We start from the raw sequence: 72,089 nt of genomic DNA on the forward strand, positions 1-72,089 counted from the left end.
TATTAGTTTATGAATTAGCCTTTGCAAGACCCCAAAAATAGTTTTCGTGACATGAGACTGCATGAGACCCTGTGAATTTAATATTTTAGAATTTCTGTGTACTGGCTAGTACAGATGTGGGAAGTTAGAAATGTCACATGCTGCAGCATTTCACCTCGCGGTATTTGGCAGGGAAATCCCGTTGGAAATCTCGTGGGATTTCAGACGGGTGTTATTTCGTTTTAGTGATGCACCACCGCCAGGTGGCGTCTTTGAGTAGATTTAGCAGGCTGGGCTCAGTGTTTTTCTCCTATAGTCTACGAATGAAGCACCATTAAATTTCACATTCTTTAATTTAAATGCTCTGTTGTAAAGCACTTTGAGCTGAATTTATCTGTATGAAAGGGGCTATACAAATAACGTTTAATTGTTATTATTACCTTGTTCTCAAACCCATGTTTTCTCCATCTCGATGTAATTTAATTATTACGAACACCCTTTAATATATCTAGGCCTACAGTAGCCTATCTATCTCGGCAACTGACGTCGGGTCAAGACGTGGTGTCTGTTAAGTCAAATGCGCAAAATAACAGTATTGTAAATATATTTGTTAGTAAAGATATGGTGAACGTGAGGGTTTTGCGTTTTGTTTCTGGAACGCATTCAACTGGTAGGCTACTCGTAAACCCCGGAAGTAAATTTGAAGACAGGGCACCAGCTAATGTAGCCAAGTCTGAGCGCAGTAGGCTATATGGCTTCAGCACGATACAAAGAAAAAATAATCTTGATCGGAGGTGTGGATCCATACAAAATTGAAATAGTCGCCATGAGTAAAGATCACTCATTGCCAATCATATCCGGACATTAACTATCTTGTGCTTCGCGGCAGGTTTGACAGTGAGACATCAACCGATAATTGTAATAATGCGATTATTGAAATGGTCTTGTGAACGCCTTTATCTGATTTCCAAAATCGGGGTAAGGTCCATAGGACGATTGTGGGTTTTAATTTGCACATAACTATATTTTAATAAAACATTGAAGTCCGCCTGTCAATGACTTTCCCTAAAATTGTGTTCTGTTGCACCCCCTATTGTTAAATTATAAATGAAAAAAACATACACAATATTTTGTTATTTGAATGATCTTGAATATATATATATATATTCAAGATCATTCAAATAACAAAATATCGTGTATGTTTTTATTTATTTATACCGGCCGCCAGCTGTTCAATGAACGGCTATAGGGAATGCACAGTTTCGCGCTATGTAGGCTATTATAAATAAGTATTATTCATTGAGGGAGCTTGGACTCGCTGGGGAATGGTGGAGAGACACAGAGCCTCCCCAGACGCGACATCCTCCAGTTGGCTGAAGAGCTGCGCGCTCTGGCGTCCAAACAGCCACCTGCGGCGCCCCTCGCAGTGTCCACAGAAGAATACCCCTCAAAAAATACTTGCATGGTGAAGACAAGCTGCAGCAAGAACAGAACGTTCTACCAATGCATGAAGTGCACCTAGCTGTCTGTGAGAGGCTATAGCAGAGGATATGTGCGAAGTGTATTTGAGCTGCCGCCTCAACCGTGCGTATAAGAGCAGAGCGCATCATATAGCTACAACTAGTAGCCCATAGCCATTAAAACGGCTTATTGTTTTATTCATATATCAACTAGATAATTCGATAATAATGAGTAGCCTAGTAGGCTATAAAATGAATTCAATAGGGCAAGCCTTAAGTTGTAGCCTAGGCTACAGTACAATCACAAGACGCATAGGCCTAGCCTATCGTAAAAAGCGTTGCGTTCTCATAGGCCTATATTAACTTAGATAATTATTAATTATGCTCAGGTCATAATGTCCGTTGAAAATAATTCCCTCTAAGCAGAATTTGAATTGTATTAAAATAGGCTAAAATTAAATGTCCACATATTCTGATTCCTTCTAGGTCTATATAAAAAAAAACATTTTTCTAATGTGTAGCCTATAGGCGATGAACAAAACAGCCACAATGTAGCCTGCTTAGCGAGCGAGAGGGCAGTCTACCATAAAGTGTATAACCATAATGGAATATATCTAGACTACATGCATTGTGGTATTTCTTTATATAGCCAATTGTTTCTCAATAAACAGTTATGTCATCCTCTGAGTCCGAATGTAGGCTAATAGACCGGCAGCTCTAAATGCCTTCCCAATCAATGAGACATGGTTGTAAAAATGATGTTTTATTGATGAAAAGGGTAAAACTGAAAAACATGGAGAGTCATTGCAGATTACAGAATCGGCCTACAATGTCCACACATGCATGCGCCATCTGACTAGCTCGTCACTCGCCAGCGAACCTGGACTAGACTATTGTAACCCCCCCCCCCCAAATTCTTTTATATTCAAATAAACTGGATGAACCGGTTTCCTAGCCCTGGATCGTGGGGAGGGGGGTAGCCTGCGTTAGAGGGTGCTTTGCCATGACCGGCCATTGAATTCGCTAGTTTGATTGATAGATGGATGGATTAACGTCCAAAGTAGATTGTGCAAGTATTGTATAGGCCCATGTGTAAGAGAGGAATGGCTGTAACCATGAACTCAGCCAGAGGTAGGCCCTACTGTAGATTATCAGCATTATCACCAGTCTCAATTTATGTCTCAATTTATGTGTTGCCATTCATTTAAACCACCATCTCATCTAGACTACTTCTGTTGCTGTATTTTTACATTTATGCTTTCATGATTTTAGAGCGCAATAAACATTTTCCAGGATTCCAAAAAGTCCATCCATTCATCCAACTTTGTTCTGAGCGCAGCGCAGGCTGGTAGCCTACTGTCAAGGCTCACGACTGATGCACTCCCTTAACACGTCTCGCATCCCCAGACCATCAAGAGAATTTCAATATGAAAGACCTTGGTATTCCAGGAGTCAAGGCCGTTTCAGACGGGGAGCGACATTCCGCCTGCGTTCTCGCTCGGATCAGCGGGGGACGCACGCGTCCTGCGCGCAGCGGGGAAAGCTGACTACAATTCAGCTCTTGTCGCGGGCGGGCGTGTGCAGCCTAGTTCCATATGAGAACACTCCTCGGTCCAATTCCGTATAGTAGATCAGCCTGTGTACTTTCAACGAATGTATTATTAGACATAATATCATAATAATATATAAAGCCTTCAACGACCTCCTGCCTGCCTGATGGTCTCAGGGCTAAAGAGACCGCGCATCATTTTCCTCACCCTATTGGCATGCTATCAATGAAAGAAAATACATTGTAAATAAACATGGTTTTAGGCTATTGTTTTTATGTAGGCCTATAGGTTAAGCTATTTGTGTTCATAAGGTAACGTCATTGTAAACGAAAGTAGCCTAAAGCCTATAATCCAATTGACTGGAACCAGGGGGTTTGACAAAAGTTATGAGGCAAAATAATTTGTCTTGACTGCATTCAAGATGTATCTTTCACATTAAAACTACATACAAAGCTGGGAATGCTAAGAAAATTGCATATGTTTGCAAACTAAAACAAGTGAACACAATTTTACAATCGAAAATGCTTATGAGACCATTATTTTACTTATATGGGGCAAAAGTGGTTTCTCTTCCTGCTTCTGCCTAAGCCCTCCACAATACCACAACACAACGGTGTCATGTTTTACCGAAGGAGAAGTGAAGAAGACGGTAGCTGCTAAGCAGTTAGCTAATGTTAAGATCATTCCTCTAGCTGCTTTGCTGCTAATGCGAGTTCGTCTCCGTTCCTGCCCGAGAAACAGAAGTTGAACTAATAGCATCAAAATCAAAATAGCTACAGGAATCATCGTTGTAAAGTTAGCTATCTGCTTTTTAGCCACCGACAGCTACCGTTAATATTATGGAAGCTGCTGTCGTGAGCTAACTTGCTATCACGGTCTTATCGTGCAGCTTCACAGGCTGCTATTAGCAGACAGCACTAAAGTTGACAAAATCACACTTGCACATCATTAGAATTCCAACCATGTATATGGGATTTATCATTCAACTAAACATGGAACCTGAATACTACCTGATATTTCAACCTGCTGCCATCAGTGATCGGCGCGTCTGCTTGTTTGAGTCATGAATATCTTACGCAGTTACATTCCATGTAGTGTCCCAAAACTGTTAAATCATTCCCCATGTAGTTCACTATGAGTCGCACTCAATACATCCATGGTAATAGGGAGGGAGTGAGTGAACCATTTCAAACACATCTCTGGTCATCTCCGTTAGCCATCTTACTCGTCCTGATGCCATGTTCCATATGAGAACACTCAGCCTAATGTATTAAACTTCTACTTGTCCCGACAGTTAACAGATATAGACCCGGCGACAGTTACAGAGATAGAAACTATAAATAGATAGGCTTTGTTCGTAATAATTAAATTACAACCAGACAGAGAACAAGGAGTTTGAGAACGGCAGGCTCATCTAATGTGCGAGATGAGCTACAGCAATGGGTCAATGAGTGGTATTACTGCGCCCCTATGGGCAGGCGAGCGGTGGTGCGGAATGCCGTAAAGCGCCTGTTAGAATACCGCGGGTCAAGTTACATTCTTATGTTCCCACATCTGTACACTGGCAGGAAATCTTGTGGTGGAAAGGAAGTGACACGTTTTGCGTGTCATAATATCATGACGACAACTAACACTTCGCCCTGCGAATTTATCTACATGCACATAAAAGAAAGAAGACTGGGATTTACCTGCATTGACATCATCCTTCCAGAAAGTCTATTTAAGTAGCTACAATCTTCCAATCCAGTCTGCTCCATACACGTTTGTTATCATATTTTTCCCCCATCATTACAGCGAGTGAGTGGGGAATTGTGGAAACTGTGGTTCTTAAAATGCACTGCCGATTTTATCACAACCAGAGGGGCCGCCATAGATATCTCATGTAGCTTAAATAGTCATTTTTGTACCCTTGAAATTGCTGGTGGAGTGTTCAGTAACAACGTTTTTAGAGCAGTGGCAGCTGCTGCTTTGAAAACATTGACACATTTTGTAAACTGCTGGGGCTCCTACAGTTTTAACAGCTCATACACATACATCGAAATGTTCACACAACTGTGCTGATTCATACAATGTAATTAGCTGTGCATTTTTATAGTTTTTGCGCTGACCATTTGTTTGACGACCATGCTCACCATTCAAACTAATGGCGCTCCACTCTAGCTTTTGAGTTGCTAATTCTGAATTCATACCTGTTTTCTAACCTGTCACCACTCCTACAGTTTTTAAGCTTAATCGACATATTATATATTAAAATGTTCAGCTGGTTCCCAGGATTGTGACATTTATACTTTTTGAGCTGGAGCTGTCTGAAGCTGGTCATGCTTTCCCATGCAAACAATTAATGGAATGTTCAGTGTGTCAGTTGTGATTTGAATTTGGGTGCATGTGCAGCCTCTCTTAAAGGTACAGACACCCTTCTATGACTACTGTAGCATTATATTTAAGCAATTGACCACGAGAGGCCGTGGGTTACAGGGGATTTTACCACAGCTACGGGGCGTTGTTAGGCCCCACGCGATAGCTACCCCTGTAGCTGTGGTAAAATCCCCTGTAACCCACTGCCTCGAGTGGTCAATTGCTTTTCTACAACGGTTACTACATATATATATTCACAAAAAACACACAGTAGTAACATTCAATCATTTATTAACTGATCATTCTTATCATTTTAGTATTTATAAAATCTTCCGCGATAGGCTATAGTTCTGAATTAAATGGTTGCCAGGCAACATCTCGCCTATTTTTGGCCTTGTTCACATAAGCCATAAGGCATAATTCGGATGGTTCACATTTATTTGAATATTTCCAGCTATGGTGCAGTTATTAAAACAGTTCTCCAGAGCACTCGTTTTTGCTGGTAGGGGTGTGGAAGTGTTGGAGTCTACCTGATGAGTGCGGATGGATACGAAAAAGGTGAGGTTGCTGCGAGTGGTTGCTACGCAAAGCATAGCCTACCGCTTGATTTTTCAATGGCCTCGTCAATGAGATTGACGGCGCTACAGAGTATTTAACCACGGCTGCTAGCCAATCAGAATCAAGTATCCAAACTCTCCGTTGTAGAAAAAGTATTTTAACACGGCTTCCAGCCAATCAGAATCAAGAACCAGAACTAACCGTTGTATAATCCTACCTTCAGATGAATGATACAGATTAGATGTAACTCTTAACAATCTGGAGCTCAAGGCTCTCAAGACAGTGAAGATGATTGTGGACTTTAGGATGAAACCAGCCACCCCACGCACACACACACACACACACGCACGCACGCACACACACACACACACACACACACCTTAGTATTCTAAACAATCTGGGGATGAGTCTCGCCACACACGGTCTTCACTGGTGAGGGCAGGTGGGTGGCCCGGAGAGGGGTAAACTGTCCCCGACCTGCTATGACATGAGGGGGCGGAGTTTCGCCACCACGCCACAGACCCCTCAACTCAGCCTTTGAGGGAGCTAGAGACACACGGTCTTCGCCGGTGGGTGCATGGAGATTGCCCGGAGGTCACTGCATTGCCCTCGACCCGCTGTGATCTGAGGGGGCGGAGTCTCGCCACCACGCCACTATCCACGCCACGGGCCCCACAACTCAGCCCCGGAGTGGGCTAGAGACACACAGCCTTCACCGGTGGGGTTAGGAGGGTGGCCCGGAGAGGAGTTTACTGTCCCCGACTGGCTCTGACCTGAGGGGTCAGAGTCTCGCCACCATGCCACTTTCCACACCACGGAACCCTCAATTCAGCCCCTGAGTGGGCTAGAGACGCACGGTCTTCACCGGTGGGTGCATGGAGATTGCATGGTCCATAGTAGTTCTAGCAGTAGCTGTTACATACAGCTGCAGCAGCTAGCCCACCTCACATTTTCTCCAGGAAATGTAATTTCTAGTTTACTGTATGTCATTTGTAATCAGTCACAGTGTGTGTCAGACTATGGCAATCAAAACCTTACTTTTTCTACAACGGAGAGTTTGGATACTTGATTCTGATTGGCTAGCAGCCGTGGTAAAATACTCTGTAACCCACGGCTGCGACCGCATAACAATTAGTATTAATGCGCCGTCAATCTCATTGACGAGGCCATTGAAAAATCAAGCGGTAGGCTATGCTTTGCGTAGCAACCACTCGCAGCAACCTCACCTTTTTCGTATCCATCCGCACTCATCAGTTCGACTCCAACACTTCCACACCCCTACCAGCAAAAACGAGTGCTCTGGAGAACTGTTTTAATAACAGTGGCACCATGGCTGGAACTTCTCTATACTACAAAACAATAAATATTGAGCTCAAGACTCAAGAGCTGTTTATTGCCATGTATATGGTTCACACACACTAGACATTTGACGAGGGTTAAGACATACGCTGTTGTAGACGACAGGTCAGGACAGGGTGCAGGACAGGACAGTGCAAAGACTTCACAGTGTCTACACTACAACAGTACAAAAACAGTGCAAATATAAAAAAAACTGCAATGTACAAATTACGATGTACTGTTAAAAATTACAAAATAAAGGGGGAGGCTCAATATTGTCACAGTCAGTATACACTCAGAAAACACTGCCATATAGAACCCCTTTCAGGTCAGTAAGGTTCTCCAGTTTATAGAGGGTGAAGGGTTCTACACTACAGTATCTAGAGCCCTTTTCAGGTAAGTAAGGTTTTATATAGAACAGGCCACAAACTTTTAGGATTCTAAAAAGCATCTTATGGAGCTGAAAGGTTCTATTGGGAACTGTAATGAGCTGTATAATAACCTGTGTTGAATGACTCAAGCAACAACTCTGTTCTCTGTTCCCTCCACACCCTTCTTACCCTGGAGAGATGTAGAGATGTACACTATGAGCTCTTTCCCTCAAAGCTTTCTACATTATAACAGATCAGTATGAAATAACATCTGAAAGTTCTCAGCCACTTCCATGGTAGAGTGCACATACTAAGGGCCATAATTGTACCACTTTATTGAAGAAGCTTACTTTCCGATGTAATTTTGTAAATGTCACTACTGTGAAAAGTACTATCCATGTTTACAATTATTAATGGACCATATCTGGGTCAAGTACTACTTTCAAATAATTGTGATGTGTTCAAAAAAAGTAACTGATGTGTATATCATTGACCCAGGTGTGACTGATGAGTAGAGGATGCTCTGTTGTTGTCAGCTGACCAGAGCTGGGCTGCACCTCTGCAGACGGGTTGTGACTTCTCTACAGTATTATTAACTGGACTGGACTCTACTGGGTTCTCTCTAGCTACAGTATTATTAACTGGACTGGACTCTACTGGGTTCTCTCTAGCTACAGTATTATTAACTGGACTGGACTCTACTGGGTTCTCTCTAGCTACAGTATTATTAACTGGACTGGACTCTACTGGGTTCTCTCTAGCTACAGTATTATTGACTGGACTGGACTCTACTGGGTTCTCTCTAGTGCAGCATCTATTATTAATTTGTGTTTGTACACTACTCCAGCCACTGAGCTCACACTGTTACTGCTGCCCTGCTGGTGTTACTGGAGCCCTGCTGGTGTTACTGCTGCCCTGCTGGTGTTACTGGAGCCCTGCTGGTGTTACTGGAGCCCTGCTGGTGTTACTGCGGCCCTGCTGGTGTTACTGGAGCCCTGCTGGTGTTACTGGAGCCCTGCTGGTGTTACTGGAGCCCTGCTGGTGTTACTGGGGCCCTGCTGGTGTTACTGGAGCCCTGTTGGTGTTACTGCTGCCCTGCTGGTGTTACTGCTGCCCTGCTGGTGTTACTGGAGCCCTGCTGGTGTTACTGGAGCCCTGCTGGTGTTACTGCTGCCCTGCTGGTGTTACTGGAGCCCTGCTGGTGTTACTGGGGCCCTGCTGGTGTTACTGCTGCCCTGCTGGTGTTACTGGAGCCCTGCTGGTGTTACTGGAGCCCTGCTGGTGTTACTGGAGCCCTGCTGGTGTTCCTGGGGCCCTGCTGATGTTACTGGAGCCCTGCTGGTGTTACTGGAGCCCTGCTGGTGTTACTGGGGCCCTGCTGGTGTTACTGGGGCCCTGCTGGTGTTACTGGGGCCCTGCTGGTGTTACTGGAGCCCTGCTGGTGTTACTGGGGCCCTGCTGGTGTTACTGGAGCCCTGTTGGTGTTACTGCTGCCCTGCTGGTGTTACTGCTGCCCTGCTGGTGTTACTGGAGCCCTGCTGGTGTTACTGGAGCCCTGCTGGTGTTACTGCTGCCCTGCTGGTGTTACTGGAGCCCTGCTGGTGTTACTGGGGCCCTGCTGGTGTTACTGCTGCCCTGCTGGTGTTACTGGAGCCCTGCTGGTGTTACTGGAGCCCTGCTGGTGTTACTGGAGCCCTGCTGGTGTTACTGGGGCCCTGCTGATGTTACTGGAGCCCTGCTGGTGTTACTGGGGCCCTGCTGATGTTACTGGAGCCCTGCTGGTGTTACTGGAGCCCTGCTGGTGTTACTGGGGCCCTGCTGGTGTTACTGGAGCCCTGCTGGTGTTACTGGGGCCCTGCTGATGTTACTGGAGCCCTGCTGGTGTTACTGGAGCCCTGCTGGTGTTACTGGGGCCCTGCTGGTGTTACTGGGGCCCTGCTGGTGTTACTGGAGCCCTGCTGGTGTTACTGGAGCCCTGCTGGTGTTACTGGAGCCCTGCTGTTTCCTCCACTGTTAGAGGAGAGGAGAGAGCACTGCTATTGATTTTGTTGGGGCAAATTTGGTTTTCGCTCAAATAGTGTTTTTCTGGGTGTTCCGTGCTCCTGCTGTGTAGCACTGTCGGTGGCCTGATGTTCATACATTTGAGGGGGACTTGCTTTCTAGCATGTAGACAGTAGGACATTTGTGAAAGTTCACAGACAGCTGCAACGCACACAGGGAATTAAACACCTTTTGAAAACAGTCTACCACATACAGTACAAAAAAAAACTTGTGTGTTTGTGTATAAGTGCGTTTGTGAATGTGTGTGTGTGTGTGTGTATGTGTGTGAGTGCGTGTCTGTGTGTGTGTGTGTGTGTGTGTGTCAAGACTGCCCTGGCTGACTTACTACTTGCTGGCAGAAAGAGGCAGGAAGGCTCTGCTGTCCGTGGGACTGTGTTTGGTGAAGAGCTCAGTGAACAGGCGCTTCGCCCAGGCCTGGCGCACAGCTACAATAAAAACCCCTGGGTGGCACCGACCGACACCAAACGTACAAGATCATTTGGGCTTTCAGTGTTTGTTCTTGAAGCCTTGATGTGATGATCAGTGTAAGAGGTTTATTACTCCTACCTGGTTCTAAAGCGTTTGACGAAGAAAGCCCCTAAATCAGGCGCCAGGAGAAGGTGAGCAGGAGGTGGATGTGGGTTCTGAGTGTTCCTCAGCTGGGCCACCGAGGTGGACTGTGACTACTTCAGAGGCATGACCCCCAAACTAATGACCTCAATCAGAGAATAATGATAGTGGGCGGGGCATAATGATAGTGGGCTGACGATAACAATATTGGGCGGGGCTTAGTTTAGCTTACCTCAGCAGGATCCGAATGGTGCATTTTAAAAGTAATTTTATAAATTAAAAATGTATTTTTAATTAAAAGTAATATTATAAATGATCCTGGGACAAATATAAGAATGAATTGAAACCATATAGAGTACTGTGTGGTATGAATGGTAGGAATCATATGTTGTGCTATGAATGGTAGGAATCATACTGGTAGTAATAACTAAATAGTGTTCATCTTTGAAATGATGTGAGCCCTGGCACAAACTTTCTATCAACTAATTTCATCAGCTCGCATTTGAAATGGAATCAGTCCACAAAAATGAGATGAGCAATCTGCAAGTTTGCTATCACCCAAAAACAATCTCCCCATATGTTGTTAGATACATTTTTCATCCTCAAACCACACATTTGGCACCCTTGAGGAAAGTTTTTGGGAAACCCTTTATCAACATACGCTGTCTAAAAATGATTAAAATGAATCATTCCATATCTGTACTTTTCCCCAACGTGTGAGCCTGACAGGACCTTTTGTTATGCAAAACGATTAAATGGAATGAAAGTATGAAGCAGGCGATAGCATCACCAGCCGTTTACACGGGGCTTCTTTAATGAAATCCCTCCTTCCCAGAGAACTGGAGCCCCATTCCCCCAGAAAACCATTTCATTACTAAACCCCACAGGAGAAACTAGAGCACAGGGAGGAGAAACGGATCCTTCCATGGGCTTCTAACGGAGGCAGAAAAAAAGGACTGGATTGTTTCTCTTGTTGTTTACCTCATTTAAATCTAGAAGCAGAGAGAGAGAGAGGAAGAGAGAGGGAGAGAGAGAGAGAGGGAGAGAGAGAGAGGGAGAGAGAGGAAGAGAGAGGGAGAGAGAGAGAGAGGGAGAGAGAGAGGGAGAGAGAGGAAGAGAGAGGGAGAGAGAGAGAGAGGGAGAGAGAGAGGGAGACAGAGAGGGAGACAGAGAGAGGGAGAGAGAGAGGGAGAGAGAGAGAGAGGGAGAGAGAGGAAGAGAGAGGGAGAAAGAGAGAGAGAGGGAGAGAGAGGGAGAGAGAGAGAGGGAGAGAGAGGAAGAGAGAGGGAGAGAGAGAGAGAGGGAGAGAGAGAGGGAGAGAGAGGGAGAGAGAGAGAGAGGGAGAGAGAGAGGGAGACAGAGAGAGGGAGAGAGAGAGAGAGGGAGAGAGAGGGAGAGAGAGAGAGGGAGAGAGAGGAGAGAGAGAGAGAGAGAGAGAGAGAGAGAGGAGGAGAGTAGAGGAGAGGAGAGAGAGAGAGAGAGGGAGACAGGAGAGGAGCAGACAAGAGAGGAGAGAGAGCGAGAGGGAGAGAGGGAGAGACGAGAGAGAGGGAGAGAGGAAGAGACGAGGCGAGAAGAGAGGAGAGAGAGAGAGAGGAGAGAGAGTGGGAGAAGAGAGAGAGGGAGAGAGAGAAGAGAGAGGGAGAAAAAGAGGAGAGAGGGAGAGAGAGATAGAGAGGGAGAGAGAGAGAGGTTTTAACACCAGAATGGCCTCTCCCCTTCCTCCTGACTCTGCTGTCATCCCAGCTGCAAGGAGCTGTGTTTTCTGGCAGCACCTTGTGGTGGACGTTGTCCTGTCTATGGCCACTGGGTAATGGAGGACATTGTCCTGCCTGAGGCCCCTGGGTAATGGAGGAGGATGCCTGGTGCTTGAGGGAGGCTAGTCCTCCTCTGGTGAACACCAGGCTCAGACGCTCGGTGCTCCACCGCCTCTCACAAACCAGCAGTCTTCTGCTGCTCCAGCACCTCTCACAAACCAGCAGTCTTCTGGTGCTCCACCGCCTCTCACAAACCAGCAGTCTTCTGGTGCTCCACCGCCTCTCACAAACCAGCAGTCTTCTGGTGCTCCACCGCCTCTCACAAACCAGCAGTCTTCTGGTGCTCCAGCGCCTCTCACAAACCAGCAGTCTTCTGGTGCTCCACCACCTCTCACAAACCAGCAGTCTTCTGGTGCTCCACCACCTCTCACAAACCAGCAGTCTTCTGGTGCTCCACCGCCTCTCACAAACCAGCAGTCTTCTGGTGCTCCAGCGCCTCTCACAAACCAGCAGTCTTCTGGTGCTCCAGCACCTCTCACAAACCAGCAGTCTTCTGGTGCTCCACCGCCTCTCACAAACCAGCAGTCTTCTGGTGCTCCAGCACCTCTCACAAACCAGCAGTCTTCTGGTGCTCCAGCGCCTCTCACAAACCAACAGTCTTCTGGTGCTCCAGCACCTCTCACAAACCAGCAGTCTTCTGGTGCTCCAGCGCCTCTCACAAACCAACAGTCTTCTGGTGCTCCAGCGCCTCTCACGAACCAGCAGTCTTCTGGTGCTCCAGCACCTCTCACAAACCAGCAGTCTTCTGGTGCTCCAGCACCTCTCACAAACCAGCAGTCTTCTGGTGCTCCAGCGCCTCTCACAAACCAACAGTCTTCTGGTGCTCCAGCACCTCTCACAAACCAGCAGTCTTCTGGTGCTCCACCGCCTCTCACAAACCAGCAGTCTTCTGGTGCTCCAGCGCCTCTCACAAACCAACAGTCTTCTGGTGCTCCAGCGCCTCTCACGAACCAGCAGTCTTCTGGTGCTCCACCACCTCTCACAAACCAGCAGTCTTCTGGTGCTCCACCACCTCTCACAAACCAGCAGTCTTCTGGTGCTCCAGCGCCTCTCACAAACCAACAGTCTTCTGGTGCTCCAGCACCTCTCACAAACCAGCAGTCTTCTGGTGCTCCAGCACCTCTCACAAACAGGTGAGTTGGTCAGCATGGCAGGACGGGTCACTCATTAGAACCATGTTTGACATTGTATGAAAAAGTCTCAGTCAAAACATGCCTGGAGGAAATGGACTTATCTAATGTCAACAATAACACATATAAACACAGAGATGATGCGTTAAGAAGTCTGACGGTTCTTCTTGTTGGTGCTCTGGGAATTCCATGACCTGCACATTCCAGTAGTTTCTTTTCTTATGTACTCTGAATGTGAAATGTTTGTCAGACCATGAAAGAGTCACAATTTGAATGCTTCTCTCTCCTGAAAGGCCTCTTGGGGTGTGATGCTTTGAATGCTATGTCAGACAATTAAAGCTCCACGCCATTTACTGCAGTGTTATTAGCAATGCTTGATAGGTTTTCAGAATATTTTCAGTATTCAACAGTTTTGTTGTGTGATGAACAGTTTTGTTGTGCGATGAACAGTTTTGTTGTGTGATGAACAGTTTTGTTGTGTGATGAACATTTTGTTGTGTGATCAACAGTTGTGTTGTGTGATGAACAGTTTTGTTGTGTGATGAACAGTTTTGTTCTGTGATGAACAGTTTTGTTGTGTGATGAACAGTTTTGTTGTGTGATGAACAATTTTGTTGTGTGATGAACAGTTTTGTTGTGTGATGAACAGTTGTGTTGTGTGATGAACAGTTTTGTTGTGTGATGAACAGTTGTGTCGAGTGATGAACAGTTGTGTGATGAACAGTTTTGTTGTGTGATGAAGTTGTGTCGTGCGATGAACAGTTGTGTGATGAACAGTTGTGTTGTGTGATGAACAGTTGTGTCGTGCGATGAACAGTTGTGTTGTGTGATGAACAGTTGTGTTGTGTGTTGCGTATGTAACTGGGTTGTACTCCCATCGTGCGTCTAGACACAACTGTGAGAGGAACTGATATTTGTATTCCAAGATCATACAGTGACTGGAACAGTGACTGGAACAGTGATTGTACATGTAAATCATATCAGTTTCAGTTTACTGCTAATGGCCGGGTTTCCCGAACGAGTTAAGAAGCACTTAACTCCAAAGTACTTTTTAACTCCCATACAAAGGGTTCCTTAAGAAGGTTCTTTATCGGGAAACACCGCAAATATTGTTTGGAGGGAATGTTTAAGAGAGAGAGAGCACAGTCTAGCCTATAAATCCACCTTCATCCACATATTACTGTCAAGTTCCTGGATGGTCACAACAGGCATATAGTTACACAACCATAGTTTATTATTCGAAGATGTTATCACTTGCACAGATGTTGGAAGCGTCAGCAAATCAATGTATCAATAACTCTAAATAAATCATCTTCGAAAGAATAAAAAAAAGAATGACACCACCCAGCCAGAGAAGCTGTTGCTGTACCTGTAGGGCGAATGGATGTGCTTCCGCCTGCATACATTTACATAAACTTTACATGGACATTCAAATCTGAGCCCCGGTTTGACACAGCAGAGACAAATTGACAGAACCAACTGGAATTGACAGGGTGATTTTCAGCAGGAGGTGAGTCTACCAGCCATTTGCTCCCTCACTTAACTTGATGGCAGAGCATTTCTGACCGCTAAAGAGATCTGAGATACCTCAAAACTGTGTGACTGGTAATGCCTGCAGTACAGGACTAATCACAGATTGTTTCACTTGATGATAATCAATGATATACCGGCTGTAATTATAAATAATGAGTAGTCTGTAACATACTGTCAGGTTGGGAAAAGGTACCGGCACCTCCTCCATATTTACCCTCAGGCTGACCTCTGACCCGCTACAGAGCCTCAGGCTGACCTCTGACCCGCTACCCCTCTACAGAGCCTCAGGCTGACCCCTGACCCGCTACCCCTCTACAGAGCCTCAGGCTGACCTCTGACCCGCTACAGAGCCTCAGGCTGACCTCTGACCCGCTACCGAGCCTCAGGCTGACCCCTGACCCGCTACCCCTCTACAGAGCCTCAGGCTGACCCCTGACCCGCTACCCCTCTACAGAGCCTCAGGCTGACCCTTGACCCTCTACAGAGCCTCAGGCTGACCCTTGACCCTCTACAGAGCCTCAGGCTGACCCCTGACCCTCTACAGAGCCTCAGGCTGACCCCTGACCCACTAGCCCTCTACAGAGCCTCAGGCTGACCCCTGACCCACTAGCCCTCTACAGAGCCTCAGGCTGACCCCTGACCCTCTACAGAGCCTCAGGCTGACCCCTGACCCACTAGCCCTCTACAGAGCCTCAGGCTGACCCCTGACCCACTAGCCCTCTACAGAGCCTCAGGCTGACCCCTGACCCTCTACTGGCACTCCGTGGATTTACAAGGATGGGGTGACAGACGAGCAGGTTCAGGACGGAGGACGTGCTCTTCGCTCTCACTCTGTAACATGCACATCAGAAGAAGAGCGCCAACAGTCCACCAATAGCAGAGCACACAACGCTCAGCCACCCATTGGACAAGGCTAAATATCTGAGGGAAGCTGGACACGTACATCTAGAGGTACCATGGAAGCCTGATCTTGTGGCGAAAACAACCGAATACTAGTTTTGAGAATCCCAGATCACTGATATTGCCGCTGATCAGAGAGGATGCTGGGTAGGTTTGCATCAGTATCAAGGTTAGTTCTGCATCTTCCGCCTGTCAAGGAAAGTGTCTGGAGTGTTATTTGGGCTACACTATGTCACATGCTTCCCTGTGCCAATAAGCGCAGAAGGATGATATTGATTCTGTGCTCTGAGCAAAGTCAAAGCAAAAAGACAGACCTCACTTAGGTGCAACACTACATTAGTGAATCACCCTGTGTTTGCTGATTGACTAAATACAGTATATTTGAAGTTAACTGACAATTTAATTTTGTTCTCTAACCATAATTTTAGGTTGCTTTAAAATGGGATCAAATGCAGATATAGGCCTACTTATAGTTTTTTGCTAAAATACTGGATTTACTGCTTAATTCACCCTGCTACATATGTAATGGACAATGCATTCAGAGAATTTCCCTAAAAACAAATAACTCTACTATATAGGCAAAAGTCACCATTGTAACCCACTACAATCAGTACAATGTTAGAGAATAAAAAGACATCCTGTTGTCCAGTGAGATGATCGTCATACAGTATGTGGGCTTTCAAAATAAAAGCCCCCTAATCCATTCCCTTTTCACCCAGAGGTCCATATTAACCCTGTGCTCTCAAGTCCTTCCAAAGATCCATAAAAGTCCTCTAAAGTAAGTCCCTATTTACAAAAGGGTCCACTGGATAGTTCTTGACTCCGGATGGTATTCTACGGTTGTGGAGTCCAAGCATCTGCTATCGATCCATCTGCAACACAAAGACATGCCTGTAAGCTTGCTTGCTTTTTATAGGTTACATCACAACAAGACATTTCGACAGCATTGTTGACAGATTTTCGTTATAGTGCAAAGGAGCAAAGGACAAAATATTTGAGTGAAAACTTGAATCAATATTCTATACCTTTTGTCCAACACCTTTTTTCCATAATTGTCTTCCAAGGTAGTTGACGATTCAACTCTAATCTTAAAGGGGAAGCAGTGTTCTCTATTATCTTTAGAAACGTCTTTCCCCACTTGCTCCAGCACGCATGCGCAGAGCAGCACAGCGCACAGACCGGCTCCAGCACGCATGCGCAGAGCAGCACAGCGCTCAGACCGGCTTACAGAGGCAACAGACCAAGGATGTGAAAACCACAACAAGCCCTCGCTCTATGGAAGCACAACAAGCCATTCATAAAAATAGATTGATGAAAACAACCGTTTCGCAGCAGATTTTAAATTTCTTCTCGGTGAGTCAAACATCTTATAATATGCCAAAAATAAAGTCCAGGTTGTCGAAAAAGAGCCTTCCCCTGTAATCTTGCGTGAATCAATCAAGACATTTTCATTCATTTCATTTCATTCATTTCATAAGAAAAAAGCTATAAAATGAGCAAAAGAAAAGCTATTAGGAGTTATTTTCTCAGTTCACAGTGGTCAACAAACAAAGCAAACTCATTAGTTTCAGTAGAGTATCATTAACACTGACCAGCAGTAAACTATATGAAGCTTTGGAAGCACAATCATTTTCACGGGGATTTTCTTTGCAGCAGAATCTTTACTCTATCCACAGCTACACTCGGGGGGGGGGGGGGGGGGGAATTCCTGGAGTAGTAAATTGAAATGCAGAATATGCTTCCATTGCCTGACTGCCCCCACCCCCCCCCCCCGTGTTCACAGTCTTACCGACGGGGAGAGAGGGTTTATTCACATAGAAAGGAGTTTAGCCTCAAACACACAGGAGTTTCCTCCCACTGGGTTCATGCCGTCAGCTTCTCTCAGGCCCTGCTCTGAATGACAGCTCTACCGCTCCACTAAAGGAACATTCTGGAAAACATGCCCAAGAAGGACACACCTAGCACACTGTCATAACGAGGAACACACCTAGCACACCGTCATAACGAGGAACACACCTAGCACACCGTCATAACGAGTTACACACGAACACACCTTTATAACGAGTTACACACCAACACAACTTCATAACGAGTTACACACCTTTATAACGAGTTACACACCTAACACACCTTTATAACGAGTTACACACCAACTAACCTTCATGAGTTATACGCCTAACACATCTTTATAACGAGTTACACACCAACACACCTTCATAACGAAGAACACACCTAACACACCTTCATAACGAGTTACACACCTTCATAACGAGTTACACACCTTCATAACGGTTACACACCAACACACCTTCATAACGAAGAACACACCCAACATCTTTATAATGAAGAACACACCTAACACACCTTTATTTTGAGTTACACACCAACACACCTTTATAACAATTTACACACCAACACACCTTCATAACGAGTTACACGTCTAACACACTGTCATAATGAAGAACACACCTAACACACCTTTATAATGAGTTACACAGCTAACACACCATCATAACGAGTTACACGCCTAACACACCGTCATAACGAGTTACACACCTACATTAACACACCGTCATAACGAGTTACACACCTAAATTAACACACCGTCATAACGAGTTACACACCTACATTAACACAAAGTCATAACGAGTTACACACCTTCATTAACACACCGTCATAACAACGCCCACCACGGCTCCCGGCAGACAGCTGAGGAGAGCTGCCACAGAACTTGTAGGGCCACATTACTGCTGTTGAACTTGCAGAGAACACAGCCAGTCTTGACAGCCTCATTGTACTAATTGGTAAATAGGTTATTTGACACGTAACAGACTGTTTTAGTGTGTGAGAGGTACACTGGTATATAAATCAACCTTGAATTCTAATTTCCCCATCAACCCCTTCCCCCCAAACAGCCCTCCAGGCTTCCACCAACTTCATATTAGAAATCCCAGGTAATCATATCCAGCCCAGCTGCCATATTTAGGTTAGCCGACCACTTTGCATAATGTTTAAGAGGAGAGCCGCCTTGTCGTGCAGATAAATTCTCCCCCTCAAAGAGTCATTTACATTCCCAGCTGTCAGGGTGATTAATGTGGTACTAATTTGAGAATAATTCCATGCTAAAAAAGACAAAGAGCCTTAAAAAGCAGCCTTTTGTCAGCATAGAGAGAGGCTTAAAGAGATGCATCTAAAGCTCCTCGCTGGAGCCCTTCAGGACAGAGAAGATCATGTCATTTGTGGGAACAGTTAGAGAATATGAAAACAAAAACGTGACACTTTCAGGGCGTGGCTGTCATACAGTACATTATGCACCTCGCTGTCTGCAACAGACCAGGGTTGATTCACGCTCTGCTGAAGAATGAAAATACAAACACCAAAAAGATGTGTCTGAGCAAATCACTGCAATGTGCTACCCAGCAGTGCCACTGTTTCAGGAACATTACATTTCAATTTGATTTAAAATGTGTTTTGACATTTAAAATAAAGCATAAAAATATGATTTCATTTAAAATAGTCATGGACTTTGTCCCTGAAAGCTATAGGCTATGGCAACTGTCATTGCCAGTCACACCCAAACGACACCCTTGCTTCCCAGAAAGATACCTGTACCTGTCCTGTTAATCTGACAGCTAACAGTGACCTTCCATAGTTCCATATATTACCCTCCCCCCATGGCAGGGGCAACCATCAGAGCAGGGAAATGTTTCCTGTTTTCTGTGCCGCAATTGCATTGAGGTGGCGTAATCACATTATATAAGATGATGCATTTTCCATCTTACAAAAGTGTTTGGACACCTTGGGTGGGAGCTAAACCAATCAGACCACTATGGATCTGTTTTGGTTGAATGTAATGTGATGAATGTATGTCTGACATACAGACCTGTATACGATAAATTATGCATTTGTATTTGTTACGCTATTTGTTATGTTGTGTGTTGTTTTATGTCTTATCCTATATCTTCTAAATCCTAAATGTTAAATGTTGATTCACAAGATGTTGACTGTTTACCATTCAGCGCTAAGATTTATTACAGGTGATAGATATGACACCCACCACTGTATTCTGTATGATAAGGTGGGCTGGTCATCTCTCACATCAAGATGAAACTATCACTGGCATCTGCTTATTTTTAAGAGCATTATTGTCAAACTCCCACTGTACATGTCGTCCCTGTTAGACTGGAGCGTAGGCACATATCGGACCCGATCGAATGATCGACTTGTTTTTAAGGTTCCTCGTGTGAACATTGGACTTGGTCAGACTGCCTTTGCTTACGACGCTCCCTGTATGTGGAACGCCCTCCAACAGACTTTAAAGCTTGAGGTGCTTCCAACTATGACAGACTTTAAATCCATTTGCACTTCATCCTGCAATTGTTTTTAATGATTCTATCTGTAACACTGTACATTGATCTGTTGTTCTTTATTATTGTTTGTTTATGATTGTTAGCTCGTCACCGCAAATGAGGGAAACCTGTGTCCAACGAGTTGAAATAAAGGTTTGAAATTCATTCATTCATTCACTAAAGCTTATTTGAATAGGGACAGTGGTTACTGTTGTGCAGCATCATAGCAGGTATAGCTATTGCCAATTTCCAATGCCCGTCCCTAGAAGGGCTTTTAAAATAACAAACATAAAATAGGTATGATATACGCAGCCGACAGCTCAGTCTACAAACATACAGTACATATATACACACATACATACATACAGTACATATATACACACATACATACATACAGTACATATATACACACATGCACACATACATACATACAGTACATATACATAGAGTACACAAACACACATACATACACACATAGAATAAAAATGTTCACAGCATACATATGCTATATATACCTACCCCCCTACATATGCTACACATTGCATACACACAATTATACACAGCACACATGTATATACCCACCCCTCCTTACCCCTACATACACACACACACCTACAACCCCCCCCCCCCCCCCCCCCCATAATAACACCACCCCCATGCCCCTACACATGGCTACATGTCTGATTATCTTCTAGGAATTCTTTCAGTTTGACTGTAAAATGCTTATTGCTATGAGCTAATTTGAGCTAAGTGGGTTGACTGTTCCATGTTCCATGTATGAGCTCCCTTTATATATCACAAAAAAAAAAGACTGTCCAAAGGGCGTTTTTGGATGAGGTACTTCCCAGTTCCCTGCAGCAGCGTTTCTAGTGGACAGGCCTGAGGCCAGCTCACAGGGCACCTGCAGGGCCTCACCAGCAAAACATTTAGGAAATCAGTTGGCATTAGAAAAAGCGATGTAATTATCAAGATCGAGCATGTTCAGGTCCCCCAGGACGTCACAGTGGTGAGATGGTATGGGCCTCTTACCCAAGGTCTTTAATGCACGGTCTCTCCAGGAGACCTAGCCTGGGACCATGCAGTTACATGTGAGGTGTGAGGGAATCATTGAATGCACACATATTTTAGCTGCATCAAATGTTAAAGTCTCTGATCAGTCTAAAAGTGTATAAATTCAATTTAACCGTTTTACTGATTTTCTTTACATGTTTATCAAACTTAAGTTGAGCATCCAACATTAAACCTAAAGATTTGACCTCCGAAACTTGGCTAATTGGCTGATTATTGATCATGATATCTAAAGCAGTTGGTGTGGGGCGTCTTCCGGAAGAGAAGCAAATAGACAGTTTTGTTTACATTAAGCGTCAGGCACAAGTTGAACAGCCAATGTGCTACAGCCTCCAGGGGCCTCATTTATCATTGTGGATACACCCTTTTTCATTTACACCTGATTTTTGTACTTGGTTTTCTCCGCAAATAATGTGATGTATCATGACAAAACTCGATGGGAAATATTGTGTATATTAGTGTTTCAGATTTTCTCACCTATGGTCATGAAGGATGGGTCATGACCGAAAGAACGAGATCACGGATACAAGCGGCCGAAATGAGTTTTCTCCGGAGGGTGGCTGGGGTCTCCCTGATTCATCGGGTGAGAAGTTCAGTCATCCGGGAGAGACTCAGAGTAGAGCCGCTGCTCCTTTGCGTCGAAAGGAGTCAGTTGAGGTGGTTCGGGCATCTAGTGAGGATGCCTCCTGGGCGCCTCCCTAGGGAGGTGTTCCAGGCGTGTCCGGCTGGGAGGAGGCCGCGGGGTAGACCCAGGACCAGGTGGCGGGACTACATCTCCCCACTGGCCTGTGAGCGGCTAAAGATTCCCCAGGCAGAGCTGGTTGATGCTGCCAGGGAAAGGGATGTCTGGGGTCCCCTGCTGGAGCTGCTGCCTCCGCGACCCGACCCCGGATAAGCAGATGAAGATGGATGGATGGAAATTCCTAACCAATCTCAATTAGGCTATTTCAATTTCCTCTGTTTGATAAAGTGGGACTTGAGGAAGCAAAGAGCATTGATGGAGCGGTCGCTCAGCCGGTTTCTAAGCTTAGTGACGAACTGTCCGCACACTGAGAAGGCTCACTCGGCTTCTACAGACGTTGGCTGAATAGTGCCAAGAGCCACGTAGAGCAGCTGCAGATTTTTGGGGCGCACTTGTGTTGCCTTCAAGAGAGCATATTCCTTTGACAGGATATTCTGCAGGTCATTCCCACACTTCTCCTTTGGCTCGGAACTTTTCATGCACGCATCGATTGCTTGCTGCAGTTCAGCCTGCAGGCTCAGGGTGGTCTGACTGTCTGGTTGATTCTGGTCCCTGATCTGGTGGTGGTTGGACTTGGGAAGGCTCCTCAGTGGCAACAAAAAGTCGCTCGAACAGACTGAGTGCCGTCTTTAGTAGCATAGATCTGGAGGGCATAGCGAAGAGCTCATCTCCGGGATTGACTATCACCGGGTTGTGGAGATACCTAGAATAGGCTATATAACGCGCCATCATGATATTTATTAACCTGTATTCATAAGCAGGCTATTGGTAGGCTATTATTGTTGTAATTTTATTATTAGATCAGGGTTAATATGCTACAGCAATTATAATAGGCTAGCCTACATTATTATTATTATTAGCCTATGTGAGACAGTGACACTGCACACTATGCAGTACATGTTTGCCTCTGATCCACCGCTGTAGTAGGGCTTAAACTAACCGTGCTTCTTTTTCTTCTAATCTGCGCGCATAACTTTAAAAAAATAAAATAAAGATGGCTCATATGCCCACTTATCTAAGAAGAAAATAGTACATTTCACACAATATATTGAGTGTATTGTTTTAGGCTACTAATGCACAATGGTTACATTTCCAGCCCAAAAAAACAACCTCTGGGAAGGCAGGTCCCGATGCCCTTTCCCGGGAGGGAGATGACCGGTGCCCTACCCGGGATTCCCAGGATCCCGCCTCAAACACTAGTGTATAAATCTCACAATATTTCCCATCGAGTTTTGGCATGATACATCACATAATTTGCGGAGAAAAGCAAGTACAGTACAAAAATCAGGTGTAAAAAAATGAAAAAGGGTGTATCCACAACGATTAGCAACAATTAGTACTTTCTGGTGTATAAGTCACAGGCCCCAGAGTGTCTAGACACTCCATTTAGAAAGTAATTATGGTGTATAAAATTATGTAATTATACTTTTCCTTATGATTACATTACATTTGCTTGCATATGAAAAATAAAATACAGAAAGCACTAAGGGCATCGGTATGACCATAATCAAACAAGATAGCTGCGCTAAATTAAATCTAGAATTACCTTGATCCAGTTCCGTGGCACCAGGGGCTACCACAGCTGATCCCTGTCTGAGGAAATCTGTCCGGTGGTGCATGTTCACAAAGACACAAGCAGAGGACAGAGAAGCGTTTTAGATTTCATAGCAGGAGAAATTAACACGTGCATGAGGTTATTATGGTTGATCAATCCATCGATACCGCAGCGGTGAAACAATGGCCAACCAAAAAGAGAGCTTCCATCCAGAGGCCCCGGCTAGGCCATCGATCAATACAGACAGGCTCCAGGCAGGTGTGCTGTGGCCAGTTTAAATAATTAAGCACATGGAGAGAAGACAGAAGTCAGGTCTAGGGGTCGTCATAACCCAGAGAAGGATGCAGGCTTCGGGTTACTGCGTTAAAAGCAAGTAATTGGAGTGAGTAATTTGCAGGTTTGGGTCCTCAGAAAGGACCTGAAAGCACTAAGGTGACATGACAGCAGTTTGAACACAGGCCCCCTGGGGCTCAGCTCAGGACGGCACACAGCAGGCGTCTGCCACAGCAAACGGGTGGGATTCAAACACACACATCTTCACCTTGACAAATGGTTGAAGTGTGTATGAAGGTCATTCATTTCAGCTGGTTATGTTATCACAACTGCCAAGTTGACTGCTTTAGTTGGTTTGTGTTGGAAAAATGGCAAGGTTTTGAGAACTATACAAAAATAAGAAAGCTTTCTTCAGTTGTCCCTCCGCAAAAGTCCGTAAGTTGTTCCTAATTTATCAGTGAATTGCTTCTAGCTGGAAGTGCCTACAGTTCTAATGGTTTTCAAAGGGTTCCCCTACAGAGGCAGTCACAGAACCCTTAATGGTTCTAACTAGCGGGGCAGCTGTAGCTCAGTTGGTAGAGCGGGTCGTTCAATGATCGAAGGGTCAGTGGTTCGAATCCCAGCTCTGACTGTCCACATGTCGAAGTGTGCTTGAGCAAGACGCCTAACCCCAAAATGCTACCAATGAGCAGGGTAGCACCTTGCATGGCAGCTACCGCCACTGGTGTGTGTGTGTGAATGGGTGAATGAGAGGCCATTGGTGTGTGTGTGAATGGGTGAATGAGTGAATGAGAGGCCATTGGTGTGTGTGAATGGGTGAATGAGAGGCCATTGGTGTGTGTGAATGGGTGAATGAGAGGCCATTGCAAAGCGCTTTTAGTGCCGCTAAGGTGGAAAAGTGCTATATAGACTAAGTGCAGTCCATTTAGCATTTAGCAGGTGTTCCTGTGAGAGAGTGGTGTGAGGGGTACAAGGCCGACGGTACCTTGGTGAGTGGTGTGAGGGGTACAAGGCCGACGGTACCTTGGTGAGTGGTCTGAGGGGTACAAGGCCGACGGTACCTTGGTGAGTGGTGTGAGGTGTACAGGCCGACGGTACCTTGGTGAGTGGTGTGAGGGGTACAAGGCCGACGGTACCTTGGTGAGTGGTGTGAGGTGTACAGGCCGACGGTACCTTGGTGGTCTTGATCTTGTTTCCTGTGGCACAGCTCCATCCTTTCAGATCAGGAAGTACTTTACACTCCTCCCCATCCAGACAAGGGTGCATCTGACACCACCACCTCTGCTCCACTATAGAGGCTAGAGGGAGGAGACACACACACACACACACACACACACACACACACACACACACACACACGTGTGTATACACATGTCACCACCACGTCTGCTCCACTCGCACAATAAAGTTGTATTTTTTAGTTTTATAGTTTTGTATTGTATAGCACGGCATCATAGCCATACATGGCTTAATTGTATTTGGCTGATTCACACTGGATGGATTTTCTGCATTTGGACTGTTCTCATCTACTGCTTTCATTTCATATTTTATGTCACTGTCCAAAAGTGAAAATCAAATTGTCAAAGAATATTTTTTTGTTTGTTTGTTTGATAATTGAGAAAACACATAGAACAACTAACAAATCCAAACTCTGAATCATGTTAAATGGATGCTTTATGAAGTTTGTTAATATGTATCACATGACAATGGCAGAGAATACCAGCTCAGGTTATTGACACCAGGTTGGAGATACAGTCCAGTAATTACATGCCTTGATTTTTAAGTGAATACTTGATTTTAAAACACACAATTTCCAGCCAGGTTTTTGGTATACTAGTAGGGCAAGACCCCCTGAGATGTGATCCCAGGTAAACTCTCTTTGTACAAGGAAGACTAATTAAAAGGTTAAGTGTTGATCATTTTTCAGGTATGACCTGCAGAGTGCTTTAAAAGGAGGGCCCATTGGCACACAGCTTTAATCTGCAGAGAATGTCAATAGTAAAATGTCAGGGAATAGGTCAACTGCAACTGGCGTCCCTATCAAGGTGTGGTCTGTCACTTCCCAGCCCAAACTGAGGGGGGTATTTCTGTCTTGGTGGTGGTCTCTCACATTACCATGGTAGTGATGCTCTGGGACATTGATTTTGCAGCCTGCACCACTAGCCTCTACAGTAGACAGCCCGCACCACTAGCCTCTACAGTAGACAGCCTGCACCACTAGCCTCTACAGTAGACAGCCTGCACCACTAGCCTCTACAGTAGACAGCCTGCACCACTAGCCTCTACAGTAGACAGCCTGCACCACTAGCCTCTACAGTAGACAGCCTGCACCACTAGCCTCTACAGTAGACAGCCTGCACCACTAGCCTCTACAGTAGACAGTCTGCACCACTAGCCTCTACAGTAGACAGCCTGCATCACTAGCCTCTACAGTAGACAGCCTGCACCACTAGCCTCTACAGTAGACAGCCTGCAGCACTAGCCTCTACAGTAGACAGCCTGCATCACTAGCCTCTACAGTAGACAGCCTGCACCACTAGCCTCTACAGTAGACAGCCTGCAGCACTAGCCTCTACAGTAGACAGCCTGCATCACTAGCCTCTACAGTAGACAGCCTGCACCACTAGCCTCTACAGTAGACAGCCTGCATCACTAGCCTCTACAGTAGACAGCCTGCACCACTAGCCTCTACAGTAGACAGCCTGCACCACTAGCCTCTACAGTAGACAGCCTGCACCACTAGCCTCTACAGTAGACAGCCCGCACCACTAGCCTCTACAGTAGACAGCCTGCACCACTAGCCTCTACAGTAGACAGCCTGCAGCACTAGCCTCTACAGTAGACAGCCTGCATCACTAGCCTCTACAGTAGACAGCCTGCATCACTAGCCTCTACAGTAGACATAATTTGTGCGCTCTGTAAAATCCAAGTGTCACATTGTAAACAGCTGCATTCTAAAAACGCTCCTCCCTTGGGGAACATAGCGCCTGCTGAAATGTTACTTTCTAGATTGGTATCAAAGTCAATACTCACATCCATGCCTATGCGTATGCCTATGCATGGTTTGAAAGCAACAACATAGTAAATTCTGCTTTGTATTCAGAAATTTGTATTAAGAAAAACAGATCATTAAATCACATTCTTGTGTTAATCCTGCACTCCGGCCTGGTCTCCCCCTTATTGTTCATTCCCTAAGAGCCTGGGCGTGACACTTCGGCTTGCTTCAGGGTGAATGCAGCCTACGGCTAACTATGGCTCATTCACCGCCATGTATTTCCAAACGCAAAAACAACGGCAGTGAAAAACAATCAGAGTCTGGTAATGATGAGTTTGTAACCCCGATAGTGTATTCAGCCTGTTATTTTGACTATTTCGGTTCTTGAAGTGGTGTTTTTACAGCGAACTTTTAACATTGAAGTCAACAGGCACTTCGGCATCCGCACCCCAGACTGACCAATATGGCTGCCAGGTGAATAAGGCGAATTAGCTCTGTGTGCTTATTTTCGATGTACTTATTGTTTTAAAGGACAATGTTCGTTTTTGACAACCTGGACCTTATTTACGGCATATTATAAGACATTTGACTCACCGAGATAACTTTGGTGTAGTTCGGAGGCCTGTAGAAGAAATTTAAAATCCAGCGCGAGCCAAGTATGTCCATGTAATGACGGCGGACGGGGCACTGAGAATGCAGCTTCTAAAAAATCTATTTTCTGCCGGGAAACGGTTGTTTTCAACAATCTGTTTTTATGAATCGCTAGTTGTGTTTTCATAGAGCCTAGGCTTGTTGTGGTTTTCACATGCCTCTGTAATATGATCTTTAGAAACGTCTTTAGAAACAAAATATAGCTTCCCCACTTGCTCCAGCATGCATGCGCACAGCGCGCAGACAGGCTATTCTCCGTCTAGGCTACACTCGCGGCTCACATTCTCTACGCTACGCTACGAGCACAACTAGCGATTCATAAAAACAGATTGATGAAAACAACCGTTTCGCGGCAGAAAATAGATGTTTTAGAAGATGTTTTGTTTTCAATCTAGAAATATATACATATAGTTGCATATTTGTATTGTATTCAGCGGATTTCAATTAGAAAATGTACACCGCTCCGGTTGAATTACAAGTGCGCGAAACTGTGGCGCGGTGGTGTTCAGTGACGCTAGCTAGAAGTAGCTAGCCGCTGTTTGTGAATGGTCTGGCTGTAACTGTAACGTTTAATTGTGCCGGCCGAATCTGTAGGTAGTTAGCTAGCTAAGTTTGATGTTTTATGTCCACATAGTATTGCTAAGTAGCTTATTTCTGTTCTTTGATGTTTCTTAGATTACTACTACTATCCACTATGGCCACTGGCACATCTCCTCGAGATGCACCTGTCATGGGGGAGGAGGAGGAGGAGGAGGTGTTACAGGCTGAGGCTCAATCTGACTGCCAGGTGTCTCTGATAACACCGACTCCTCAGGAGTCTCCTGTCATTCCAAATGGCTGCCTCTATGAGCTCTATGAGCAGAGTCTGAAGGGAATGACTACAACAGCATTAACAGCCCCCCACAAATATACATGCGTGAGGTGGGTTAGTTGTTCAGAAAATGACCCAAAATATTTAATAACAAATGTATAGCTGCACATTTTATGTCCCACTCCTCAGCTCGCCAGGTGAAGGGGAGGGCCTGCATGAGCGCGCACACACACACACACACAAACACACACACACAGGAGTTTCAGGAGTCTCACAAGCAAGCTGTGGACACCATCACCATAATTGTTGTGTCTGTGGAAGGAGACGGCCAGCTTTCGTTCTTCTTGAAGGGTGGGCGTGTTGTATATGTGAAGGAGGAGCTGTGGACACACCTCCCACTCTGCTGTATGATGCGTTCATGTTTTACTCTGATTATAGGTTGAATGCCTAGATTAACCTCTCTCTTTCTTTCTCTCTCTGCAGTCTCATATGTTTTGCAGCTTGACCGCACCGGTCACCTGGCACTCCTCCTCACTAGCCTGTAACACCTGGCACTCCTCCTCCTCCTCACCAGCCTGTAACACCTGACACTCCTCCTCCTCCTCACTAGCCTGTAACACCTGGCACTCCTCCTCCTCTGCAGCCTGTAACACCTGACACTCCTCCTCCTCCTCCTCACCAGCCTGTAACACCTGGCACTCCTCCTCCTCCTCACCAGCCTGTAACACCTGACACTCCTCCTCCTCCTCACCAGCCTGTAACACCTGGCACTCCTCCTCCTCCTCCTCCTCACCAGCCTGTAACACCTGGCACTCCTCCTCCTCCTCCTCCTCACCAGCCTGTAACACCTGGCACTCCTCCTCCTCCTCCTCCTTCTCTCTCTGCAGTCTCATATGTTTGTTTTGCAGCTTGACCGCACCGGTCACCTGGCACTTCTCCTCACTAGCCTGTAACACCTGACACTCCTCCTCCTCCTCACTAGCCTGTTACACCTGGCACTCCTCCTCCTCCTCCTCCTCCTCACTAGCCTGTAACACCTGGCACTCCTCCTCCTCCTCACCAGCCTGTAACACCTGACACTCCTCCTCCTCCTCACCAGCCTGTAACACCTGACACTCCTCCTCCTCCTCACCAGCCTGTAACACCTGACACTCCTCCTCCTCCTCACCAGCCTGTAACACCTGACACTCCTCCTCCTCCTCACCAGCCTGTAACACCTGACACTCCTCCTCCTCCTCACCAGCCTGTAACACCTGACACTCCTCCTCCTCCTCACCAGCCTGTAACACCTGACACTCCTCCTCCTCACCAGCCTGTAACACCTGACACTCCTCCTCCTCCTCCTCCTCACCAGCCTGTAACACCTGACACTCCTCCTCCTCCTCCTCCTCACCAGCCTGTAACACCTGACACTCCTCCTCCTCCTCCTCCTCACTAGCCTGTAACACCTGACACTCCTCCTCCTCCTCCTCCTCACTAGCCTGTAACACCTGGCACTCCTCCTCCTCACCAGCCTGTAACACCTGGCACTCCTCCTCCTCCTCCTCCTCACTAGCCTGTAACACCTGACACTCCTCCTCACCAGCCTGTAACACCTGGCACTCCTCCTCCTCCTCACCAGCCTGTAACACCTGGCACTCCTCCTCCTCCTCACCAGCCTGTAACACCTGACACTCCTCCTCCTCCTCACCAGCCTGTAACACCTGACACTCCTCCTCCTCCTCACCAGCCTGTAACACCTGGCACTCCTCTATCTTTACCTACTCCTCTATTTATCTATATAATCTATTTATTATTACTGTTTGTGACTTTTTCTTATATATTATTAATACTTATTTGCTATTTATTCTATTGTAAAATGTTTTTATCAGTGCCATTGTACTGCTAAAAACGTTTATGTAGGTCCGAACCAAAGTTGATTGTTGTTACACGGTGGATGTATTGGATTTAAGCCGCCATCTTGGATATGAATTGTGTCATACATATTTCTATTTGTTATAATATTGGTCTTAAAATTCTGAAAATGATGATATATAGGTTCATGCAATAAAAATGAATAGTTTAAAAGATAAACATACTTGTATTCCATCTTTGTATGGTGGCCATATTGGATTTAAGCCGCCATCTTGGATATGAATTGTGTCATGCATATTTCTATTTATTATTAATATTGGTCTTAAAATTCTGAAAATGATGATATATAGGTTCATGCAATACAATAATTTAATAGATAAACTTGAATCTCATAATTTTTGTGTTCCATTTCTGCACAGCAGTGACCACTTTCACTTCTAGATTCTATTGATATAAATTCTAGTAATTCGCTTGTACTGTATATGTGAAGAGGTAAACCTTGATAACTTCTGAACCATACATGATAGAACCATGAGGTTTGGATCATTGTTTTTCTCATGCAATTATCTAAGTGATGGGCACATTTAATTTACTCTAGAGTGAAAGCAAAATTATATGTGTGAACACCCTACAAATGATCACTCCAGTTTATCACCGTATCCCAATACCATTTCAACTATGCACAGGGTGTTGTGGTCATTTTCATTAACAATTGCTTAGCCTAGTCAGTTTGTTGTACGTATTAAGCCCTTTCTGAGTAGGCTAGTGTGCGTTGACTAGGCTACTCTCCTTTTTTGTGGTCGTTTTCATTAACACATTTGACAACAGTCAATGGTATTAAACGACTTTAGCCGGGACCCCGTTGTTGTTAGAATTACTAGGCTACCTTTATTTGTGGAACTTGAACTTGTGTCTGCGTGCTGGCTTGCCATCATGGATGTATTAATCGCTTGCCAAGTTTGAGACCTCAGTAATAGGGAACATTTCAAAACCAGATGTGTGTGTGTGGGGGGGGGGGGGGCATTAAAAGCATTAAAACAAAATGCGAGACATTATATGTATGTATGTATGCATGTATGTATATATGTATGTTTGTATGTATGTATGGGGAAATTGCTTTTATTGTCCGACTTTTGTCTGTCCTGTTCAGCCACGAACTCAGCGGGTTATCCGAGATGCGGTAGCAGCGGCCAAAGCTCCTGCTGGCGGGGAGGGAAGCTCTTCAACTCGCCTGTCACTGGCTCCCTGGAGGAATTTAGCCTGGCTGCAATAACGTTATCGCGAACGGAATGAATACCATCTACTAGCAAACAAAACATGTTCAGCTATAATTAACCTGTTAAAACTAAGATGCCTGGATTTAAAAAAAAATGTCTCCAATGGATATATTTGACATAAACAGGTTAATATATAAGCTGGTTTCATTGCTAAAGCGAACCTGTTCGTGGACGCGCGTAGGCCAGAAAAGCACAACTGCGCAAGTACAAAAGGCACCGGAAGAACTACAAATTTGCAAAGATGGCGCGGTTCAATAAGGCTTCACGTTTGATAGCGGTCAGTGAATGGAGTGGCTGTATCCAGTTCTATTAATACATCTATGCGTGTTTTCTATTTAATTTGCCGCTTGGCTTCTTCTACGCTGCTGCGTGCTGCCGTCCAATCACAGCGCACCACCCATAACAGCAGCATAGAAGAAGACAAGCGTTTGCCGGTGATTCATTTTGTGAAAATATGAGCTGGTTTTGAGTGTGAGATTGAACATGTTTATTAGCAGCGCATTTCTTTCAAAAACGTTTTTGAAGACGCAACCCTGCTGCTTTTGTCAGTAGCCTACCTTTGCCTAACTTCTCTGCGATACTTTATCGAGTAGTTTTGATACCAGAACCAGGCAGAATGACCGTCAAACCTGATTTCGCTACTGGGGGGATAAGGGACTGCTAGTCCGTCAGGTTAGCAGTCGTGTGAGGGGCTACCTAGTTTAGGTGCTGCAAGACTTAAGTGGAATTATGACTGGACTTTTTCAGTCATCTAGGCTACAACCCCCACACCATGTGTAGAGATGTTACTCGATTTTACTGAACTCCGACAAGAAAAGTAGTTCATAAAACTATCACATTGCTATGGAGTTTCAAAGCGACGAACAATGAGCCCTAGAAACCGAACTAATACTCCTGACCAACCTAGCTAGCCATGAACGAAATATAGCATACCTTTGCTGTACAACTGCGAGTTGCCAAAGTGGTGATGATAAACCAGAGTGGTAGGCTACAGGACGGATAAAATAAAACAAAATTGACATTGAATGTTTCCATTTTTCTTGAGGAGAAACTGTAATGTAACCAACATTTTACAGGCAGTAATAATTGGCGCAGTGATATTTCACATAGAACAGTAAAGAGGCTTTGCCCGTGGTATATTGTGGCGTATACAACGGCTCTTAACCAATGATATATGACCAGCTCAGTGGCCTTACGGTTAGACTTACGGTGACTACGTTGACGCCTCGTTCTTGAGAGTGAAGCTTTTTGAAGGGTCCACCGACCCCTTTTGACATGCGCAGTTGTGTTTCTTTGCGTCATAGGCATGCGCAGTTGTGCTTTTTAACCATGTGATTTGTTGACCCGGCCACGTCCACGAAGTTTACACATTCATGTGGATGTTTAATGCGCGTTCACCGCTCTCCCCGCTGTATTGCATGTCCCTGCATTAGTATTGTGAAGTATCTGCCATCAAATCACGATTCTGTCAAATATATTGTTTCGAAAAAAAAAAATCTTTATCCAGGCATCTTAGTTTTAACAGTTTCATTATAGCGGAGCAGGTTATATTTGCTCGTATGTGGTATTTATTCTGTTCACAACTTCGTGATCGTACAGCCAGGCTACATTACATTGATTTAAGAGAAAGAACCCGCCCTAAGGGAGGCTAGCCTCCCTTCCATAGATATCTATGGGTCCTCCAGCTGCATGTTGTATGTACGTGGGGTTCAAGTGGGTGGCTAGTTCTGACTAAGCGGTCTTGCAGTCTGAAGTTGAAATTAACTTAAATTAAAAGTATTGTGTGCAAAAAGACACATATGGTAGCACATGTATCACACGAAGGGCTAACCTTCACACATGAAGGTCCCCCAACCCATCACTCTGAATGACTCCCCAGTGGACTCTGCTGACTCCTTCCTCTTCCTGGGCACCATCATCTCCCAGGACCTCAAGTGGGAGCTGAACATCAGCTGAACATCATCTCCCTCACCAGAGAAGCACAGCAGAGGATGAACTTCCCTAAGCAGCTGAAGAAATTCACCATTCTAAAGGCTATGATGGTTCACCTCTACACCTCCATCAACGAGTCCATCCTCTCCTCCTCCATCACCATCTCTACACCTCCATCAACGAGTCCATCCTCTCCTCCTCCATCACCATCTCTACACCTCCATCAACGAGTCCATCCTCTCCTCCTCCATCACCATCTCTACACCTCCATTAACGAGTCCATCCTCTCCTCCTCCATCACCATCTCTACACCTCCATCAACGAGTCCATCCTCTCCTCCTCCATCACCATCTCTACACCTCCATCAACGAGTCCATCCTCTCCTCCTCTATACCTCTACACCTCCATCAACGAGTCCATCCTCTCCTCCTCCATCACCATCTCTACACCTCCATCAACGAGTCCATCCTCTCCTCCTCCATCACCATCTCTACACCTCCATCAACGAGTCCATCCTCTCCTCCTCCATACCTCTACACCTCCATCAACGAGTCCATCCTCTCCTCCTCCATCACCATCTCTACACCTCCATCAACGAGTCCATCCTCTCCTCCTCCATCACCATCTCTACACCTCCATCAACGAGTCCATCCTCTCCTCCTCCATACCTCTACACCTCCATCAACGAGTCCATCCTCTCCTCCTCCATACCTCTACACCTCCATCAACGAGTCCATCCTCTCCTCCTCCATCACCATCTCTACACCTCCATCAACGAGTCCATCCTCTCCTCCTCCATACCTCTACACCTCCCTCAACGAGTCCATCCTCTCCTCCTCCAACACCATCTGGTTCTCATCCGCTACAGACAAGAATGAGGGCAGACTGCAGCGCATCATCCGCTCCGCTGAGAGGGGGGTCGGCTGTAGACTGCCCTCCCTACAGGACCTGCACGCCTCCAGGACCCGAAAACGGGCCAGAAAGATGGTGGCCGACCCCTCCCATCCTGGACACGGTCTCTTTGACCCACTCCCCTCTGGCAGGAGACTGGGTCCATCGGGACTGGGTCCATGCACCATCAATTAAAACTACATTGTATGTTCATCAAAGTCCTATTAGGTGTAAACCATATACATGGTGAGTAAACAGATCTTGAATATTGAATGAAATATTCAGCTGGTCATACCATCTACACATGATTGGTTTAAGTGGAGAGAGCTGGGTCATACCATCTACACATGATTGGTTTAAGTGGAGAGAGCTGGGTCATACCATCTACACATGATTGGTTTAAGTGGAGAGAGCTGGGTCATACCATCTACACATGATTGGTTTAAGTGGAGAGAGCTGGGTCATACCATCTACACATGATTGGTTTAAGTGGAGAGAGCTGGGTCATACCATCTACACATGATTGGTTTAAGTGGAGAGAGCTGGGTCATACCATCTACACATGATTGGTTTAAGTGGAGAGAGTTGGGTCATACCATCTACACAGGACGGTGCAGCTCTGGTGGTTCCCGCCACTTGTCCAGGAAAGCAGGAACATTTGACCGTCTGGGAACGTTCTTCTATTTTGTTCTTGTTGCAGCACCGGTGCAAGGCCACCACCTCACACGTGCCGGTCCTGACGTGATGCACTGTTAAAAGTAACAAATGAACACACTGACATTAGTCAACTACACTCCACAGTTCTCTATAAAACCATTGTATGAGTAGAGGAACCCTCTGAGAAATGACTGCAGATCCATTTGAGGTCCGTACGTTGCTGTTGTGGTTCTGTGGTTCTGTGGAAGGTGTTTTTTCGGGAGGGAGGGCAGAGGGAGGGGCTGTACATGGCTGACTCAGCAGCCCTGCCTCTGCACTGATGCCCAGTCAGCTTCTGCGTGCTCTGACTCACCAAAACACATTCATGTTCGTGCTATAATTGGGATTACTATTTTATGTTTTCTCTTAAAACTTAAAATTCACATCTGGAGTCACAGCTTGTCTTCCGTTAGCGGTAGATTCATAATTAGTATTGTGCTGTTGATTGGTCTGATCTGTGACGACATCGTAGCTGTCGATGTTCAGAATGCTCTGTTCTACACCCCCCAGCATCCCGCCAGCAGCCCCGGAGATGAGGCCAGGCTAGGGCAGCAGCCCCAGAGATGAGGCCAGGCTAGGGCAGCAGCCCCAGAGATGGAGGCCAGGCTAGGGCAGCAGCCCCAGAGATGGAGGCCAGGCTAGGGCAGCAGCCCCAGAGATGAGGCCAGGCTAGGGCAGCAGCCCCAGAGATGAGGCCAGGCTAGGGCAGCAGCCCCAGAGATGAGGCCAGGCTAGGGCAGCAGCCCCAGAGATGAGGCCAGGCTAGGGCAGCAGGATACTGGAGCCTCTGGATCTGCAGCTTTATCACTTCAAGCCTCGTTGTGTGAATTATTTAGACTCACCGCTTCATGCTCTTTTAATTGAAGGTGACATTTTCATGAGGTGTCGTTCTCCACAGGCTGTTATTGCTCATGTGGGAAACAACAAATGAAAGTTGCTGTATGCAGCCTACTGTACCCACCAAGGTTATTATAGATAACGCTGTATGCAGCCTACTGTACCCACCAAGGTTATTATAGATAACGCTGTATGCAGCCTACTGTACCCACCAAGGTTATTATAGTTAACGCTGTATGCAGCCTACTGTACCCACCAAGGTTATTATAGATAACGCTGTATGCAGCCTACTGTACCCACCAAGGTTATTATAGTTAACGCTGTATGCAGCCTACTGTACCCACCAAGGTTATTATAGATAACGCTGTATGCAGCCTACTGTACCCACCAAGGTTATTATAGTTAACGCTGTATGCAGCCTACTGTACCCACCAAGGTTATTATAGTTAACGCTGTATGCAGCCTACTGTACTGTACTGTACTGTACCCACTTGTTGACACTGCGTTCTATGAGTGCACAAGAAAGGACATTGCTTTTGCTTTTTGTTTCCACAGCCTGAAGCCTGATGAGGTCTGTGTGAATCAGCCTGAAGCCTGATGAGGTCTGTGTGAATGTTTGAATAGAGTAAACTAAGGTTTCATAGAGGGAAGCTGAGGATGATATAGCCCATAGATGCACTAAGATCGCTCATCACAGCCATATCACCACAACACTATCACACCTCTATCAACACAATACCATTTATATCTGCACATCACACCTCTATCAACACAATACTATTTATATCTGCCGCTAACGTAAGCCAGTTGTGCTTCTGACTCCAGATGTGAACTTTAAATTAAAAAAGAAAAGAAACAAAAAGAACATACAGTAGTATTCCAACTAGGGGTTGTAGTAGAATGAGAAACCGTAGTTTGGTGAGCCAGTGCATGCAGAGGCTAAAAGGCCGTGCACTGTAGAGGTGTCAGTTCATATTGATACATTCCCAAAACAAACCAACTGACCAGGAGGACCAACATGGAAACCAACCTCCAAATGAGGAGAAACTAACCCCCTGCAGGTGAGCAACATGGCGGGCTGGAGGGGGAGGCTGGGAGGGAGGGAGGCTGGGAGGGGGGAAGGCTGGGAGGGAGGGAGGGAGGCTGGAGGGGGAGGCTGGGAGGGAGGGAGGGAGGGGCTCTAATGCAACTTTTGATAGCGCTTCTGCGATCCCCACCCCAAACAATCCTCGCTCATAAATCAAAATAACGGAGCCCTTCTCTTTAAAGTAGCAGGGGGCTGACTCATACCTGGCCCATAAACAAAAGCTAGGAAAGACAAATGCGTTCCAAGCTGTGTGGCTCACATCCCAGTAGGACGAGCATTTCAGATAAAGAGGCTCTGGTTTACCCGCCCGTCACACTGTGTGGGGGAGGCGTTAGGACTGGATTCAGAGCTGGTTGTATGTGCTGGCCGGCCTTCCTGCGAGGACACAGTATCCTGTAGAATCACCTCCAACTGCGCCAACACAGGGCCAACACAGGGCCAACACAGGGCCAACACAGGGCCAATACAGGCCCAACACAGGGCCAACACAGGGCCAATACAGGCCCACCACAGGGCCAACACAGAGCCAACACAGGGCCAACACAGAGCTAACACAGAGCTAACACAGGGCCAACACAGGGCCAATACAGGCCCAACACAGGGCCAACACAGAGCCAACACAGGCCCAACACAGGGCCAACACAGGGCCAACACAGGGCCAACACAGAGCCAACACAGGGCCAACACAGGTCCAACACAGAGCCAACACAGGGCCAACACAGGTCCAACACAGAGCTAACACAGAGCCAACACAGAGCCAACACAGAGCCAACACAGGGCCAACACAGGTCCAACACAGAGCTAACACAGAGCCAACACAGAGCTAACACAGGGCCAATACAGGCCCAACACAGGGCCAACACAGAGCCATTCTCTGGGTCTCTGCACCTCCTTATTATTATCACATGATTAATGATGATCTTAAATAATGATTGTCTTACTGTTCAAGAGGCGTCTGTTGGGATTCTCTGGAGACACACTGTGAGGACCGCCTAGATCATTTGTTTACATTTCATCTATTATGAATGTTTTGTAATTACTGTAATATTCTGCAATCATGGAGAGGTGGGGAAAGCCTGAAACACATTATTATTTCCACACTGTCTTATTTCCTTACTGTAGTGTAGGGTAACTAAAGACAAACTCCACATGTCGAAGAAACTACAGAAAAAAAAGATGCTGTCCACATTTCCTCACCCTCCTGAGACCATCCTGATCTCACCAGCACACTTTCAGTTACAGTAGCCAGTCTGGACTCCACCCTATCTCCAAGGATTATGAGATTATTAGACCAGTCTGGACTCCACCCTATCTCCAAGGATTATGAGATTATTAGAGCAGTCTGGACTCCGCCCTATCTACATGATTATGAGATTATTAGACCAGTCTGGACTCCACCCTATCTACAACTATTATTAGACTCTCTATCTCCAATGATTATTAGATTATTAGACCAGTCTGGACTCCGCCCTATCTACAACTATTATTAGACTCTCTATCTCCAATGATTATTAGATTATTAGACCAGTCTGGACTCCGCCCTATCTACAACTATTATTAGACTCTCTATCTCCAATGATTATTAGATTATTAGACCAGTCTGGACTCCACCCTATCTACAACTATTATTAGACTCTCTATCTCCAATGATTATTAGATTATTAGACCAGTCTGGACTCCGCCCTATCTACAACTATTATTAGACTCTCTATCTCCAATGATTATTAGATTATTAGACCAGTCTGGACTCCGCCCTATCTACAACTATTATTAGACTCTCTATCTCCAATGATTATTAGATTATTAGACCAGTCTGGACTCCGCCCTATCTACAACTATTATTAGACTCTCTATCTCCAATGATTATTAGATTATTAGACCAGTCTGGACTCCACCCTATCTCCAACTATTATTAGATTATCAGACCAGTCTGGGCTCCCCTCTATCTCCAAGGATTATGAGATTATCAGAGCAGTCTGGGCTCCGCCCTATCTACAACTATTATTAGATTATTAGACCAGTCTGGACTCCACCCTATCTACAACTATTATTAGATTATTAGACCAGTCTGGACTCTCTATCTCCAATGATTATTCTCAACATTACATTTTAACCGGGCCAATCAGGGACTGTGTAGAGCGGAGCCCCTGAGTGGTTCCCATGGAGAAACGGTCTCCTGGAGCAACGCACAGTAACAAACAGCCATCAGTGCAGTACTGCAGAAGAGGAGTGGATAATAACAACTACACAAGAGCAAGAGGAGGCTACGCCCTATGCACAGAGTTCCTCTAAGGAAAAGACGTTTCGACGTTCTTCTGACTGGATTTTTTGTTTGTTGTTTTGTTTGTTTTGGACAGTTTTGTTATGCTGATTGGCTGAAGGAGTTAGTCTGTCAAGGCAAGTACTCCTGCCCACTATAATCGTTGAAGATAGGGGGAAGGCCAGACTGATCTACGGAGAGTAACAGAATGTGAGCTCGCTAGATCAGGATGGTCTCACGAGGCTAACATTTCCTAACTTGGTCATGTAGATATGAGTCTCTCTGAAGTCTCTTCTGCCATGATTGTATCACCAGGCTCCACTGAAGCTGCATATGCCTTGGAGACATCATCAAGACACACTGCAAATCAGAGTAGGAAGTGAAATAAAATGTTTTTCTGAGGCAATTCGATTGCTGATCTACTCTCAACCGGAGGTATTGATCGCTCCATTTGGCAAGGTGTGAAGAAGTAGTGGGGCTGAAAGCAAGGTCTCCCTGCGGTCAAGAACCGCTCTTCAGGGTCTCCCAGCAGTCAGGAACCGTGCTTCAGAGGAAAGGAACAAACTTTCCTTCATTGGTAATCCATGAGTTCTGTCACCGGACAACTCAGTTCCAAATGAACACTGCAGCATCGACAACAAGCCTTAAATACATCTAGAGACATGGGAGGACTGTGACACTATGTCCTACTGGACAAATAAATAATTCATGAATCCGTGCTATGAATCCTTAAGCATGGCACTAATGGACTATGAGCCTGTAATTGCACAAACCAAAGCAATATGTCTGATTTTAGTGCTAATTCAATTCATCCAATGTTTTTCATCGAATGCAAATTCAAATGCATCCAAAATACAATGTTTTTAGTATGGATCAATACTGAAAAGCTATGAAGAAGACGGATTTGTATTAGTGCAGTACTGATTGCGCTTTGGCAGGATCTACAGTCATATGTGATCATTTTGTTAAGAGCTTCCTATATCCGTGTGTGCAGGTATACAGTAGGTGTAGAATTGCAGGGTTGTTATTTAAAGGACAATGTTCGTTTTTGACAACCTGGACCTTATTTACGGCATATTATAAGACGTTTGACTCACCGAGATAACTTTGGTGTAATTCGGAGGCCTGTAGAAGAAATTTAAAATCCAGCGCGAGCCAAGTATGTCCATGTAATGACTGCGGACGGGGCACTGAGAATGCAGTTTCTAAAACATCTATTTTCTGCCGTGAAACGGTTGTTTTCATCAATCTATTTTTATGAATCGCTAGTTGTGCTTCCATAGAGCGAGGGCTTGTTGTGGTTTTTCACATGCCTCTGTAATATGATCTTTAGAAACGTCTTTAGAAACGAAATATAGCTTCCCCACTTGCTCCAGCACGCATGCGCACAGCGCGCAGACTGGCTATTCTCCGTCTGTAGGCTACACTCACGGCTCACATTCTCTACGCTACGATCGGCTTGTTGGTGCCTGGAATATTGTGTGCAATATGGCTGAATATTTATCAGATTTTGAGGATATAGAAGATGATTTAGAATATGATGGAAGCTGATCGTAGTGTAGCGAATGTGAGCCGTGAGTGTAGCCTACAGATGGAGAATAGCCAGTCTGCTCGCTGTGCGCATGCATGCTGGAGCAAGTGGGGAAGCTATATTTTGTTTCTAAAGACGTTTCTAAAGATCATATTACAGAGGCATGTGAAAACCACAACAAGCCCTCGCTCTATGGAAGCACAACTAGCGATTCATAAAAACATATTGTTGAAAACAACCGTTTCGCGCCAGAAAATAGATTTTTTTAGAAGCTGCATTCTCAGTGCCCCGTCCGCCGTCATTACATGGATATACTGGCTCGCGCTGGATTTTAAATTTCTTCTACAGTCCTCCGAATTACACCAAAGTTATCCCGGTGAGTCAAACGTCTTATAATATGCCGTAAATAAGGTCCAGGTTGTCAAAAACGAACATTGTCCTTTAAGTCTGTCAAACTCTGCACTTTGGTAGGTGAACAACCAAACACAACAGCCAGAAGAAGTCATTTTTAGTGTGTTGGTGCTACTGTATCACTGATTCACATGAAAGTCCATCAAAGTTAGGGTATCACTCTTCTTGAACATCGCAGCAAATGAAACCAAGAAACATCAACTCAGCTGACAGGATGCCAGCACCAGGGTTTTTACATCAACTCAGCTGACAGGATGCCAGCACCAGGGTTTTTACATCAACTCAGCTGACAGGATGCCAGCACCAGGGTTTTTACATCAACTCAGCTGACAGGATGCCAGCACCAGTGTTTTTGAAGATGCTAAAAAGTATGCACCTTTTTTCTGACAGAACCAACTTACAAAAATAATAAATATCAAGAAGACCCACATAGAGCATGAAGTGCATTAGAAAATCAATTTCTTTGCTTGGCAAACCACGATTCACCTACTTTTTCCAATGGTACAGTATCTTTTTTTTTCTTTCTTCTTGTGTTCTCTCTGTGATGTTTTTCCTGCTCTGAGTGTTCTGGGCTCATTTCATCCCCTGAATGATAACAGTTTTACAGCCACAGAAATAACCCCTGTGGGAAATCAGCAGCATCTGAGGCCATCAGATAGAGATTGAACACATGTGAGAGATTATTCTGGTCCAATTCCTGCTGAAATGAGCGCCTTGAGTGAGGATCTCTGTCAATCAAAACGTCACAAGCTTAGGTGCCTCAGCACGCATATGTGCTCCTCTCTAATGGGGGGACGAAGGGAACGGCAGAGCGCACTGTTTTCCACCATGTCCACCAAATGGCCTCCCACACACCTAGGAAATCACCTTGCCAATTACCTGGTGCAGTGTATCGCCAGTGGGACTCCTGTTTAAACAGGGGAGAATGAGATACCAGTGACATCTAATGTTGCTGAGGTTCTATAATTGATCACACTGGGTCTAGTGATGTCCTGGAAACACACGCCTAACGAGACAGGGACAAGTATCATGAATTGCCCCTTGGAATAGTCTTGCAAATCTCAGATGCATTTGAAATCCATTACACAATTGTTTGCCAGACCAGCGGAACAGTGTAAAACCGATGAAACATCTCACACCACCAGAGCAGAGCTGCAGTCCTCCACAGGTCTTAGGTCAACACAGATGTGTTCAGCCTGCTGGCTACAGGAAGTGAGTTGGGCAGGCGAGCAGCGCAGTACTAACCTCGGTGGCTCTCTGTTGGTATGGGCATCTCCAGGAGAGTTACCATGCAGACCATTAGAAGAACAGCTGCTTTGCTTCCTGTCTGTGTGTACCGTTCGCTCATCCTGACAAAACAAGAACAGACAGTTGTAAGAAGTTGTGTGGGATTTGTAATACAGTGTGGCATTTGCATTTACAGTGCTAATACAGTGTGCCGTTGGTACTGTAATACAGTGGTAAAACAGTGGTAATACAGTGTAGCATTGGTAATACAGTGTTAATACAATGGTAATACAGTGGCAATACAGTGGTTATACAGTGTTAATACAGTGGTAATACAGTGGTAATACAGTGTTAATACAGTGGTAATACAGTGGTAATACAGTGGTAATACAGTGTTAATACAATGGTAATACAGTGGTAATACAGTGGTAATACAGTGGTAAATATACAGTATAGCATTGGTAATACAGTGGTAGGTAGTACCGTGGTAATACAGTGTGGCATTGGTAGCCTAATACCGTGGTAATACAGTGTGGCATTGGTAATACTGTGGTAATATAGTGTGGCAGTGGTAATACAGTGTCTATTGGTCAGTTTGCATTCCAGTGGCGATAACCGAAGGCCCCACGCTAACATGGAATGTTCGCACATCTTTTAATATCAATCCACCTCGTATTAGTAGCCGTGGCAGCGTCCAGATCAGTGTTTACACCGTGTCCTAACTACACGCGTCCAGATCAGTGTTTACACCGTGTCCTAACTACACGCGTCCAGATCAGTGTTAACACCGTGTCCTAACTACACGCGTCCAGATCAGTGTTAACACCGTGTCATAACTACACGCGTCCAGATCAGTGTTTACACCGTGTCCTAACTACACGCGTCCAGATCAGTGTTAACACCGTGTCCTAACTACACGCGTCCAGATCAGTGTTAACACCGTGTCCTAACTACACGCGTCCAGATCAGTGTTAACACCGTGTCATAACTACACGCGTCCAGATCAGTGTTTACACCGTGTCATAACTACACGCGTCCAGATCAGTGTTAACACCGTGTCATAACTACACGCGTCCAGATCAGTGTTAACACCGTGTCATAACTACACGCGTCCAGATCAGTGTTTACACCGTGTCATAACTACACGCGTCCAGATCAGTGTTAACACCGTGTCATAACTACACGCGTCCAGATCAGTGTTTACACCGTGTCATAACTACACGCGTCCAGATCAGTGTTTACACCGTGTCATAACTACACGCGTCCAGATCAGTGTTTACACCGTGTCATAACTACACGCGTCCAGATCAGTGTTTACACCGTGTCATAACTACACGCGTCCAGATCAGTGTTTACACCGTGTCATAACTACACGCGTCCAGATCAGTGTTTACACCGTGTCATAACTACACGCGTCCAGATCAGTGTTTACACCGTGTCCTAACTACACGCGTCCAGATCAGTGTTTACACCGTGTCCTAACTACACGCGTCCAGATCAGTGTTTACACCGTGTCCTACTACACGCGTCCAGATCAGTGTTTACACCGTGTCCTACTACACGCGTCCAGATCAGTGTTTACACCGTGTCCTACTACACGCGTCCAGATCAGTGTTTACACCGTGTCATAACTACACGCGTCCAGATCAGTGTTTACACCGTGTCATAACTACACGCGTCCAGATCAGTGTTTACACCGTGTCCTACTACACGCGTCCAGATCAGTGTTTACACCGTGTCCTACTACACGCGTCCAGATCAGTGTTAACACCGTGTCCTACTACACGCGTCCAGATCAGTGTTAACACCGTGTCATAACTAATCACACTACTGAATAACACCTTGTCCTACTACACGCGACGCGAGCGAGCGTCAGCGTTCCATTGCTTTGTTTTCTATTGTTATGTCACAACTGGACGCGAGCGACGCAGCGCGACGTTTTAACTGCCCTTTTGACGCTCGCCCTGTTCCTATTTTCCAACAGTAACAGAACAGGAACATTAACGGTTTCAGTTAGGACAGCAAGCGTGCGATGTCACGTTCTGTTGCTGGCGTCGCAAGCAGTTGTTACAAAGATGTGCTGTAGCATTGTCGTTGCCTGGCAATGTTCCCTTTTCAGTGGAAGTATCCGCGAATGATTAACAAATAGTTCCATTAAAAATACATTTAATTAAAGCAATTTAACACGTTTTCTCAGGTTTTCTCGAAACTGCGCCTCCACAGGCTCTGTGAGTAAGTGCACTGTCGTACTATCGTAATGTTATCAGATTGTCTTTTTTTTTTCTGGCTTCCTCCATAATGTTTCACTTCGGTATTCTCACCACCGCCATGATATCATTGAGCTAAAAAAGGCATGATATCCATAGACGCCGGAATAGTGAGCTACTACTGTGTTGTTTAAGCACAACGTTGCGCATGCGCACCTCGACTGAATGCTGCGTCCCGGGGGCGCGAGTTTTAAAAGGTAATAAATGTCAATGTATTAGGCCTATCTTTCTGAGTAGACTGTTTGGACGATTCAGCTTACTTTTAGTAAATCTAATTGGAGAATTAGCACCAGACATGTTTGTAAAGGTCCAAATATCGCGATGTATTGCTTTAAAGTTCGTATTGTTTTTCTTTTTTAAATATTGACGGATAAATGTGCCAACCGTTGTATAAAAGCATTATGGAACTGGAAGCCGTGGGATGTCATGGATATGGCCACAGCTAGCGGGGTGTAACGGTGTAACTCCGCTGCGCGTCGTGTCTAACCACTCCTGCTAGCCGTGGCCATATCCATGACATCCCACTGCTTCTCATTCCATAATGCTTTAATATCATATTCCTCCCCATACCAATACTTTCTCTGGCTCTACGCTAAACTGCTGCACATTCACTAATGTGCATTCCCTTCACTCACACACACACACACACACACACACACACACACACCACCTCACCAGACCCCCCCCCCCCCACACACACACACACACACCAGACCCCCCCCCCCACACACACACACACACCACCAGACCCCCCCCCCCCCCCACACACACACACCACCTCACCAGACCCCCCCCCCCCCCCCCCACACACACACACACACACCACCTCATCAGACCCCCCCCCCCACACACACCACCTCACCAGATACCCCCCCCCCCCCACACACACACCCCCTCACCAGGGCAGAGGCCTGACAAGCCCGTGGGGTGATGTGAGAGGCTATCCAGAGCTTTTTTCCTGTTCAGATGTCATCCACCTCGCCCCCCCCCCCCCCCCCCCCCCCCCCCCGCCGGTCGTAATGAGGTGTGGCAGAGACGACGGCAGACGACAGCACATCAGCAGCACATCACCCATCTGGCATCGGTTCGTTATCCTGGACAGGAAATGATCAGATTTCGAACGAGAGATGCGAGCGTTACGGTAATTACTGTCAGGGTCCGGGGATCAGGTGCCGTGAGCGGGTACGGTTACATGCTTTGATCACCCCCCCCCCCCCCGCCTCTCATTGACGTACAGATTGAGTGTCCCTCACAGGGGTTATCAAATTATCCACGTAATTAATTTCACTTTGGAAAATCATGTAATAAGACCTGACCTCTGATAGTGTTATTGGATGAAGGAAAATAAGTGTTATTGAAGCAACTATGTAAAATGCCACTTAAAAAATGCCACACTATAAAATAACTTTGCTTATGTGCATATTTAAAGCATTGCGTCTTCATATCGCTGTCCACCTCCCCTGAAGCCTGCTGCAGAGTCTGATAGGGATTGACCAGGATGTTGATTTTGGAGACTAATGTTACTTATCAACTGTGTAAATACTCCTCCTCTGACTACACACTTTCATCAGAGATGAGCGAGCTGGGTGGAGTGAACCCCCTTCATTTACTCCACATCAAAACATGGGGGTTTCATTCCAGTGAACCCAGAGCAGTGTGGTCTTGAATAACCCTTGTATTGCTACAAGTAAAATCGATTATTGTGTAAAATTAAAAATGTTAATTTCAGTGTCATGGAGACAAGAAAGTCAGACATTAAGACAATGACAGTGAGCTAGAAGGTTAGGGTTAGGGTTAGGACAGTGACAGTGAGTTACAGGGTTAGGGTTAGTGACAGTGAGCTAGAGGGTTAGGGTTAGTGACAGTGAGCTACAGGGTTAGGGTTAGTGACAGTGATCTACAGGGTTAGGGTTAGTGACAGTGAGCTACAGGGTTAGGGTTAGTGACAGTGAGCTAGAGGGTTAGGGTTAGTGACAGTGAGCTAGAGGGTTAGGGTTAGTGACAGTGAGCTACAGGGTTAGGGTTAGTGACAGTGAGCTAGAGGGTTAGGGTTAGTGACAGTGAGCTAGAGGGTTAGGGTTAGTGACAGTGAGCTACAGGGTTAGGGTTAGTGACAGTGAGCTACAGGGTTAGGGTTAGTGACAGTGAGCTACAGGGTTAGGGTTAGTGACAGTGAGCTAGAGGGTTAGGGTTAGTGACAGTGAGCTAGAGGGTTAGGGTTAGTGACAGTGAGCTACAGGGTTAGGGTTAGTGACAGTGAGCTACAGGGTTAGGGTTAGTGACAGTGAGCTAGAGGGTTAGGGTTAGTGACAGTGAGCTACAGGGTTAGGGTTAGTGACAGTGAGCTAGAGGGTTAGGGTTAGTGACAGTGAGCTACAGGGTTAGGGTTAGTGACAGTGAGCTACAGGGTTAGGGTTAGTGACAGTGAGCTACAGGGTTAGGGTTAGTGACAGTGAGCTACAGGGTTAGGGTTAGTGACAGTGAGCTAGAGGGTTAGGGTTAAGACAGTCACAGTGAGCTACAGGGTTAGGGTTAGTGACAGTGAGCTACAGGGTTAGGGTTAGTGACAGTGAGCTACAGGGTTAGGGTTAGTGACAGTGAGCTACAGGGTTAGGGTTAGTGACAGTGAGCTACAGGGTTAGGGTTAGTGACAGTGATCTACAGGGTTAGGGTTAGTGACAGTGATCTACAGGGTTAGGGTTAGTGACAGTGATCTACAGGGTTAGGGTTAGTGACAGTGATCTACAGGGTTAGGGTTAGTGACAGTGAGCTAGAGGGTTCTAATTGTGTGTTGTATTCTAATACGGCTTCATGTTTAATGCATAACCCTTTGTCACCAAGTGGAAATGCATAATATATTCAGCTGAACGCTGCACACATAAATCACAAATATCACATAGACAAGTTTAGAGGGCAGGGAACAGAGCAAACTAATAAACACACCAAAATATACTGATATTAATCAGCGTTTTGTGGGGGGAGGGGGGGGGGTTCGGAGGTTGTTGTTTTTTTTTGGGGGGGGGGCAACAAATGGTGGAGGCATTGCTGTTCTTCTTCTCTTTTTTACTCTGAAGAAATCATTTTCTTCTTCTTCTTCTTCCACCTCAGTGATTTCCCTATCCAGGACATTGTGTTCACATGTGGGATTGTTCTGTTCTACCCTCCTCTGGTTCTACCCTCCTCTTGTTCTACCCTCCTCTTGTTCTACCCTCCTCTTGTTCTACCCTCCTCTTGTTCACAGACCTCTCTGGTATACTGGAGCTAGCTCCTGATTCCCCTTTCAAGAGAACTATGTGAATTTGTTTAAAACTGAACAGAGCAAGAAAGCTTTTTCCTTCATGCTGAACTCTGACCTTCTTTCCCATAGGCGGCCTCGTTCCATTGGCTTCTTTTCTGTGAAGCTAATTGAACGGCCACAGCCCAATGAGCAGGACTTAAGCAGGCCTCAGCGTGACGTTGTTGGGTGTGGGCTGGTGCTGGCCCTGGAATAATCGCTTCTCTAACACCTTTTTCTCCACTCACCAAAACTTGTTTGCAAAGCAAATACATACATATCTCCAGTTTTGTCCAATGGATGGAGTGTAAAATTGCATTAGATAAATCACAAATTCCATTTATAGTAATTAATTTCCTGCATGATGCAGTTTGTTTCAGGGTGTTGTTGATGTGCAGAGCCCCATGAGGATGACGGTCCTGCACATGCTGCTAGGTTTGGGGCGTTTGTGATTTCAGGGCTGCTGATCTGAGGGGAGAACGGCAGAGCGCTCAGTCCTCCGGAGCAGGTCTCAGATCAGGAACCCCCTCAGTCCTCCGGAGCCTTCGTGGCGAGGAGCAGGTCTCAGATCAGGAACCCCCTCATCCTCCGGAGCCTTCGTGGCGAGGAGCAGGTCTCAGATCAGGAACCCCCTCAGTCCTCCGGAGCCTTCGTGGCGAGGAGCAGGTCTCAGATCAGGAACCCCCTCATCCTCCGGAGCCTTCATGGCGAGGAGCAGGTCTCAGATCAGGAACCCCCTCAGTCCTCCGGAGCCTTCGTGGCGAGGAGCAGGTCTCAGATCAGGAACCCCCTCAGTCCTCCGGAGCCTTCGTGGCGAGGAGCAGGTCTCAGATCAGGAACCCCCTCAGTCCTCCGGAGCCTTCGTGGCGAGGAGCAGGTCTCAGATCAGGAACCCCCTCAGCCAGCGCTGATGTTCTAACCCGGGGTCAACATCAACCGCTCTGACAGCACAGCAGCTCGTCTCCGCATGGCGGAGAAACACGTGGAGACGGAGAGTTGCTCTCACAGCAGAAGGGTCAAGCTGATGACCTCAGAAACTGCCTGCCTTTCACTGCAGTCGTTCAGTGGGCTGCTGCACATCCAAGACATTCAACACAGAGTGTTTGTAGATGGGAACAGACAGAGGAAAACGCTGAGCGTTCGTGTCAAGTGAAGCGATGCAGGAACACAGCCCGTGTCTCTCTGACCTTCAGAACCGCTGCAATCATCTACAATGTCTCCTGAACACACGATCACCCATCTCTCCAGCCTTTCACTGGGCCGCTAGTGAAACCAGAATACTTTGCATGGGTGTTCAAAGGGCTCTGCCGACCTTGGCCTACTTACAACATGTATGCCATTGTGTTCCATAAACTACAATCTTGTTTGCAAAAGGTAGGAGAAAAAAAAAACCTTTCACACAAGGGAAATCATGTATTCATCTAGACCTGCTGCATGTGGAGCTCAGGCTGGGGTCTAGCGCCAGACTCACACGACGGGACTGGTTCTGTTTACCAACCGTAGTGGGAGCAGAGCAACAATAGACCTTTCGCTATGGCTCCATCTCTTCATGAGGCTCGGCTGATTTTGTAATGCAGGATACAAAATTAACCCAGAGGAACCATGACATACCGAGCTAACAGAGCTTGGCTTAACAGCTAAGCAGAGATGGGCGCTCACGTGTGAAAGGGAATTGTGTTAAACATGTGATTTCAGAGGGTGGAATGGGCTGTAGATGCTGAGGTGGAATGGGCTGTAGATGGTGAGGTGAATGGGCTGTAGATGCTGAGGTGAATGGGCTGTAGATGCTGAGGTGAATGGGCTGTAGATGCTGAGGTGAATGGGCTGTAGATGCTGAGGTGGAATGGGCTGTAGAGGGTGAGGTTGAATGGGCTGTAGATGCTGAGGTGAATGGGCTGTAGAGGGTGAGGTGGAATGGGCTGTAGATGCTGAGGTTGAATGGGCTGTAGATGCTGAGGTGAATGGGCTGTAGAGGGTGAGGTTGAATGGGCTGTAGATGCTGAGGTGAATGGGCTGTAGATGCTGAGGTTGAATGGGCTGTAGATGCTGAGGTGAATGGGCTGTAGATGCTGAGGTGAATGGGCTGTAGATGCTGAGGTGGAATGGGCTGTAGATGGTGAGGTTGAATGGGCTGTAGATGCTGAGGTGAATGGGCTGTAGAGGGTGAGGTGGAATGGGCTGTAGATGCTGAGGTTGAATGGGATGTAGAGGGTGAGGTTGAATGGGCTGAAGATGGTGAGGTTGAATGGGATGTAGATGCTGAGGTGGAATGGGCTGTAGATGGTGAGGTGAATGGGCTGTAGATGCTGAGGTGAATGGGCTGTAGATGCTGAGGTGAATGGGCTGTAGATGCTGAGGTGAATGGGCTGTAGATGCTGAGGTGGAATGGGCTGTAGAGGGTGAGGTTGAATGGGCTGTAGATGCTGAGGTGAATGGGCTGTAGAGGGTGAGGTGGAATGGGCTGTAGATGCTGAGGTGAATGGGCTGTAGAGGGTGAGGTGGAATGGGCTGTAGATGCTGAGGTTGAATGGGCTGTAGATGCTGAGGTGAATGGGCTGTAGAGGGTGAGGTTGAATGGGCTGTAGATGCTGAGGTGAATGGGCTGTAGATGCTGAGGTTGAATGGGCTGTAGATGCTGAGGTGAATGGGCTGTAGATGCTGAGGTGAATGGGCTGTAGATGCTGAGGTGGAATGGGCTGTAGATGGTGAGGTTGAATGGGCTGTAGATGCTGAGGTGAATGGGCTGTAGAGGGTGAGGTGGAATGGGCTGTAGATGCTGAGGTTGAATGGGATGTAGAGGGTGAGGTTGAATGGGCTGAAGATGGTGAGGTTGAATGGGCTGTAGATGCTGAGGTGGAATGGGCTGTAGATGGTGAGGTGAATGGGCTGTAGATGCTGAGGTGAATGGGCTGTAGATGCTGAGGTGAATGGGCTGTAGATGCTGAGGTGAATGGGCTGTAGATGCTGAGGTGGAATGGGCTGTAGAGGGTGAGGTTGAATGGGCTGTAGATGCTGAGGTGAATGGGCTGTAGAGGGTGAGGTGGAATGGGCTGTAGATGCTGAGGTGAATGGGCTGTAGAGGGTGAGGTGGAATGGGCTGTAGATGCTGAGGTTGAATGGGCTGTAGATGCTGAGGTGAATGGGCTGTAGAGGGTGAGGTTGAATGGGCTGTAGATGCTGAGGTGAATGGGCTGTAGATGCTGAGGTTGAATGGGCTGTAGATGCTGAGGTGAATGGGCTGTAGATGCTGAGGTGAATGGGCTGTAGATGCTGAGGTGGAATGGGCTGTAGATGGTGAGGTTGAATGGGCTGTAGATGCTGAGGTGAATGGGCTGTAGAGGGTGAGGTGGAATGGGCTGTAGATGCTGAGGTTGAATGGGATGTAGAGGGTGAGGTTGAATGGGCTGAAGATGGTGAGGTTGAATGGGATGTAGATGCTGAGGTGGAATGGGCTGTAGATGGTGAGGTTGAATGGGCTGTAGATGGTGAGGTGAATGGAGAAAGCATCGGTGTACCGAGGGAAATCGTTAAACTCAAAACTGCCACAAAAAAAAACCATGGACTTTCCCTCTCCATGTCAGGAGCCAGATTAGATACAGGGATTATCTCTCTCTCTTCCCCTCTCCTCCCTCTCTCTTCCCTCTCTCCCTCTCTCTTCCCTCTCTCTCTTCCCTCCCTCTCTTCCTCTCCCCTCCCTCTCTCCTCCCTCTCTCCCTCTCTTTTCTTAGACCGTGACAGGGCTGCCAGCCCGGGCTGTTGTGGACGGGGATTGGACCGTCAGGACCAGCGTTTCTCCTTCCTCCTTCCAAGCCAGTCGCCCATTTCTGGTAACACTTCCTGTCACTGCGTCCTACTCACATTGATCACAAACAAAGACGTGACATCTGTCATAACCACTGCTGAAATACTGATGCCTATGGTAAATGGTAAATGGACTGCACTTATATAGCGCTTTTCTATATAGCGGAACTTCCACCTTAGCGGTGTGTGTGTGGTGTGCGGTAGCTGCCATGCAAGGTGCTAACCTGCTCATTGGGAACATTTTGGGGTTAGGTGTCTTGCTCAAGGACACTTTGACATGTGGACAGTCGGAGCTGGGATTCGAACCACTGACCCGTCGATCACCGAACGACCCGCTCTACCAACTGAGCTACAGCCGCCCGCCTATGTGGAGGAAATATGAGCTAATCATTTCACACAGCCTAACCCTGTCACCTGACCTAGCCCTGTCACACCATGTCACATAAACCTAACCCTGTCACCTGACCTAGCCCTGTCACACCCATGTCACAGAAAACTAACCCTGTCACACAGACTAACCCTGTCACACCACCTAACCCTGTCACACAGCCTAACCCTGTCACAACCATGTCACACAAACCTAACCCTGTCACCTGACCTAGCCCTGTCACACCATGTCACACAAACCTAACCCTGTCACACAGCCTAACCCTGTCACAACCATGTCACACAAACCTAACCCTGTCACCTGACCTAGCCCTGTCACAACCATGTCACACAAAACTAACCCTGTCACACAGACTAACCCTGTCACACAGACTAACCCTGTCACACCACCTAACCCTGTCACACAGACTAACCCTGTCACACAGACTAACCCTGTCACACCACCTAACCCTGTCACACCACCTAACCCTGTCACACAGACTAACCCTGTCACACCACCTAACCCTGTCACACCACCTAACCCTGTCACACAGACTAACCCTGTCACACAGACTAACCCTGTCACACAGACTAGCCCTGTCACAACCATGTCAAACAAAACTAACCCTGTCACACAGACTAACCCTGTCACACAAACCTAACCCTGTCACACAGACTAACCCTGTCACACAGACTAACCCTGTCACACAGACTAACCCTGTCACACAGACTAGCCCTGTCACACAGACTAACCCTGTCACACAGACTAACCCTGTCACACAGACTAACCCTGTCACACCACCTAACCCTGTCACACCACCTAACCCTGTCACACAGACTAACCCTGTCACACAGACTAACCCTGTCACACCACCTAACCCTGTCACACAGACAAACCCTGTCACACAGACTAACCCTGTCACACAGACTAACCCTGTCACACAGACTAACCCTGTCACACAGACTAGCCCTGTCACACAGACTAACCCTGTCACACCACCTAACCCTGTCACACCACCTAACCCTGTCACACAGACTAACCCTGTCACACAGACTAACCCTGTCACACAGACAAACCCTGTCACACAGACTAACCCTGTCACACCACCTAACCCTGTCACACAGACTAACCCTGTCACACAGACTAACCCTGTCACACCACCTAACCCTGTCACACCACCTAACCCTGTCACACAGACTAACCCTGTCACACAGACTAACCCTGTCACACCACCTAACCCTGTCACACAGACTAGCCCTGTCACACAGACTAACCCTGTCACACAGACTAACCCTGTCACACAGACTAACCCTGTCACACAGACTAACCCTGTGTTGTGGATACCAGTCTCTTTGACCTGACCTGAAGTCAGACAGAAAAAGAAAAAAAAATGCTGACATAAAAAGAGCTTCTGAAAAGAGAGTGAGAACCCAGAGAACCCTGCCTGAAAAGCACTCTTCAAAGAGCAGATGTTAAGAGACATGTTACCCAATAGCGACTCTGCGCGGCCTGTCACAGCGCAGCCGTCATAATGACCTTCAGTAATGGCGCTCAGAGATGAGAGCCATACGAGAGGGCAAGCTGCTAGTAAACGCCCCAGCCAAATGGCCGCTCTCCTAGCTTCCCTTTGATCAAACTTCCCGTCCGCACACACAGGCCAGTGTGATATTTCAACCCTCTCACTCAGATCTGCTACCAGGCACCATTAGCAATTAGACTGAAGGAACGCTTCCACACGCGTCCACGGACCTCTCTGTCCTTTCTCCCGCTCTGGTGAATTATGATCTCATCACAAACTGCTCTATTTTTGAGCCTCCTGTAGTTGTTCTTTTGGCTAAAGCTCTATGAATTATCAATGAACGCCGTCCAAACATTTGGTTAGCGTAAGAATAGCATGGTTGTTCCTAATGTATGTATGTTCCGGGGGAGTTATCAGAGCTGAATGTGAACACTGTCACATTGAATTAAGTCGGAAGTAAACAGGAGGCTTTAAGCTGTGGTTCAGGACAGAATGAGACATCAGCAGGACATGTCTCTGGAGGCCTGTACACGGCTTTAAGAAGAGGACTCCTTTAAGTTCATCAATAACGACTTGCATTAAAAGAGAAAAATATGCATATGAAACATAGAAGGTGTTGGGTATTAGCTGGCCATTGGACAGAAGCATATCAACCCTTCACAGTCCTGGCTTTTATACATTTACTGTAGATACTGTAGACTGGACTTCTTTTTGACCCCTTTCTTTCTTACTGAAGGTCATGAAGTAAAAAATAATGCGTGTGCTTGTCTTTTGAGGTGATGCTGAACCTCTGAGGTGAACGCATGGAGGTGAGCGCATGGAGGTGAACACATGGAGGTGAACACATGGAGGTGAACAGGTGAACACATGGAGGTGAACAAATGGAGGTGAGCGCATGGAGGTGAACACATGGAGGAGCTGCTTTGGTTTCCTGTATTTCATTTCTTCTGTGTTGTCAGAGCTGCCACAGACGCTGACAGACGTTGCGAGGGCAGCGTGTCCAGCTGAGACAAGTATTACCCTCCCTCTTCCTCTCCCTCCTCTCCTCCTCCTCTTCCCTTCCTCCCCCTCCTCTCCACTTCCTCCTCCCTCCTCTCCTCCTCCTCTCCTTCTTCCCTTCCTCCTCCTCTTCTCCTCCTCCTCTCCTCTTCCTCCTCCCCCTCCTCTCCTCCTCCTCCCCCTCTTTCTCCTCCCTTTCTCCTCCTCCCCCTCTTCCCTTCCTCCTCCTCCTCCTCTCCACTTCCTCCTCCCTCCTCTCCTACTCCTCCCCCTCTTCCCTTCCTCCTCCTCTCCTCTCCTCCTCCCTCCTCTCCTCCTCTCCTTCTTCCCTTCCTCCTCCTCCCTCCTCTCCTCCTCCTCCTCTCCACTTCCTCCCCCTCCTCCTCCTCCTCCTCCTCCTCCTCCTCCTCCCCCTCCCCCTCTTCCCTTCCTCCTCCTCCCTCCTCTCCTTCTCCTCTCCTTCCTCCCCCTCCTCTCCTCATCCTCTCCTCCTCCTCATATTATCTATGGAGGCTAGTGAGAATGTACGCTGACCATATTGTTGAGGGTGACCTTTGTCACATGCGCACAGGAAGTGCTCGTCTGCAGGTGCTAACCAGGTGTGATGATCTCAGGGATATTTATATCCTCTGAGTGTCTGAGGCCCTAGCAGACGCACACCCACGGGTGATGTTGTAATATCTGCCCAGTATTAGAATCAGATCAAATTAAAGATGGATTAAAGCCAGGTTGCGTTCCCTGGCATCTCAGACCGTGGTCTGATCTTGTTTGGGACTTAGGAGTTATTCGGGGGGATGTGTAATAGTCTGTTTGTTTTCATCGTTGATCTTTGATGTCCAGCCAAAAGATGTTTTTCTTTTCTGTGTTCTTGTTTTTCCCGCAGTGTTGTGGGTCTGTAGGTGCTGGAGATCACCACAACCAGCACTGCTGCTTCACATAGTTAGTTGTGAAACGTTTAGGATGTTTGCATCAAGTAGACTTAAGCTACGATTATGAAGCAAAATCATCACTGATCAGTAGTTAATGGTGTAAACAGCAGTCTACACTAATTGTCACTAGTTGACAGGCTCTCTTAGTGTGTGTGTGTGTGTGTGTGTGTGTGTGTGTGTGTGTGTGTGTGTGTGTGTGTGTGTGTGTGTGTGTGTGTGTGCGGTATTCACAATCTCACAGTTTGCCTTTCGCACATCCGATGAGCCCCACACTTACAGGCGTTGACAGCCTGTGGCGCTGTGTGGAAATATTATTTGAAGTGACGTTCAAACCATTTTCCAGTGCATCCTAAACACACACAAGGATTCCAAATCAAACTTTAATTAATAGCACATGCTTCACAGAATAGGGATAGTAAACATACTGTATGCATAATATACTAACCCTGACATTTCCCCAGGAACAGCAGTATAGGCAGTCACTCAGGTGAAGTGATAGCTAGTGTAACTATGGGTTTAATGAACGCTATTAGGTGATAGCATCCAGCAACATGTTTACTCTATAAACATACCTGCTGACCCTTTATAATAACTAAGGTATTCATACAACATTTGTTGATAGTTCTACAGAAATGTTTGTAACAGGAATAATCTCAATAAATTATGAGTGAATATTACTGTGTAAACAGAACCCTTGTACGAGGTTGGAATCAAACCCACAGTAATTCTACATTATTATCAAGTGTCACCAGACAACTTCAAAAAGACCCTTCAGATTCAGATGTACTACTCATCCACTACCAGTACAGATCCACTACCAGTACTCATCCACTACCAGTACAGATCCACTACCAGTACAGATCCACTACCAGTACTCATCCACTACCAGTACAGATCCACTACCAGTACTCATCCACTACCAGTACTCATCCACTACCAGTACAGATCCACTACCAGTACTCATCCACTACCAGTACTCATCCACTACCAGTACAGATCCACTACCAGTACTCATCCACTACCAGTACAGATCCACTACCAGTACAGATCCACTACCAGTACTCATCCACTACCAGTACAGATCCACTACCAGTACTCATCCACTACCAGTACAGATCCACTACCAGTACTCATCCACTACCAGTACTCATCCACTACCAGTACAGATCCACTACCAGTACAGATCCACTACCAGTACTCATCCACTACCAGTACAGATCCACTTCCAGTACTCATCCACTACCAGTACTCATCCACTACCAGTACAGATCCACTACCAGTACTCATCCACTACCAGTACAGATCCACTACCAGTACTCATCCACTACCAGTACTCATCCACTACCAGTACAGATCCACTACCAGTACAGATCTACTACCAGTACTCATCCACTACCAGTACTCATCCACTACCAGTACAGATCCACTACCAGTACAGATCCACTACCAGTACAGATCCACTACCAGTACAGATCCACTTCCAGTACTCATCCACTACCAGTACTCATCCACTACCAGTACAGATCCACTACCAGTACTCATCCACTACCAGTACAGATCCACTACCAGTACAGATCTACTACCAGTACTCATCCACTACCAGTACTCATCCACAGTCCCGTACTCATCCACTACCAGTACTCATCCACAGCCCAGTACTCATCCACAGCCCAGTACTCATCCACAGCTCTCTACTCATCCCCTACCACTACTCATCCCCAGCCCAGTACTCATCCACAGCCCAGTACTCATCCACAGTCACAATCATACACAGCCCAGTACTCATCCACAGCCACCAATCATCCACAGCTCTATACTTATCCACAGCTCTCTACTCATCTACTACCACTACTCATCCACAGGCCAGTACTCATCCACTATCACTACTCATCCACAGGCCAGTACTCATCCACAGCCAACAATCATCCACATCCCTCTACTCATCCACTATCGCTACTCTTCCACAACCCTCTACTTATCCACTTTTGCTCATCCACAGCCCTCTACTCATCCACCACCAGTACTCATCCACAGCGTCCTACTCATCCACAGCCTACTCATCCACTACTACTCATTCACACCCCAGTAATCATCCACTACCACTACTCATCCACAGCCCTCTACTCATCCATAGCTCTCTACTCATCCACTACCACTACTCATCCATAACCCTCTACTCATCCACTACCACTACTCATCCATTACCCTCTACTCATCCACTACTGCTCATTCACACCCCAGTACTCATCCACAACCGCTACTCATCCACAGCCATCTACTCATCCACTACCACTACTCATCCACAGTACAGTACTCATCCACATCCCTCTACTCATCCACAGCCACTTCTCATCCACTACCACTACTCATCCACAGCACAGTACTCATCCACTACCACTACTCATCCACAGCACAGTACTCATCCACTACCACTACTCATCCCCAGCCCAGTACTCACCACTATCACTACTCATCCACAGCCCTCTACTCATCGACAGCCACTACTCATCCACAGCCCTCTACTCATCGACAGCTACTACTCATCCACTACCACTACTCATCCCCAGCCCAGTACTCATCCACAGCCCAGTACTCATCCACAGCCACCAATCATCCACAGCTCTATACTTATCCACAACTCTCTACTCATCTACTACCACTACTCATCCACAGGCCAGTACTCATCCACTATCACTACTCATCCACAGGCCAGTACTCATCCACAGCCAACAATCATCCACATCCCTCTACTCATCCACTATCGCTACTCTTCCACAACCCTCTACTCATCCACTTTTGCTCATCCACAGCCCTCTACTCATCCACAGCGTCCAACTCATCCACAGCCTACTCATCCACTACTACTCATTCACACCCCAGTACTCATCCACTACCACTACTCATCCACAGCCCAGTACTCATCCATAACCCTCTACCCATCCACTACTGCTCATTCACACCCCAGTACTCATCCACTACCGCTACTCATCCACAACCCTCTACTCATCCATAGCTCTCTACTCATCCACTACCACTACTCATCCATAACCCTCTACTCATCCACTACTGCTCATTCACACCCCAGTACTCATCCACAACCGCTACTCATCCACAGCACAGTACTCATCCACTACCACTACTCATCCACAGCACAGTACTCATCCACATCCCTCTACTCATCCACAGCACAGTACTCATCCACTACCACTACTCATCCCCAGCCCAGTACTCACCACTATCACTACTCATCCACAGCCCTCTACTCATCGACAGCCACTACTCATCCACAGCCCTCTACTCATCGACAGCTACTACTCATCCACTACCACTACTCATCCCCAGCCCAGTACTCATCCACAGCCACTACTCATTCACACCCCAGTACTCATCCACAGCCCAGTACTCATCCACTACCACTACTCATCCACAACCTTCTACTCATCGACAACCCTCTACTCATCCACTACCACTACTCATCCGCAGCCCAGTACTCATCCACAGCCACTACTCATCCACTAATATTACTCATCCACTACTACTCATCCACAGCCCTTTATGAAAAGCAGGACAGACAGCATCAGTAACATTGCTCACAACCAGCGTTGGTGCTGTAGTTAAGAGGCTGGTCCCCTGGTTACATTGCACTGGGTGAGGTAAAGCCAGCGCACCCCACATATTTAACAGTATTTGCAAATAACATTTGACCCAGGTCTGTCCTGTAAGGATTTACCAGATGTGAGCTGAGAGTCATCTGACCCACAGTGAGTGATCCAACATGGCCGATGAAAGTTCTGAACTAATTGAGATGCTAGTGAAAAGGATGCAATGAGTTGTTGGTCATCTCTAACACGGACTGCATGTTGGTCATCTCTAACACGGACTGCATGTTGGTCATCTCTAACACGGACTGCATGTTGGTCATCTCTAACACGGACTGCATGTTGGTCATCTCTAACACGGACTGCATGTTGGTCATCTCTAACACGGACTGCATGTTGGTCATCTCTAACACGGACTGCATGTTGGTCATCTCTAACACGGACTGCTTGCTATGTATTAAGCAGTGCTAATGAACAGTGAGGTGTTTGTTATGCAGGGCTTGACTTAAGCCCTGGCCTGCTGGCCCGCTGCTGTCTGGAACCCCTCTGGGTCAGTAAATAACGCTTTTCAATGGCCCGCTTGGGCCAGTGCTAATATAACTCTGAGATCATATATATATATATATATATATATATAGAGAGAGAGAGAGAGAGAGAGAGAGAGACAGGGAGAGAGAGAGAGATGCAAGCTTACATCATCATCATCAAATGTGTTTAACAAACTCCATAAATCACATACAACAATTAAAAACACCACCAAACATAAGACATAAAGATTGAAAATAAATAAAATTAACAAGGCACTTGAAGCAGTATTCCCAGAATCGGGATGTATATCTCAGTGCTATTACAGGAATTAGACAGCAGCTGCATAACACAATTCTGCGACCCATTTAGACGGCAAATTAATTTGTGCATTAAGTTTCTCAGGAGTGCCTGAAAGGTGCTAATTCTGGCCATGCAGAACAGTTCACTAGCTCTACTACACCTGGGCGTATTCATCACAATCCTCAAGCAGTCATTATAAGCAACCCTACGCTTGTGGTCGCTTGCTTTTTTGAGCTTCACCCATAGAGGGGCAGTATATGGAGTACAATACGCTCTAAAGAGATCTTCACATTGTCAGAACACCAGTAAAATGTCCTAGCCAGCATATTAGCTTGTGCATATAACATGCAGCACTGTCTATACATGTCATCATCATCTGACATTTGATCTGTTATGATGTGTCCCAGATATTTAGTTTTACAGCAAACAGATAATTGTTCTGACAGAAGGAAAGATGGGAATCTGAGGTCTTATACCCCTTTGCCCTGCAAATTAGTACCACATTCTTATTTGCATTGTATTTGACATCATATTTAACACCATGCTCAGAGCATATAGGGTTATTCTCATAATAAAACAAATTTTTGAGAGATTCACGACTACAAATAATTTTCAGAGAATAGGCAGTCGCTGCAGTGCCTGTAGTCACATTCCACAAGCAAGGCAGAGAGCACGGAGGCGCGATGATCACGGGTGAGTTCAGCCCCGACAAAAACCTTGATGTTTTGCTTTCCAGGTTGAACGACGCGTTTTCTGTGTTACCCAATCAGCAGAGTGTTCCAGCACACCACTGTTTAATGTTTGCTTCATTTTGTCGTCAGGGCTGAAGTTCAACTCGCACCAGCTGTAACAAAAAACAAACCTCCGAGCCTTTACTCTGATTGGCCACGGTAACACGCCAGCACGAGAACTTGAATGTGAAGATGAATACCTTGTACATAGCCGCTTATCAATAGCCGCTAATGAAATGTTTCTGATGGCGCCTGCTGCCGGACAAAAACCTGGCAAAAAAACAACTGAAAAAAGAAACCACCTTTCACCAGAAGCACCATAATAAACATTGACTTTACATGTACTTGTATCACGTCATTCTTCTGAGGCATGATGATGATCAACCACTTGTAGAAGCACTCGTCACTCGGTGACAAACCACTGATATCTGACTATATTAAATGCTTGTCATGTATGTCCTGTTTAAGCGTTAGCAAAAATGTGGCTATATCTTCCAGGCTAGGGATACAACATTGGGGCCAGTGGCAAATTCAACTGTACATCAAGCCCTGGTTATGGTACTGAGGTGTAATGAGCAGTGTATGTTTCTGTGGTTATTACCATAGTCAAAAGTGATAACATTGTCAGCCTGGCTGTCGGTAATTACAAACCTGAAATTCCAACCTGGGATGAGGGGAGGCCTGAGAGTGGAGGAGGCGGGAACAGAGGGTCTCGGGCTGAGAAAAGGGGAGGACTGAGGCGCTCAAGAAACTTCTCACTTCTGTTCCAAGGACAGCCGTGACAGTGACAGGTGATGATGCATTCTCTTTAATTCTCTCCACAGCCTGTTGGACCTGTTATGCAATTTACTGCATGCGACTCGTGACATGTAGCGTTTGACATTGTAATATCCAAGAAAACCAGTGAGCAGTACTTCAGTCCTCTTGGTGCTATAACCACTCAGGGAGGAACTCAGAGGCCTACATTATATTCCAGCTGTCCTGTGTCCCTCTGCAATGGGAAACCTTGTGAGGCAGCGTTTCAGAGGCCACGTCTGAACCCCCGACTGAAAGATGGGGACAATATGTTGAGAGATCTGAGCTAAGACTGATAGGACTGGGAGCCAAGGTGAGCCGCTAGTCCAGGAATAGAAACCCAACTGAACTGTACGTGCCCCTCAGCCCTCCACAGGAAACATGTCTGACCCATCCAGACAAAGTCACTCTCCCTGACCCCTCGATGGACACTGGACATCTACATGAGAGATAGAGAGCTAGAGGGAGACAGAGAGAGAGGGAAAGATAGAGAGAGAGGGGAAAGAGAGAGAGTGTGGGACGAGAGGAAAACAAAAATCTATGTAATTGAGCGGGGTGTGAGCACACAGGACTTCAAAATGAAATCACATCCCTCACCCCCCCCCCCCCCCCCCCCCCCCCCCCCGCCTCCCAGCACCACCCCTAACTCTTCTAAATCCAGGAACAATGAGGAGAAAGTTATTTTAGCACCGGCCCTCACGGGGGTTATAATCCTGGCTAAGTGACAGGCTAATTTGTGGTATTAGATTACTTTCATTCGGGACGTTTGGGCCTCTCTGAATGCGCGGCGGGGGCATAGACGTCCGCTCCGCCTCAGCGCCCACGCTCCCTCCGTCACGCCCGGCAACACCGAGGCCCGGCCAGTCCCCATCAGACCCGGCTCTAAATACACTACCATTTAAATGACTTGTCTGTGCTTGATTGCTCTTGTCTGGCACAATGGAACCAATGGGCTGTTCCCGAACCTTCCCACCTGACACGCCAAGAAAAGGAAATGGGATTTGAAACGGTGTATTTAGACCCAGGTCTGCTCCGCTGGATGGCTCAGACTCCCCAGTGAGCCAGACAGACATAGATGCTCCGTACTGTATGTGCTATTCAGAAGAGCACCAGACACCTCTTATGACTGTCTGCAGCGCACAGCGCTCTACTCAATGCATAGAAAGAGGCTACGCTCAGAGGTCAGGTTCAGGACTAAGAAATGTTCAGAACTACACTAAGAAATGTTCAGAACTACACTAAGAAATGTTCAGAACTACACTAAGAAATGTTCAGAACTACATTATGAAATGTTCAGAGCTATGAAATGTTCAGAGCTATGAAATGTTCAGAACTATGAAATGTTCAGAACTACACTATAAAATGTTCAGAGCTATGAAATGTTCAGAACTATGAAATGTTCAGAACTATGAAATGTTCAGAGCTACATTATGAAATGTTCAGAACTATGAAATGTTCAGAGCTACACTATGAAATGTTTAGAACTATGAAATGTTCAGAACTATGAAATGTTCAGAGCTACACTATGAAATGTTCAGAACTATGAAATGTTCAGAGCTACACTATGAAATGTTCAGAACTATGAAATTTTCAGAGCTATGAAATGTTCAGAGCTACATTATGAAATGTTCAGAACTACACTATGAAATGTTTAGAACTATGAAATGTTCAGAACTATGAAATGTTCAGAGCTACACTATGAAATGTTCAGAGCTATGAAATGTTCAGAACTATGAAATGTTCAGAGCTACATTAGGAAATGTTCAGAGCTATGAAATGTTCAGAGCTATGAAATGTTCAGAACTACACTATGAAATGTTCAGAGCTTTGAAATGTTCAGAGCTATGAAATGTTCAGAGCTATGAAAAGTTCAGAACTACACTATGCAATGTTCAGAGCTATGAAATGTTCAGAACTACACTATGAAATGTTCAGAACTATGAAATGTTCAGAACTATACTATGAAATGTTCAGAACCCGGGACACAGAGAGGAGACGAAGTAGGGACTATGAGAGAGAAAAAGAAAGCGAGAGAGAGATACCAATAGAAAGAGAGAGAGAACGCAGGAGTGTGGTGGGAGAGATACAGAGAGACAGAAGGGAGGAGGGGGATATCACTCAACATTTCCTTAAAAGAAAGCGTCCGGGATCACGTCCAAGTGGAGCCAACGCTGCTGAGAGGCATTCGGGGTGTTAGGAATGGAACAAGTCATAAAAAGCCCCCAGAGGATTAGTTGGAATTAATCCTCAACTTTTCCCATTTTCCATGGGAAGTAAATATGCTGAAATAGAGCGATATGTAAATGACGCGTAGTGTGGCGGGTCTAACGCGCCTCCCAGCCTCCCCTGGAACCCGGGGCTGGTTAATGAATACCCAGGACTGGCTAAGATGGCTGGCTGAGATTACATGTGGATTTCACTGCATAAGAAGATGGTGGCCGAGGCCCTCACGAATATGTTCATGTTATTCCCTGAAATCCAGGGCAATGTGATATGTAATTCCATATCCGCCGGATAACGGGAAACGCTGTTTAATTTAAATGTGTATCTGCAGATGTGCGAGTAATCGCTAAGCTCCCTGGCGACCACGCCCTTGTGATCACACCCTGACGACCACGCCCTGGCGACCACACCCTGGCGACCATGCGGTGATGCTAACGGGTCACGGTACTGGCGCAGCATTGGCGCCGTATCTAACGCACGGCTCTAGGGTGATGGCGTAGAGGGGTAGAGGAGGTAGAGGGGGTGATGGGAAAAGAGGGGGTAGAGGGTGTGATGGGGGGTGGAGGGGGTAGAGAATGTGATGGGGGGTAGAGGGGGTAGAGAATGTGATGGGGTAGAGGACTAGAGGAGCAGAGGGGGTAGAGGGGGTATTGGGAAGGTAGAGGGGGCGATGGGGGATAGAGGGGGTAGAGGGGATGATGGGGGGGTAGAGGGGTGATAGGGGGTAGAGAGGGTAGAGGAGGTAGATGGGTAGAGGGGGTGATGGGGGGGTCTTCTTCTTCTTCTCCTCTCCCCCCCATGTTCGGGGCCGAGGGGCTATCCTTTTACCGCCCCGAGCCTGGGTGAGGGGTCACCTGGGCTATATATCCGGGCACAACTCCAGGAGCCATGTCACCGTTTCGTCATCCACAACCAGGCCATGTATTCCGTTGGGTGCCCAATTTATCGGACAGTCCTGGATGACGTGGTCTGCGGTTTGTTCCTCGGCGCCACACTCGCACGCCGCACAGGATGCCAAGCCCCATCTGTGCATTCATGAGTGGAAGCGTCCGACGCCGGTCCGAAGGCGATAAAGTCTCACCCACGCCGGTCTGGGTAAGTCCATCCCGGTAGTGGAAGGACCGGCGGCCAGGATAAAATCACGGAGTCTGGAGGTGTTTGCCTCCCACTCCACACGGCAGGTGTGGTCCGCCCATCCTGCCTTGCTGATGTTAAGACCTCTGCATTGCTGCAGGAGATCCCATGCGGCATGCACAAAAGGGTGTCTCGACTTGAGACGCTCCACTGTTGCAGTGAGCCTGCCTGTCACCTGTCGCTTGCCACGGCCCGGCATGTGAGACGTACTGTGGTTCCCATGCGGCGGAGGCCAGCGGGCTGGATGCGTGCAAGGATAAGGATATATTATATTATAAGGATAAGGAGAAGAGAGGAACGCTCTTAACCAGGACTTCAAGGCAGGAGTATGGAGTATAAGCTCTGGGCCGGTAGAATCAGGCTTTCCTTGGCTTTACATGCTGGAGGGCAGCAGCGAAGTTCTCCGGTCTGAATTTACCAGTGATGTTACCGTCGCTAGGAGTTGTGGCCTTCCAGAGGTCAGACACTTCTTTTGCCACGAGACGTGACGATTTGCGGTCTTTGGCCTCATATGTCCCACTTTTCACAAATTGTGATGCGATTTTCTTTGCAGAGATGGGCAGTGATGGGGGGAATGTCTACACCTGCCAGTGAGGTTGTTAAGGATGCTCCATGCCTTGCAGCTGGAGTGTGAGAAGTCAATGGAGTTAATGGCCTCCTCCCAGCGCTCGTCTCCTTCGGCTGAGTCTAGACAGCAGGGCTGAGGCAAGCCTGTCTGACTCTGCTCCTGGGGGGGCCTGGAGGAAGGCACAGTAGAGACTCTCGCACTCCACATACCAACACGGTTTGTAGCTATTGCAACGTCCGCGTGGGATGGATTTTTTGGCCACTTTCACCAGTATGCCGCAGAGTTCCTGGTACGCCTCGTCCACGTTGTTGGTGTTGGGTGGTGGAAGGCACCTCGTAGATCTATGGGTAAGGAGGCGGCAGCGTTTCCAGTTGGCCTTTTGGAAGTTGCATCACTTCACCAGTTCGTTCAGGACAAGGTCCATAAGTTTAGGCATGGTTATCAGTGATGGTTCTTCCTAGCACGCATCTATCAGGGAGCCGGTTATCAACGCCGACGCTCGTGAATGCCAAGTCAGTATTTGTCCCTGTTTTCCAGTGACCTGAGACAAAGCTGGCTGCGCCCTTGAGATTGTACAACAGGGCCAGGCTGTTGTTAGCTGCCCAATCAACCTGGTTTTCTCTGTCAGATGTATTGGTGCTGTACCCCCAATCCTCGTGCTGACAATTAAAGTCGCCAGCATAGAGGCAGGGGTGAGGGAAGACTGGGAGATGCGCTGGTGTGATTTGCGAGGGCGGAGGCTTGAAGACGTTGACGATTTTAAAGCCAGCAACGTCCACGCACAACCACTCAATCTACCAACCAGTTGAGGATTGGTCCACGAGAGTCTAATTCAACCTTTGATGGACGAACGTAGCAAGGTCATGCTTCCTGCTTAGGATAGACCCATCTAGAGCGAAAGTTGTAAGAACCAGGGGCTCAATGACGTCGATCTTACTGGGGGTGAGCCCTTCGATGTTCAGCTGCAGAATTCTGGGCTCTGCCCTCCCCGCCTGTGGCAGCCGAACACCAGCCAGGGTGGTCGCTCTCAATAAGCAGACTTTGCTTCGCTTATGGTGGTCATAATCGTAATCGTAATCACAGCTACTGACGGAGGGCACCACAAGAAGATGTCTGCCTCGCCCCCCATGGGGGGGTAGAGGGGGTGATGGGGGGTGTAGAGGGGGTAGAGAGAGTGATGAGGGCGTAGAGGAGGTAGAGGGGTTAGAGGGTGTGATGGGGGGGAGAGTGGCTAGAGGAGCAGAGGGGGCAGAGGGGGTGATGGGGGCTAGAGGGGGTGATGGGGGGTAGAGGGGTGTAGGAGCCAATTCCTTTGTTTACATTTATTGGTCATTTTGTATTGTGTGTGTGTGTGTGTGTTGTTCATTTCTGTTTAGTGTGTGTGCTCCCTCTACAGGTCAAGATGTACTTAAAAGGAAGTGTCCTGAGGCCTGTGGGTGTGGCCTGGTATGGGAGCTTACTTGCCTAACCCTTGCTCGCCTAGTTTTGTTTGCTTCTTATTGTTTATTTTGATTACAACAGTATACTTTCATTTTAGAATATATATTTTGTTGGACTATGGATGGATTATGGAATAAATTAAGATATTTTATTTTCAAACCTCATCTGGACATTCAACTTTTTAAAGTAAATGCAAGCGTCTATAATAGCCTATACCCAGTCAGCCCAAGGGAGATCTACACAATAGAAAAGGTTGTAGTCACTGCATTAGTCTAAAGACTTGCTTTGGATCCTGGGATTATTGGACTTTCCGAGCAGAAGTGGATTTGGAGTTAATAAACTGTCCTCCATGCTTCCAAGGGTCATTAAGGTCTTTGAAGGTGATCCGGTTGAATACAGGTCATTTATTAGGTCTGTTGAGCATATCATTGAAACCAAGACTGACAGTGCAAAAGACAGGTTGTGCTATTTAGAGCAGTACACTAAGGGGTAGACTAAGGAACTTGTAAGGACACGCCTCTATATGGATCCAGAGAGAGGTTATAGGAAAGCTGAAGATCTCCTCCAAGAGCATTATGGCAATGAGTTTAAAATCCCCAACGCATACATCTGGCTCTGTCCTGGTTCCCCATCAAACCTGAGGTCCCCAAAGCGCTGTTACCTCCAGGTGGCCCCTGGCAAAGGCACCTGACAGCCCCCGAACCAGGGTTACGGTTGAACTGAATTGAACAGAGAAAGTGATGTACTGGCTCTAGTCAGTATAAATTCTAAAAGCTTATTGTGTTCCTAAAGTTGACGTTATCTCTGTGCTCTGCCTTATGCCATCTGTTCCTCTGTTTAAAGAACACCAGACACCGCTCCCATGCCTCATTCGAAGCCTGCCACTGCTGTTTTACATACTTTCCCTGTTATGGCTCTGGGTCCCTCGTCTGCACCTTCCTCCTCTGAGCACCAGCCAGTCACCGGCGATGGTGAATGAGCTTGAGCTTAGCACTTTGAGATCTGTTTCTGATGTGAAGTGCAATCCAAATATAATGTATTATTATCATTCGCATTATTATTATGATGATGATGATGATGATGATTATTATTATTATAGCTTGCGGGGGCGGCACTGCACACCTTTCCCTAATACCCTAATCAACACCACACCCTAGAAGAACCCAGTCCCTCTGAACCCGGTCTCTCTGAACCCGGTCTCTCTGAACACGGTCTCTCTGAACACGGTCTCTCTGAACCCCGTCCCTCTGAACACGGTCTCTCTGAACACGGTCCCTCTGAACACGGTCTCTCTGAACCTGGTCTCTCTGAACACGGTCCCTCTGAACCTGGTCTCTCTGAACCCGGTCTCTCTGAACCCGGTCTCTCTGAACCCGGTCTCTCTGAACCTGGTCCCTCTGAACACGGTCTCTCTGAACACGGTCCCTCTGAACACGGTCCCTCTGAACCCGGTCTCTCTGAACCCGGTCTCTCTGAACCCGGTCTCTCTGAACCCGGTCTCTCTGAACACGGTCTCTCTGAACACGGTCCCTCTGAACACGGTCTCTCTGAACCTGGTCTCTCTGAACCCGGTCTCTCTGAACCTGGTCTCTCTGAACACGGTCCCTCTGAACCTGGTCTCTCTGAACCCGGTCTCTCTGAACCCGGTCTCTCTGAACCCGGTCTCTCTGAACCTGGTCCCTCTGAACCCGGTCTCTCTGAACACGGTCTCTCTGAACACGGTCTCTCTGAACCCCGTCCCTCTGAACACGGTCTCTCTGAACACGGTCCCTCTGAACACGGTCTCTCTGAACCTGGTCTCTCTGAACACGGTCCCTCTGAACACGGTCCCTCTGAACCCCGTCTCTCTGAACCCGGTCTCTCTGAACCCGGTCCCTCTGAACCCCGTCCCTCTGAACACGGTCTCTCTGAACATGGTCCCTCTGAACACGGTCTCTCTGAACATGGTCTCTCTGAACACGGTCTCTCTGAACACGGTCTCTCTGAACCCGGTCTCTCTGAACCTGGTCCCTCTGAACCCGGTCTCTCTGAACCCTTGTCTCTCTGAACCCGGTCTCTCTGAACCCGGTCTCTCTGAACCCCGTCTCTCTGAACCCGGTCTCTCTGCCTACTCATCGCTAGTCAAGTACATCTGAACTTCACAGTTGCCATTCGTACTTGTAGAGCCTTATTCCTTGTGTTTTGCCTTGAGTGTCTTTTTGACATAGTTCTCTTTTGTTACTCACCAGACCCGGTTCCCTGGAGTGCCGTTCCTTGTGCCGCTCTAACCTGGACCATTACTTCTAGAGCTAGTTTAGTACCTTTGAGTGTTTGTATAGTAATCAATTCCCCCTTCTTGTGATTGTATCCATTATTGGAATAAGTGTATATTTAATTATCATATAAAAAATGTGTAAAACAAAATATAATTGTCTTAATATGAGTGATCAACTGGGGAAGTTTAATAGGGATATTTATTAGGTTTTTCTTTTTAACATATTTGTAGTGTCTTGCTTCCAGGGGTGTTTACAGAGTGATAACTATTCTAAACTACTAGATAGGCAGGTCTGTCACACCAAAATATAAACTAGAGGCCTAGAGGAAGGTCGAGCAGGTTGAGGGGGTGATGGGGTAGAGACTAGGTAAGGGGGTAGAGGAGGTCGAGAGGGTAGAGGGGGTAGAGGAGAAAGAGGGGTAGAGAGGGTAGAGGGATAGAGGAGGTAGAGAGGGTAGAGGGGGGAGAGGGGATAGAGGGGTAGAGGAGGTAGAGAGGGTAGAAGGGTATAGGGGGGAGAGTAGAGGAGGTAGAGGGGGTAGAGGAGGTAGAGAGGGTAGAGGGGGGAGAGGGGATAGAGGGGTAGAGGAGGTAGAGAGGGTAGAAGGGTAGAGGGGGGAGAGTAGAGGAGGTAGAGTAGGTAGAGATCGTAGAAGGGGAGAGGGGATAGAGGAGGTAGAGGGGTAGAGGGGGTAGAGGAGGTAGAGAGGGTAGAAGGGGGAGAGTAGAGGAGGTAGAGGGGTAAAGGAGGTAGAGGGCTAGAGGGGGTAGAAGAGGTAGAGGTGAGAAGTGCTGATCTGGCTCCAACACAAAAACACACACCAGGCCACACCTTCATTAGAACTGTGTCTGAGGTGGGCGGGCGTGGAGGGGGGTGGGAGCATGGCAGGACCCCCCCCCTCCCTGCCGCTAACACCAGCTCAGACAGGCGCCGGCAGATAATTGGTTGCCGTGCCGACTGAAAGCAGGGTGAGGCTGTCAGCTGGAGCTCATTACTATCAGCCAGAGCGCCAAGTCCCCCCCAAAAATACCTTCCACAGCCCCACGTCAAAGCACTGTTTCTAGTGAGGCCAACAGATCAAATCAAATCAAACTTTATTTGTATAGCGCATTTCATATACAGAGGAAAATGCACAGAGACAAAAGAGGTAGAGGAGGTAGAGGGGTTGAGGGGGTAGAGGTGTTGAGGGGGTAGAGGGGTTGAGGGGGTAGAGGGGGTAGAGGAGGTAGAGGGGTTGAGGGGGTAGAGGGGGTAGAGGGGGTAGAGGAGGTAGAGGGGTTGAGGGGGTAGAGGAGGTAGAGGGGGTAGAGGGGTTGAGGGGGTAGAGGGGTAGAGGAGGTAGAGGGGTTGAGGGGGTAGAGGGGTTGAGGGGGTAGAGGAGGTAGAGGGGTTGAGGGGGTAGAGGGGGTAGAGGAGGTAGAGGGGTTGAGGGGGTAGAGGGGGTAGAGGGGGTAGAGGAGGTAGAGGGGGTAGAGGGGTTGAGGGGGTAGAGGGGTAGAGGAGGTAGAGGGGTTGAGGGGGTAGAGGGGTTGAGGGGGTAGAGGGGGTAGAGGGGTTGAGGGGGTAGAGGTGTTGAGGGGGTAGAGGGGTTGAGGGGGTAGAGGGGTTGAGGGGGTAGAGGGGTTGAGGGGGTAGAGGGGGTAGAGGGGGTAGAGGAGGTAGAGGGGTTGAGGAGGTAGAGGGGGTAGAGGAGGTAGAGGGGGTAGAGGGGTTGAGGGGGTAGAGGGGTTGAGGGGGTAGAGGGGTAGAGGAGGTAGAGGGGTTGAGGGGTAGAGGAGGTTGAGGGGTTGAGGGGCTAGAGGGGGTAGAGGGGGTAGAGAGGGTAGAGGGGGTAGAGGAGGTAGAGGGGTTGAGGAGGTAGAGGGGGTAGAGGAGTTGAGGGGTAGAGGGCTTGAGGGGGTAGAGGAGTTGAGGGGGTAGAGGAGGTAGAGGGTGTAGAGGAGGTAGAGGGGGTAGAGGAGGTAGAGGGGGTAGAGGAGTTGAGGGGGTAGAGGGGTTTAGGGGGTAGAGAGGGTAGAGGGGGTAGAGGAGTTGAGGGGGTAGAGAGAGTAGAGGAGGTAGAGGAGTTGAGGGGTTTAGAAGGGTTGAGGGGGTAGAAGGGTTGAGGGGGTAGAAGGGTTGAGGGGGTAGAAGGATTGAGGAGGTAGAGAGAGTAGAGGAGGTTGAGGGGGTAGAGAGAGTAGAGGAGGTAGAGGGGGTAGAGGGGTTGAGGAGGTAAAGGGGTTGAGGGGGTAGAGGGGGTAGAGGGGTTGAGGAGGTAGAGAGGTAGAGGGGTAGAGAGAGTAGAGGAGGTAGAGGAGTTGAGGGGGTAGAGGAGGTAGAAGGGTACAATGGGCCTCATTCACCAATATATTCTGTATAATATAAGTTCTGTTCTTAGATTTCTTCCTAAGAACGTTTCTAAGGAAAGCTCCCATCTGATTCACAACGTGTTCATAAACCGGTGGAAGAGTTCGCAAATGCCTTCTCTTCTCAAGTTCAAAGCTTGTGGCCGCTCACATGAATTAGCATAGGTAAACTCCCCCCCAGCCGCATATAAGGATATGCAACTACAGGGTTGTCTCTGAATGAATACCACTAATTCGCTCTCTCAATTCGCCAGCTTTTCGATAGCATAACGGTTTAGGTGGGGTTGTGTCAGGTGCGTTAGCAAGTCAGAGGACTACATGTCGAATCCAGCGTGGGCAATCAAAATCTGATTTTAATTCAGCCAAGTAGGCCTCCTACTACGAGGAATTTGCCTTGGTGCATAAACATAGCGAGGCAGAACAGTGCAAAATGTCAACGTGATAGAATACAATATACAAGCCTACAGTCTACAAAAATGTAGGCTATATAGCCTACACAGCTGTCAACGCTAGCAGTTGACAAAAGAGGTACCCTACTTATCTGATCTTATCTACATACTGTATAGAAATGGTCCTTATTGTGTCATTTGTAAATTGAGTATTGGAGTTTATCTGTAATGATCATAACCTTGGAGCCGGCAGCAACACTTCACTGTGACTGGACATTAGGCTGCATGTGACAAATAAAGGAATCGTGAATGTTTAATCTTGAGGAGAGATATGCAGGCCACTGGAGGGGGGCAGGCGTGCCCACCGTTGTCCGAGTTTGACCAGCGCGTTGGTGCCATAATAGGGACAACAGCACTGTTGGGTGTGCACGCCGCTGGCGATACGGATACAGACACCAGGGACACGGACTACCACCCTCTCCACAGCAGACTCTCCGTCTAACACACATCCAACTGTAGAATTGAGGTGACCGCAATCACCAATTGATGAAATGGTCATGGATTTGTTAGGTATT

General features: G+C 47.0%; 1 protein-coding gene across 1 annotated transcript; it reads right to left on the minus strand.

The window, feature by feature from the left end:
- Window positions 1-23,333: 23,333 nt before the first annotated feature.
- On the minus strand, window positions 23,334-42,169 carry LOC311317182 (chemokine-like protein TAFA-2; the record flags this gene model as incomplete). The annotated part of the gene is made up of 4 exons (XM_084448221.1): window positions 23,334-23,363; window positions 24,762-24,886; window positions 34,596-34,748; window positions 42,067-42,169. 4 exons carry the CDS (start codon window positions 42,167-42,169, stop codon window positions 23,334-23,336), a joined length of 411 nt encoding a protein of 136 aa, XP_084304347.1.
- Between the last annotated feature and the right edge of the window lie 29,920 nt (window positions 42,170-72,089).

Source organism: Borostomias antarcticus, assembly GCF_949987555.1.
Source record: "Borostomias antarcticus genome assembly, chromosome: 13".
Taxonomy (NCBI): domain Eukaryota; kingdom Metazoa; phylum Chordata; class Actinopteri; order Stomiiformes; family Stomiidae; genus Borostomias; species Borostomias antarcticus.